Source organism: Python bivittatus, unplaced genomic scaffold, assembly GCF_059951505.1.
Source record: "Python bivittatus isolate LINGU-HERP-01145 unplaced genomic scaffold, Pbiv_v1 ctg000370_np1212, whole genome shotgun sequence".
NCBI lineage: Eukaryota > Metazoa > Chordata > Lepidosauria > Squamata > Pythonidae > Python > Python bivittatus.
The window spans coordinates 1,001,868-1,062,815 of record NW_028277062.1 but is presented as its reverse complement, the minus strand read 5'-3'; the positions used below and the strand labels follow the sequence as shown (position 1 = coordinate 1,062,815).

Sequence of the window (60,948 nt, the reverse complement as noted above, 5' to 3'; positions counted from 1 at the left end):
TCACGCTTGGCGTGGTTAGTTTGAACGTAGGAGAGATGCGTGCCTGTGCGCGTGAGTGTGTGTTGTGCAAAGGCCACGAGGGAGATGCCCCGTGGCCGAGCCGTCGCTTGAGCCGCTCGCAGAAACGGATCGCCTCTCTTCCCTGGGTCGGAGCGGAGTCGGGGCAGACACTCCTCCAGGGAGGCGGCGGGCACCCCCTCGGAGGGCGAGCTCTTGCGCGGAACTCTCGCGGTGCCCGGCGCCTCCCTTGCCCGCCAGAGGGCACCCGCGCCCCTCCTCGCTCCTCCCCGCCCGCCCCCGCTTTTGCTCCGGGCCCGCTGCGCTTTGCGGGGCCGCGGCCGGCGACCCGGGGCAGCGCCGGGGGAGAAGCAGCCGGGAGTGCTCCCGGGCCGCGCAGGCAAGGCAGGCAGGCAGGCGTGCAACCGGAGCAGCAGCGCCCGGGCAAGGCTGCTGCGGCTCGGGGGCGTGCAACCGGGCCGGGGCCAGAGGCGGGTTGCGCCCGGCGGTCGGCCCCTTGCAGGGTCCCTGGAGCGGCGCGGGATCCAGAGGCGACTTGCGCGGGGCCGGCCCGCGATGCAGAGAGCTCTCCTCGCCGGGCGCCCCGCGTCCAGCCTCCTCGCCAGGATGCGCAGCGCCCAGGCGGGGCGCTCGCTGGCCGACAAGGTGGCGCTGGTGACGGCCTCCACCGAAGGGTAAGCCCCGCTCCGCTCGTCCAGCCGACTTGGCAACGCTCTGGGGACTACGACCCCCAGAATGCACTGCGGCCCGCCTAGGGGGTCCTGGGGGATGGTGGTCCCCGCACAGCTGGAGGAGGCCAGGCTGGGGCACGCCGCCCAACCGAAGGGGTGCCGAGCTTGGGAAAAAAGAGATGCACCGGCGTTGCTGGCAGGGGGAAGCCCTTTGCACTCCCCCAAGGGCGCTCTTGCACTTCCTCGGGCTTTGAGGGCATGTTGTCACAAACCCGTCCTTGGTTTAAGTTAAACCGTGGGATAAATTTTAAGAAAAGATGCGAGCCAATTCTTGCATTTCTGCTGAAGATGTGATTTTCGGGGCGGGGGGTTATTTCTAAATTGGAATCCCTGAGTTTTGACTGAGAGTTTATAAGGGAAAACCACTACTGCAGTGTTTCTCAACCTTGGCCACTTGGAGATGCCAGGACTTCAACTCCCAGAATTCCCCAGCCAGCAAGGCTGGCTGGGGAATTCTGGGAGTTGAAGTCCTGGCATCTCCAAGCGGCCAAGGTTGAGAAACAGTGGATCGGATTAAAAACCTTCATGTGTTCTCCATGCATTTTATTTGAAAGTGCCACGGGATCAACCCACTTTGCTACTTTTAAACAAGTATTTCAGAGTCTCTTCCAGATCCCCAAGCGGCAGACAGGAATCTGGAAGAGGCAAAAGTCCAAATGTTGAGAATGAATAGTTGATATATTAACAGAAGCAGGCATTTCCGTGCAGCCACGATCCTCTCTGCCTGTTCTGCATGGTAAAACCGAAATCCAGTATAATGAGATTTGCTTTGGAGAAAACAGGCACGGGTCATCGTTCTACCTCGTGCTATTTCAGTGTGTCTCAACCTTGGCCCATTCAGATGGGTGGACTTCAACTCCCAGAATTCCCCAGCCAGCTCCCCAAAGTGGTCTGTCCCCCATTCTGAAGATCTCACCAACCTGGCCATTCTTCCCCAACTCCGTCTTTCCGCCTGAACCATGAAATCAATCGCACATTTAGGTTTCTATTCATATTTTGGCCTTGTGTTTACACAAATCGTCTTGTGTTTAAAACACATACGCTAAATAAACGGAGCTTTTTCTAAGCCCACCCTGATTGGGCCCTGTTCTCATTCATTTTTGGGTTTCCAGATGGCCCAACCTCTCTTGCTGAACTCTTCCATCCCGTTCCCACCCACTCATATCACTCGACAAAACAATCTTCCTAAATAACCTTATATCAAAAGGCTGCACAATTTTTCCCCAACCTTTTCTCTAGTTCTTCCTTTATCACCGTCACTGGAACAGAACATGCAATGACCTGCAACTTTTGTATGCGTTGACCACAACCTGTTTCCTGACCTAATGAAATGGAAAAATATTATGTTTATATTATAGCAAAGACTTCTTTATTCTGCTCCTTCTGCCTTTCAACCACCCGGTGCGTTCCTCTTTTCCCCCCCTCCGGTGCAAAATGCCGTATTTTTTGAGTAAATCCCACTTCAGGCTTTGCTTCTTGAAATAATGCCTTCAACACACATGCTAATCGTTTCACTCTGCTGTAGTCTTCGATCCCAGCCGGGCGTGGAAGTTGCCAATCCGGCTGATCTGGATTGGAGAAAGCTGTTCTCGGGGATCTAATCTCAGGCACGTGTCAGTGAAACGAAGGTGTATCTGTTGTGCGGTTTTATGACGTCTCTTTGCCTGGTTGCAGGAATCTCGGAATTGGCCTCGTTATAAGCTACATGAGGCTCTTCTGCGTGTCCTCCAAAATTATTGGAGCCTGGGCTGGTTCAGAAGTGGGCGAGGGTCACATGGAGCTTTTATATTATACCTATACGTCTTAGGTGTTGCACTAGTGTTTTCACACATTTTCCAACTTAGAACTCCAGGAAACGTTTGCCAGTTTTCTTCCATCGTGGCCTGAAGGGCACCAGGAATTGCGTGAAAAGGACTCGGAGGCTGGGTAGCCCCTCAGCTCTTGCTCTGTTTCTGTCCTGGCAGAATCGGCTTGGCCATTGCACGCCGGCTGGCCCAAGACGGGGCCCATGTGCTGGTGAGTAGCCGCAAGCAGGCCAACGTGGACCGAACAGTGGCCGAGCTGCAGGCCGAGAAACTCAGCGTGTCAGGGTTGGTGTGCCACGTGGGGAAGGCAGAAGACAGGCAGCGCCTCGTGGACACGGTGAGAGCCACGTCCTTGGCGGTGTTTCGTGCACCTCGTATCACTACTCTTGAGAGTAAACAAGGGAGCACTTGACTTGGGGTTTTACACTGCTGACTCTTGAATGCTTTTGATTCTTCCAAAACCTGCTTTTCTGCCGATCTTTTTGTAATATTCAGTTGTGAAATTCCTCCGCCTCTTTTGATATTTATTTCATCCATCCTGACCCTTCAGGGTGACGAATTGCAAGTTTTTAATTACGGGGATCATGGTATCAAGCCTGTTCCAAGTCTTAACCCCGCCGTTCTGGAGTTTATTTTTTTTCTTTAAAAAGGGGGCCCGTGGGGCAAGCAAGATTTGTCATTTTGCCATTGCATTTGGGCAGAGATGCAAGTGTCCTGCAAACTCTCCACACCTCTGACCTGCAGGGTGGGTGATGGGGGTCCGGCTTCTCCCCCTTTGTACAAGAACTGGAAGTGGAGCAGGCAGTGATTCAAGGACTTCGGTCTTGGACCAGTAAGCTTATTGCAAGAATCAAATGGGAAAGCCATTAAGAAGGAATTCTAGTGACTGCCAGGTATAAAACGCAAGCCATGTTTATAGTAAAATCACATTCAGTTCTCGTGCTCCGTTCTCTCGCCCTTGTGAACAGGGCAAGAACAGCTGCCACCCTTGATGTAGCAACAGATTAACCCAGTCTCAGGCTGTTTGCTTTCAGCCTCCCAAAGTTAGTTCTCACAGTGGGGGAGTGGAAGTGGGCCAGTTGCTCTAACAGTCCTGGAGTTCCTTCCAACATTTAGGGTTTCCTAGACGGTCGTTTTGCAGCTTTACTACAGCAGCCCACTTGCACGGGGTAGGAAATCTGAGTCTTGCGCTTGGATTACGCCTCACCATGTGGAAAGACAGAATGCTATGTGGATTTTCTGCCTTGGGCCAACCCCTTGCATCATTGCAACAGAAACTCCCTGGGAATATGGTTCCTGCTGTGCAAGGCCCAGCCTGCAGCAGAGGGCCGGAGCTGGGAATAATTTCCCCAGGTTGCCTTCCCAGCTGGGCTTGTCGGAGGAGCGGGGTGGAATAAAAGTTGGTTGTCATCGCCCGTGCCTGTTGCAAAAGATAACTATTTCCTCCCATTTCCAGAATATTTTTCCGCCGCCTTTGCAGTTTCAGGAACCTAAATGGAGATTTTGTTTCTTGCAGAATGGGCAGATTGGAGGGCTGGCTGTTGTCTCGCCCTCCTGCTCGGAAGATTTAGCTTGATCCGTTTTTTGCCTCCCGTTCCCAAGAAATTAATTTGATCGAGTCAGCAAAGGCAGTGAAGATTTTGGCTTTGCTTGTCTTGTGAAACGGTGGTGAAAACGGGTGGTGCTTTGCATTAGAAGTTGGGCTAGCTTTTAAAGCAGACGATGATGATGTTGAATTCTCACCTCTTGCTCTTAGGCACTTGAGCGCTACGGGGGAATTGATATTTTGGTCACCAACGCAGCCGTGAACCCGTTTTTTGGAAGCATCTTGGATGTCCCGGAAAACGTCTGGGACAAGGTGAGAGCCGGAGAAGAGGACAGACGAGAAACAGACATCGCCTGGGGTCAGAAGGGCGTGCCCTGGGGCAACCTTAGCCTTGCCAGCTTATCAGAGGAGCGTAATCCAGGCCCTGCTGATCCGTTGGCAGTGCCAAGCCAAACGTCCCCAGGAGGCTGCAGAAATGGACAGGGGAGTCTGTTGGGGACGCATCACATCGCTGAGCCTCCCCTCTTCCGGATGGGCTGGACTTCACTCATCATCCCCAGCCAGCAGGAACCCCTTGCAAAAATCTTTTCCCCCTTTATTTATTTTAGATATTGGATATCAACGTAAAAGCCACCGCCTTGCTGGTCAATCTGGTAGTCCCTCACATGGAGAAGAGGGGGTGAGTGTGTCCCGACAGGGCTATCGTTTTGGTGTATTTTCCTCTTAATTTATATATTGTGTTTCAGTTTGGAGCTCGGGGGGGACCCACTCAACACAGCTTATAGTTTGTCCATATGCTAGGTATGTTTGGGCTAGAAAATCATCAGGTTATTTTCCCCCCCCCCCATTCTTTTTCTCCCCGCCCACTCTGTGACCAGCTTTGACTACCTCTGCTGGCATTTCTTTTCTTTCTCCCCACAAGCATTCCAAGTTTCTAGTCCTCATTGTGAACTTCTCCAGCCCTTTGCAGCTTGCTACGCCTTCACCCATCTTCTGGGAAGATGCCGCAGAGAAAAAGAAGGCCCCGATTCTGATCAATCCCGGGGTGTGTGAAGAAGGGTGGCTTTTTTCAAGAGGCAGAGTCTGCGCTCTTTCCCGTTCTCCGTAAAATGCATCCGCTACGGAACACAGACCGGATTCTTGGTCTTCGTGGCCGAACCCCGTGGGCTCAAAGAACAGCAGTCGCCCTCTACCTTCAGAATTTTATTATGAAATAAAATTTTAGGTTCTTGAACCTTCTTTCAGTAGATTAGGGGGCTATCCCAGAGTCCTAATTAATGTTCACAACAACCCTGCGAGGTAGCTCGGGAGAGAAATTCCAGGTGAATAGAGGAATAGGAGAGGAGGAAGGAAAGGAAAAAAATTTTATGCCTCTCTCAATCCCTTGCTTTGCTTCGTTACAGAAGCGGCTCCATTGTTATCGTATCGTCTATTGCTGGATATACGCCACTTCCAGTGAGTTGAGCGCATCTTTTCTAATTATTTTGCGTGCCTCGTGATGTGTCTGAAGATGAAATAAAAGAATTAGGCAGGGAAGAACAGCATTTCTTCCGCCTTGGCCCTGAATATGAGCCAGCTGTGTTACGCGGCTGCAAAAAAGGCAAATGCAATTTCCGGCTGCATCAACAGAAGTTGATTTTCAAAATCATGGGAAGTAAATCATTCCCCTCTATTCTGCACTGGCCAGAGCCCTCCTGAGCATCGCAGTTTAAGAAGTATTCAGAGAAATTAGCCTAGACTCAGAGAGGGGCAAGTAACCAGGATGATCAAAAGAAAAGACAAAATTCTGCAAAGAGAGATGTAAGGAGCAAGGCCTGTTTAGTTTTGAGATCAGTCTGGGGGATGGGACGGGGGGTCAAAAAAGTCAAGCTGGCTCTTGAGGGTACCCCTGATTCTGCTTGCTTCTTTTCTTCTCTGGTAGGGCCTAGGGCCTTACAACGTCAGCAAGACAGCTCTCTTGGGCTTGACTCACAACCTCGCCATTGAACTGGCTTCCCGCAATATCCGCGTCAACTGTCTGGCGCCCGGCCTGATCCGCACGAAATTCAGCTCGGCCGTGAGTACCTGCAGGCGGGAAGATCTGCTTTTCCTTCTAGGGCAGTGTGTCTCAACCTTGGCCCCTTTAAGATGGGTGGACTTCAACTCCCAGAATTCCCCAGCCAGCCATGCTGGCTGGGGAATTCTGGGAGTTGAAGTCCACCCATCTTAAAGGGGCCAAGGTTGAGAAACACTGCTCTTAAAAGTTGAGTAGCAAAACAACCTAGGATAAGTTCTTTCTTGAACTGGTGCCCAAAGCCGAACCAAACTTGAAAAAGTTGTGTTAGTTTTATAAACACTCATTATTCTCTGTCATCATCACCGCCAATCAGTTGCTCCTTATTCGGGACGATGGGCTTGCTACCCCCAGAAATGAGAAGGAACAGAGCAGGTCAACTCAACTTACGGCTGTTTTCTCTTCCTAGTTATGGCAGGATGAAAACTCAGAGGCCAGAATACTGGAAGCCCTGCGGATAAAGAGGTAACTTCTAATAAATCGGAGCTCTCCAGGAAAACGATGGGTCAGTGGTCTGACTCGATAAAGTTGCAACAAACTTTGGCTGTTCTTTTTGGGGGGGGGGGATACCTTGAAATTGGCAGGCAGATTCTGAGGTGGTTTGGAAGGCCTCCCCCATCTCCCTTTCTGGCAAATGTGGTCCACGGCTCTCTAGCTAGCTATTTATTTTTAAATTTATTTTATTTTATTCTTTTGCTTGTATGTATGTGTGTGTGTGTGTGTGTGTGTATTTAATTAAAAGTTTTCAATACAATAAAAGTATAGAAAAGAATTTGAAAGAAAAAAGAAGAGAAAAAGAACGTCCTTTTGATTCAGGAGCTCAGGACAGTAGACGTAGTCCTGCTTCCTCCTGTTTCCCCCCCAACAGCCCTGCAAGGTAGGTTGGGAAGACAGAGTGACTGGCCCAAAGTCACCCTGGAAGCTGCCGTGGCTGAGAGTAGACCTGAACTTGGGTGTCCTGCTCCGAATACGACACCTTAACCACTGTACCCCACTGCCCTTCCCTCCTTGAACCCCAGACAGAGCTGGGCTAGCCAGATCAGCTGTTAAACTCGCCATGCAGCCCACCTTTCCTGACCCAGTGGCCTGCAGAAAAGGCCATACCTGCTGAGGATGATGGGAGTTGTAATCAACGCATCTGAAGACCACCAGGCTCCAGCCTGTTCTGTATTTCCAAGGAGCTTCTGCCTTTGTCTGATAAGGGGTCTCTCCAGATACCCCCTGGATGTTAACATTAATGTCTCAGGCAGCCAGGATTGCCCTCACCGAAAGCCTGGACTTTGTAGTCCTTCCAGGCTGGAAGGAGCTAATGGTCAGCTGATCAAGCCCAGGAACGGTTATCACGCAGCTTAAGGAATCTGGGATGCGGAGTAAATCCCACCGTTGGAAGAATTTATGGGAAATATGGGTGTACCTTGTACCCTTGTAAACGCGGCCGTGACGGGGAGGAAGAAAGGAAAAGCTCCGTCGTGGAGCATCAACCCCTTGTAGGAAGCTGAGTGAGTTCCAGATGTTTCAACAGCTGCACTGAAAGCCTTTGGCACCAAAAATTCCTGCCTCCGGTTCGCCAACCCAATTATCTTACGCCCAGCCCACCTCACAGGGTTGTTGTGGCGGGGAAAATAGGAGGCAATATGAGTTGCACAAAATAAAGGCAGGATATACACGTTAAGACATAACCCTTAATTAAATGCATAAATAATGTGAGCAGATCACGGCCAGCTCCCCTGTAAAATTTTCTGTCCAGTCAATATGCATTGCTGTCTCTCAAGCAGCCTTGGAGAATATTCTTCTTTTTTAATTGGTTATATCTGTACAGACATATATCTGTATTTTCTTTTTCTTTTTTTAATTTTAAAGAACTCTTTAAAGAGTGTTGTTTAAAAGACTTAAAGAGATGTAAAAAGAGATAAAAGATACATTAAAAGAACAGAAGGGTGAAGTCCAAATAGTAAGACAGAAATAGGTATAGGTGGGATCTACAAGATCAAGGAGATTACAGGGTTTTTTTTTCAATATATCGTTTGCGCTTTAGAAAATGAGGAAATGTTTTGTATCCCTTTTTAAAGGAAAAGCTAAACATCTCTTAGCTTTAACACAGTATAAACCACTAACTAAATTATAAGCTATAATAAATGAGATCAGTCCTTAAAATCTTAATTTCCCATGAAATTGAAACATAGGCTTTATACCTAGAAAAACCTAAATTTGGGGGTTAGTATAAATCCATGTATTAAATGATAGCCCAGGAATGGTTTCTGGTTAAAATTGAGTTTTCTATTCTGTCTTGCTAAATGAACAATCATCTAGGACGGTGTTTTTCAACCTTGGCAACGTTAAGATGCGTGGACTTCAACTCCCAGAATTCCCCAGCCAGCATGGCTGGCTGGGGAATTCTGGGAGTTGAAGTCCACCCATCTTTATGTTGCCAGGGTTGAGAAACACTGATGTAAATGGTTGATCGCTTTTCTCCCCAAAGTGTTTGGATTTCTTTTTGACAACTTATCCTTTCTTTCCCCCTATATCTTCTGCATTTACCCCGGGACCTGGAATCAAGTTAAATGTTTATAGAATTACCTGCACCCAAATTTTTCCTTAGAGAAATTGCCTGATCTCCATTCTAGAGTCCAGGAATGAGCTTGCAAAGCGTCGCTCTTCTGTTTGTGAAAGAATTTGGTGGACTTCCCTGTGGCCAGTGCACGTATCCATTTGCCCTGGTCTCCTCCATCTCTTCTTCCTCCCTGTGACTTGACCCTCAACTGCACACAACTCTTGCTTAAAACGGCCCGCCCCAAAGATGGGCCTCCAAACAGCCCCACCTTTCCATTACCAGTGTTTATTCAAAAGGACTCCAGTGATATTTGGGTCCCCATGTGGTTAGGAGAGGGCCTGGGTGCGTTTAGGGACTCTCGCGCTGGGAGGGGATCCTACGCCGATCTTGAAATTAATTTTAGACCTTCTCCAGATGAAATCAGAAAACAGCAAAGTGGAAGGCAGGCCACGTCATAAACCAGTAAGGGACGAGAATGAGAGACCTTGACTCGTGGGCCTGAATGGACACAACTAACTCATAAATGGTCAAAACCATTTATTCACTTCACTCAGACCCCAACAGGCTTCATGCAGCCCTTTAGACTAGCCTAAAGTGGGACTCAGGATTCGGACGTTATCTCAGCACGTTAGATGGAGCAGGCAATCGTGATGAACATCGTGTGATTCTTTGGGGCAGATCATGTTATGCGAACGCACCAACTATGTTTAATTAAGCTGGGTTGAGTGGGTAGCGTATTGTGGGAATTCTGGGAGTTGAAGTCCACACATCTTAAAGGTGCTGAGATGGAGAAACACCGGTGTAAACCTTCCCCCGCATTATTCAGCTTTTCTCCTGTTTTTGAGACTTTCCTCCTTCGCTGCATCTGTTCTCCCATCCTCTGGTTCTCCTTCCTGCTTGCTCTGCCTCAAGCCACCCACGTTCCTCTCAGGAATCTCTCAAGCATATGGGTGGGCAGCTTGCAGCCCACAGACCCAGGCAGGCCCAGCCCTTTTTTTGTAGCCTCCCAAAAGTGAGAATTGGCTGGAAAGCCCATAAAATTAAAGGAAATCAGGGTTGAAAATCAGGTTGGCTTCGTGTGTTGCAAAAACTTTGTCAGCCAGTAGAGGGCAACAAGACGGTTTTCCAAGAGACGTACTGCCCTCTAGTGGTTGAATGGAGTTTGGCAGGCTGGATATGGTAGGGCTGGCTTAATGCACCTCTAAATGTAAACCACGCATCCTCCTGGTGGAAAAACAGATAAATGTTCTCCTGATGATCTCTCTGCACTCATCTCTAGGTTCCTGTTTTAGTCCTGTGCTGTGAGGGGCACGAACATGGCTTGAGCACTAAAGCAGGATCCTTGTTTATTGCAAACCAGTTGATAGATACAACCCATTCACTTCCCCTTCTCCCCTTCCCTAGCCAGATCAGTTAATTGTGTGCCAAATAGGTTTTAGCAAGTGGCCTGAATGCACTCTCAAAACAAGCAGCATTGATAAACCCAGAATAAATCCTGGTTTATTGTGCAAAGGATGCCACAAGCCAGGTGGAGCAGGCTACATGCTACACAACGTGTTTGGCAATCATTTAGCTGAGATGGTGTGCCATGCATCTGGAAGACAATGATCTGAGGAAGGCAGGGTTAGCCACCCCAGTTAACTGGAGGGGACACGTCCAGAATGAGAACAGAGGAACTGCATCGCCACATATCTTCCTAGCTAGGATCCTACAGCAAACATCTGGTTTGTTGGTCACACAAAGCCATTGTTTGTTTTAATCATGGTGTTATTTATTAAGTTTAATTTTGGCGCTGCCCAACTCCAGAGTGACTCTGGGTGGAGCCAAACAGTTTGTTCGACAAGCCGTTGTGTTCAGAGGCTCAAACGTTTGGGACTCTCTTGCATAGTAAAAAGGTGATAAGAGGAGAATGGGGTCTAAAAATCGGGCAGCATGGAGAAACTGAGTAGGAGAAACTTCTCTTATTTCTTCACCCCCAATCCAGTGAAGCTGACGGGAAGGAGATTAAAAGCAGGCCAAAAGATGTGCTTCTTCACACAGCACATCAGTAACCTGTGGACTTCATGACCATAAGGCATGGAGACCACAGGAGGTTGGAGGAAATCCTGGAGGACGGGTTTGTTGAGGGCCATCCATCCTGGACTCTCTTACCTGCATGTTGAGAGCAAATGCCTCCAACTTACAGGGGCACAACTGCAGGAGAGGGAAAGGTCTCTGTCTCCTTGTGAGCACCCTAGACGTGGTTGGCCACCAGCAGAAGCAACATGGTGAACCAGGATGGGCCTTGGCCAGATCCACCAAAGCTGTTCTTGGTTTTATGTTCTCTCCAGTCCTTGTATGCCTTACAAAACACAAATACCACATCACCCTAACCTTAAACCAGGCAAACTCTGTTCTGGATGAGTGCGATGCGCAAACCCAGCCTTTGAGTCTCCTATAGGTTCTCTGACCACTAACCAGATCTCCCTCCTCCCCGTTCCCCAGGATTGGAGTCCCATCTGACTGCTCTGGCATCGTCTCTTTCCTTTGCTCTGCGGACGCCGACTACATCACGGGGGAGACGTTTGTGGTGGCTGGTGGGGCCCCATCCCGTCTCTGATCAGGGGGTCGTGATGTCTTCCTGTTCAGCTATGATGATGGAGAGATGATTGTCCAATGGTGCCCCAGAAATAAGAAGTAGGGTTAATTGGGGGGGGGGGTGTCACAGGAACTCACAGATGATTGTTGCTGGATCAGCTTGCTTCAAGGGAGACGGAGGTTCGCTCTCCTGAGAAGAGGTGGTGGAGAAAAAAAAAGTGCCATTCTTCTAACTTGTTGGGGTCTCATTTCGGGTTTTATGTGCAAAGAAATGAGGTCATTGAGTGCGGCTGAGTTTTAGGAATTCCTTTTCACACATGCATGGAGACCCCGTGTGCACTCTTGCTTTGGATCGAGCTCTGGGTCCTGTTGAGTGAAAGGTGGCTATCGGGGGGCATCTTGGTTTCTCCAACTTCACACCTTTGGGTTGATGGGACGTGGGAGGGTTCCCCAATGCTTCATGGCCTTCCCTATGAAATTAGGAGGGGATCTTTCCAGGGGGGACTTCTGTGGGGACCCCTGGTGGAACCGTGTTGGAAAAAGGGGAGCAAGATCTGGAGGACTCGATCCCAGATTGGGGGAACGGCTGTGACAAGGATCTGGGGAGAAGGGAGATTTGGGGGGGGATTTGGGGTGGTGCTCATTCTCTGCCTTCAGTGCCTTGTGGCTTTTAATTCAAATAAAGATACCTTTTGAATCGCCAACCCTTTGTTGTGGTCTCTCTTGTGGGGGTGGGAAGGGAACCCCGGAGTCCCAGTAAAGGGGTTCTGCAAGAGGAGCAGATACCCCCCTTTTCCTGATGTTCCGATGCTGCCACCCACATTTGGGCGGGGGGCCGGATTGGGTACCCAGGAGACTCCCCTTTTAATAGCACAGTGCCCCCTTCCTGGGCTCCCCCCCACCTGTTCCCCATCCCCGAGGGACTTTCCGGCCACAGCCCCTCAGCCAGGCACCCACTGCTTCAGAATCACCCCCTTGTCCCCCGTATCTCCGTCCACTTCTTCCCCCTTGGCCCCAGCTGGTTTTCCCCTCTTCCCTTCTGATTTGATCTCCCTCCTGGCGGGGGGCGGGCGGGCAGGAGAGCTCCCCCAAAGCCCTCCTGGTCCTCCTTCCGGGCCAGCCGGCGCCGCTTCCGAAGGGTCTTCCCGTTTTTCGCTGTTCCGCCGGGCCGGGCCGGGCCGGGAAGAGTGCCCCAGCCCGTTCCCTCTTTGCCTGCCGCCTCCCCGCTGCGCGGATCAGGGCTTCCCCCCGCCCGCCGCCGCCGCCGCCGCCGCCGCCGCCGCTTTTGTCTCCGGTGAGCGCCTTCGGGGGCCTTTCTGCGCTGATTCAGGTCCGCTCCTGTCGCCGCGAAGGTCCCCAGCTCTCCTGCTCGCCTCCTTTCCCCCTCTCGCTCTCCCCCTTTCCAGCTGACGCTTCCAGCCACTCTTCCTGCCTCCCCCACCCGCCCCTTTCCAGCGATGTCCCGTGCTATTTCCTCCGGATCTCTCCACCTATTAATCTGCCTCTCCTCGAGCTTTCGCTGATCCATTTCAGCCTGGCTCCGTTTCTGCCTCGCTTTTGCGGGTCCGGCGGGCTTTCCCCCTCCCCCTTCCGCTCTCTCCATGGGGCTGTATTTTGTCCTGCCCCCCACCCGCGGTATTCCCGGCGGAGATTTCTCTCCATCCATCCACTTGCTGAAGGCTTGGGTGTGTCTGTGAATCGCATCTTGCATTTCCAGCAGCTGGCGTGTGGCTTTTCCCCCCTCGGTTGTTTCAAGAATAAACACCGGGTAAGTGTGGAAATTATTCTTGGATATTCTCTGTGGCGTGTCCGGGCAACCGAGGAGTTGTTGCATTTCATTTTTCTGCATGCAGCTGTCGTTAAATTAAACGAGACCCGTTCTCTTTCCTCCACCACAGGATGCTCTCCGAAGCCCCAAAGGGCTTTCCTTTGCAGATTTCTCTCTGTCTGCAGGGCGGCTTCTCTTCCCCTGGCGTTTTATTATTGTGGATATTTCATGCTTGTGGAAACTGGTGGGAAATGCTGGGCGGTTAGCGTCTTGCTCCGGATTCCTCCCTTTTTGCACGAATGTGGGACAAATTTTGTCTGAGGCGGGCTCTGCAGCTGACTTAAATTATCGCCTGTATGTGTAAGAGTGATCAGCTCATAACAATGGCAGGGAGATGGGCACACAGGTCCATGTCTACACCCTTCCTGGAATGTTATTTTGTATGTCCACATGTCTAGATACGTGAGTGTGTGCAGCCTTATGCTGACTTAGCATGAATTCCTGCTTCCTTCTGCAGCGTGCCTGTATGTGAGCTGGGGAGCCCTGCTTTGAAAAAGACCCACTGGAGTGCCTTATGCATGCGTGTGCTCACGCGCATGTGTGATCTTTCTAGAGTGATGTCAACCTGCCTTCTGTTGTGAACACATTTGATTGTGGTCCTTGTTTACAAAAGTGGACTGTGTGCGTGTGTACATTTTGGAGCACATCTGTCTCCCGTAGGAGGGAACCTTTTATGAGTTGTTTTCTGTCTTGACTGCCAATACGGAGCACCGAACGGACACAGAGGTGAATCTTTACAGCTTCCTCAATTTCCTTGCTCCTTAATTTCTTTCTGCCCCTCTCTCCGTCTCTGTCCCCACCTTTTGCCAAGCTCACTTGGGTTTGCCTAATCCCTGTGTCTCTTGATGCAGGTTGTCTCCTACTTTTTGTACCACGTGGTATTCCTCACCAACTTTCCTGCCTCTCCACCCTTGGAAGAGGCTGCCCGAGCGTGGGAATGGTGTAGATTGCTTCTGAGTTGCTCCTGATGAGCCCGTCTGGGCCCTAGCGAGAAAAACCCCGGGACCCACTCTCCTGTCTGATGCCACAGATGCTTGTAGACACAGAATTCCACAACCTCCCTTCACTGATGGCCTCCTAACACCAAGAACAGCTCAAGAAGTGAAGCTGAGGACATTGGGAGTCTCTCGCCCACCATTAATGCAGCATCACCGTCCCTTCATGGCCAGCTGCAGTTGGGGACCCACCTTCAGGCTCCCTTCTGTCCACAAGTCACCACTGAGTTGTCCTGTGGCAACTCTGTGATCCAGGCCACCATAGGCTTCTCAACCAAAGACGTCCAGGCCTGTACGTTTTCCATCCTTCTGTCCAACCTGTGCCATGAGCTGTGGAACATCTTGTGAAACCGAAACAAGCGACTGAATGGTTGTCTCCTGCTGCCGAAGAACTGGAAGAATCATGAAAATGAAGTTCTTCTAGGAACTAGCATGCTTGGTGCTAGCCAGAGAAATACAAACTCCCTTTTGCTAGGGAGCTCTTGTATGCCTACAGTCAAAGAGGAACCTGAATCATCTGTAGGTCCACCAGACTCTTCTTCAGATGACAGAAACTCAGGCCTTCTGGTATTCCGGTTGTCCAACAGCTCTTCAAACACTATGGACCTCTAACTAGAGAACACTGAGTCTTGATCAGCTTGTAATTCTGTCAGATAACTCCTGAACTCTCGCTTCACTCGTAGTTGGAAGACTCTTTGGGGTTCTTATAAACTAGGAAGAGCCGTGATCTGTACTCAGATGAGTCCACAGGACTGTTCACAGACAGAAAAAGGGTTCTTTTAAAAATTGCTTTTTGCACTTTCATGCCGGTGACTTTTGTAAACTTTAATATAATCATAACTCTACCGTGTGCTCATTACCGCTAATATTGGCCTCGCCCTACGGCTAGTTTCTTTCTGTTTCAGCAAACGGAGAACTCAGTGGCTCTGCCAACAAGTCTTCTGTTTGCTTGTTGGTCCTTCTCTGTTTACTGCCCCAAGAAAGCAAAAGGAGGCGGCATTAGCAAAGTTTGAACCGCAGTTCTGCCACACTAACTGGAGGCCTCCCAGCCAGAGAAGGCTGCCAGATGTCTGGCTGTCAAAAAGGAGACATGAAGGGCTGAATTTTGTCTGGGTGGAGCAAAACCATGTAGAAGGAACTTAGACGCAGAGCAGAGATGCGCATGGGGACTCGGAGGTAACTGGAGCCCGACTGGCCGGGGAGAAACGTTACATGAATGTCCAACGGAGGCAGGTTCGAGTTTGACGATGGAGGCTGCTATGTGGGTGACTGGGAAGAGGGCCGGGCACATGGCTACGGCGTGTGCACAGGCCCCGGAGCCCAGGGGGAGTACAGCGGGCGCTGGAGCCGTGGTTTTGAGTCTCTGGGCGTCTATACCTGGCCCAGCGGGAACACCTACCAGGGCTACTGGAGCCAGGGCAAACGCAGCGGTCTGGGCACAGAGAGCAAAAGCAAGTGGAGTTATAAGGGCGAGTGGTGCCATGGGCTGAAGGGGCACCTGGGCGTCTGGGAAAGCCACTCGGGAGTCATCTATGAAGGCGTGTGGCGTGAAGGTCTACAGGATGGATACGGCATGGAAACGTACGCTGATGGAGGTGAGCTGGCAGAACATGACAAGAAGGGGTAGGGGTCCACTCCATTGTTCATTCTTGGTCTTGTGGTCCAAGTGTCACACCACTAATCCCATTTTCTCGGTCCACTGGGCCAGTGAGAGAATGCCCGTTTCCAGTTCTCCTCCTTTAGCTGGTTGCACAGGCAACTAGAGAAGCCCCTGGTTCCTTCCACCTCTCTCACACACTTTTCACATACTGTTGCTTCATTTCTTCACCTAGACGTCTCTCGAGCACACCATCTGTCCGTCCCAAGATAATGGGGTGGTGGTAGTGATGTGGTCCATAAAAGGTGGTCAGGTTTCATCGCAGAGTTTCAAACTCAGTTTGGCCATAAAATGTAGTGAGTTTCCCCAAACACACTGCATGTTCACCTTCAAGAAAGCCTACCATTTTAAACGTGGGAATAAAAAACTCATCTTGGAAGTCCCTTGAAAGAACAATAGGAGGCAAAACAAAATGAATTAAATCCCGTTGATGACATTTACCCACCTTTTTTTCCTTAAAGAAACCCTCAGATCTTCTTGTGAAAACACTCATGTTAGGTCTTTGGACCTCATCCCTGACTTTTCTCCAAGGTCCCCCGACACTAACATATGGGATCCTTGACCCAGTTTTCATGCAGCAAGATGGTTCTTATTTCTTGGTAGGCCTGAGAACGCCTTCATGGTCCTCTTCAGCTGGACCTGTATTTCCTTTTCTTGCATCCCTTTTTCAACCTCTTGCCGCATGTCCTCCACATTCCTCTAGTCCTCCTGGTTGACCTCACTTTTCCCCTCCATTGCAGGTACTTACCAGGGCCAGTGGCAGTCTGGCAAGCGTCATGGATATGGAGTGCGCCAGAGTGTCCCATACCGTCAAGCCACCCTGGTGCGCTCCCCACACCGGACCTCCTTGGAATCTCTCCACAGTGAGGCAGATCCTAATGCCCCTGTTGTACCACTCCCTCCTCCTTCTCTGCCTCCTCCGCCACTCCCTGGGGACAGCCCTGCCTCAGGATCCAGGGGTGGTTTTGTCTTAGCTTTTCCTGGAGACCCAGATTTCCCCAAGGGGGCCAAGAAGAAAAGTGGGGGGTTCTTTCGGCGTTCCCTGCTCCTGAGTGGGCTAAGAGTACGGAGGGCTGAATCTAAAGCCTCCCTGGGCAGCAAGCGAGGGTCCCTCAAGAGCGAGGCAGGGGTAAGTTCAGCAGGAAGCGAGGCCACCACGCTCAGCTATGCCGAGACCGAACCTCCTGAGCTGCCTTCAACTCTGACCATTGAAGGTTCTTCCACTGAGGTCTACGCGGGAGAATGGCGGGCGGACCGGCGCAGTGGCTACGGGGTGAGTCGCCGCTCCAACGGGCTGCGGTACGAGGGCGAGTGGTTGGGTAACCGACGACATGGGTACGGGCGCACTACCTACCCCGACGGCTCCAAAGAAGAGGGGAAGTACAAGCTCAACCGTTTGGTGAGTGGTAAGGTGAAGAACCTCATCCCGCTTCGCCGGAGCAAAGTCAAAGAGAAAGTGGACCGAGCTGTAGAAGTGGCCAGAAGGGCGGTCAGCATGGCCCGTCAGAAGCAAGAACTCGCCATAGCCAGGTAAGAGGAAAGAGGGGTTATGGAAGGGGGAGTTGGGGGGACGGCCCTGGAGGTGGGAAGAAGGCAGCACAATCCTGCAAACTCTTTCACTAATGGTCTCGTTCAAGAGATGACAGGGGAGAAGGTTGACTTGCAATGAAGAAGGAGTCTTCAGAATGCGAGCGGAAGGGAGGGTGACTCAATTTGTGAGAGGTCCCCAAAACGAAGAGGCTCATTGAAGCCTGTGAACGTAAGAAGATGTATGCAAATTTGAACGGGGCCCTGGCCTCGAACTGAAACAAACTTCAAGTTGAAGATCTTGGAGAAGGATGAAGGGGCGTCAAGCAGCTACTGAACAGGAGTGAAGTTGCTGGGGCATATTTAGGTGGTACACCAAGGACTGTGTTGTGAGCTAGGAATGAGGGCCTTGCTTTAAATTAAGACCTACCTGGCCTTTGCAGCCAATCAACCTTTTTTTTAACCCCTTTTTTCCAAATTCCTTTTCTCCGCTGAGAAACCAGCCTGCTGTCTTGGAAAGCCTATCTAGACCAGCCTCCTTCAGTCTGGATTTTTTCTGATATTGTAGGAGGAGAGATCAAAATTGTCTCGAGGAGCCAAAAATTAGAAGGAGTCTGGGAGTGTGTCTTCCAAGGAACCAATTTTATTCCAAAATAAAATATTTATTGGAATGAAATTGGTTCCTCGGAAAACGTGCTCCAGTGGCTCAAGATGATAATTCCTCCCTCCCAGGCAGGAAGCCATTTTAAAAGAGGCTCCCTTTCCTGCATTCTGGGGTCCAGGCAGATTTGGGGGCATCTGCCTTAAAATCCATCATTAGCGGGCCTCCCAGATGGAAAATTCATTATAAAAATAATGTGTGGCTGGTGGGAAAAGATGAAAAGGGCTGACCTTGTTGGTGTGTGTGTGTGTGTGTGTGTGTGTGTGTTTCCTATTTGAAAGGTATTAGGAGTAGACTTTGGCTCCAGCCTCCAAGATGAAGGAAAACAAAATGAATTGATGCAATTTTCTAAAGCTGGCTGCCAGTTTTTTTCTCTCGCCTTTTTTCCACCTCTATCCATCTTTCTTTTCCGTCCTCCTGCTCTGCCTTTTTCATCCCCCCCCCCCACTCTTTCCCTATCTTTTTCTACCCTGATTTCTTTTTAAATGTTTCTTTTATATCCATTTTCTTTCCACTTTCCTTTCTGTCCCTTAATCCAGCCTCTCTCTCTCTCCATCTCTCTCTGTGTAAAGCTATAGGTGAGGGTATATGTGTGTGTTTGTGTGTTTGTGTGTGTGTAAAAAGGCCCGCTCCTGGTGTAGGCTGCCTGGTCTCCTAGGCAACTGGGCAATGGCAAGGTGATTGGCTAGCGGCTGCTATGGCAACAGCCGCAGCATCCTACGGGCATGGACCGAGGCTGGGGTGGGATGGAGAGAAGCAGGAGGGGAAGCAGTGAGGTAAAGTCGTCCATGGGAAGGAGATACAGGCGTGGGGCTGATCAAGAAATGTTGGTGTTTCCCCCGCCCCCACCCCTGGGTGGGGAGGAGAGCTTAGAGACATGGAAACAAGAGGACCTGACAGTGAAGAGGAGGGCCAGTGTACATAAACAAGCTAGGATGCAGGTTGCGTGGGTGAATGCAAGCCAGGTGCTATGTGGGGGACGGGTGGAGGGCAGATTGCAAGGACCCAAACATGCTCAGGGGGGGTGTATCCAAGCAGAGCCCTGTGGAAACATTGCAGTAATAATTGATTTTTTCCCCCCTTTTCTTTGGGCTTAAAAGGGTTTTTTGAAATATACTGGGGTTAGGTGACTCTTAAGACGGCATGCTTAAATCCCAGCCACATGTCCACGAGGAATTAAGGCTGGAGAAAACTAAGACCTGGGGGTATGTATCAATATTCAGTGCGGGGGGGGAGCGCTGTGCATGGATTTATGGCAGGGGTTCAGGTGGTGCTGCCCCCATCCAGAAAGATTAGATGGTTCTCATTTATCAAGGGAGAGTTTCAAGTCATGGCAGAATCGTCATGGGTGAAATTCCTCATGAAGTTATTGACGTCCATTTGCAGGGGGTGGCAGGGAAGGAGGCTTATTTTTGAGAAAACCAGGGGTTTCTGCAGGGTGGGGGTCCCAAAAGCCAAGATGGTAGCCATAGCCCCACCCCTTTCTTCCATGCGTCACCTTGACTTCTTTTACCCCCCTGTGGACATCTTTTTACTACACGGTTTCTAGAAAAAAACTGGGACGTACTAGAAAGCAAAGTCATTCACCTTAAATTCTTGAATTTACACTAGACAGGCAGAGGCTGGTTTCAGCTGAAGTCTTCCAACCTAACTCCTGAAACCAAAGCCAGAATAAAATGACTGGCCCCCAAACAAAAATTTAAACACAATAATGGCGTCTAACTACAGAAGCTAAGTAGCCAGCAGAGAGTTTTTAAATCCTGAAGCAGTAAGTTCCAGAACTTAGTATTTTCCATACTTAGACGCAGTCTAAATTGCACAAGGGATGTTGCAAAGCCACCGCAAACCCTGTGCTGGACCGCAAGACCATAAGAAACCAGCGGGCACTAAGTGGGCCTGGGCTGGCTTTTGTGATGGCACCTTCCCCTTCTGTTTGTGTGATGCTTACGCAACAAAAACCTGTTGTTCTAAATTGGTCTGAGAGAGGATTCGCCCAAAGTTCAAAGCGATTTGTTTGGCAGGTCACAACTTTAGAAGGGGTGCATTTTTCCTCAGAGTTACACGCTCCTTCAACACCCGTAGGATTACTCACAGGCCTCCAGGAAGCTGATAGTGGTGCAGAATGGCAGGACTGAACAGCTGCGAGATACAGAGTTGATAACAATCCACGTTTCTCCCTCCTTCCTGTAGAATTGGTGTGCCAAAGCTTGCAAAAAAGGGAGGGGGGAAACATAGCAAGAACAACATGTAATGAAAATTACCGAGATAAAAAAGCCACAATGCTAGAGAACTTATAATTATAAGCTATAAGATGCTAAAACGGCTGTGTCAGGTTAATACACTCTTAAGCCAGCAAGTTGGTGGGAGGCTAAGAATCTGAGCAAATGAGGTTTCCAAGTCTTGCTTAACACAAAATAGAGGAAACTCGATGCATCTCTCCAGGGAGAGCTTTTCCCCATCCTTGGTAACCCTTAAACAAGGGGGCAGCCTTTTAAAACATTTTTTTTGGGGGGGGGAACAAAGGAAAGCTGCAGTGAGCAACTTATTCATAGCACCAAAATGTGCAGACAGGAAAGGGATTCCTGGTGTGTGTGTGTGGGGGGGGGGGGGGGGGAAATTGGTTGTCTAAGGATTCAGACTTTCTTTTTTGGTGCATTAAGCTTAAAAGGCGATATACACATCTTTTAAAGTTTTAATTCCACCCCGCGCTTTCAAAACTGGATGCAATCTTGCCTCTATTTCTTAAGAATTTATTGCCAAAATTCAGTGGTGTGATTCCCAGGGAGCATGAGCTGTCTTCCCTTGCGTTAAAGATGCTCTGGTGCAATGTTTCTCAACCTTAGGAACTTTAAGACGTGTGGACTTCGACTCCCAGGATTCCCCAGCCAGCCATGTTGGCTGGGGAATTCTGGGAGTTGAAGTCCACACGTCTTAAAGTTGCCAGGTTTGAGAAACACTGGACTAGAGGACCTTTCTGGTCCCTTGCAACTCCACAATTCTGTGCTTCTATGAATTAGGCAGGTTAACAAACATGGTTAACGAAGTTGAATTGCCATATTCAGATAACATGGTATGTCCAAACCAATAAACCTTATGATGGTATAGCGTGCTGAGATAGTGCCTGGAACTTCACAAGAAGGGACCCCAATTCGTTTTTAGCTTCATCTCCTGTTCTGAGAAGCCCCCTCTAAAGATAAGGCAAAGTTAATTAAGACGTTTATCCTCAACAAACCTTGCATCTGTCTTCCAGACAGGCTGGATTACAATTCCCAACCATGCTGAGTGAGTCCAAGACATTTGGAAGGCTACCAACCAACGGAAAAAAAAATAAAATAAACTAGTTTCAAATTAATTAAAAGATCTCGGCTTTCCCCCAAAGCCATCAGAATTATAGTTTTGTGTCGCTGCTGGAAATGCCTTATCAAAGTCCTGTGATCTAGCCCTGTTGCCCAATGTATTGGGTTGAATACATTAAATAATAATCATAATAACAACAAGAAGAAGACTAGGCAAAATGGAAATGGAATGTGCCAGTGAAAATATTTTTCCAAGTTTTTCAATATTTGGGGGGTTCCTCCAGCCATTTATTCCAGGACAAATGGCAGACGTTGGAATAGATGCTAATTGTGGCATGGATCATAAAGCTCAGCCTTGCTAGTCAACAGCTTCGGCTCCTGTGGTTGAACAAAGTTGTGAAGAAAACCCACAACGTGTTCTGAAAATTACAGGAAAGGGTTCAGCAAGTCCAGATCTGAAGCTGAGGATCAACCTCGAAGGGAGAGCCTAAGAGTGAGGATTAATGGAGGCCACGTTGGTTGAGATGTTCCTAGCCCAGCTGGGTACCATTTACCAGCTCAGGGTGGATATCACAGAGGGGTCACCCTAGAAGGAGGGGTTTTAGAAAGGACCTTCTTTCCCCATTGATCCCAAAGCTTTCTCTCCATCTCCACCTCAGGGCTGCAGATGCTCGTCTGAAGGCGGCTGCAGCGCTTGGGGCAGCCGAGAAGGCCCTGGAAGCCTCCCGCTTGGCCAAGATTGTGGCCCAAGAATTACAACCTATTCTAGCTGATTCAGGTGAGATGTTTGCATGGTGGTTCCCCTTCCAGAAGTAAGGATCTTCTGCCTCCTTGAAAATCCAGCCCGAGATGTTGCCTGGAGAATGGGGAGTTGTTTTGGCTGGGTGGTGGTGGTGGTGAAGGTCCAAGGAATCAATGGGTTTTTACTGCATGGTCCCATCTCCCAAACATGACACGTACCTCTACTCCCCTCCCAAAGACTTCCTAAGTCCTCAATTCCCTTCTTAACCCAATTGTCCATTCCTGGGATCAGTAATGTGCCACATACATTGATGTTGCTGTAGAACAGTGTTTTTCAACCTTGACAACTTGAAGATGGGTGGACTTCAACTCCCAGAATTCCCCAGCCAGCATGGCTGGCTGGGGAATTCTGGGAGTTGAAGTCCACCCATCTTCAAGTTGCCAAGGTTGAAACACACTGCTGTAGAATCTAACTGGGGTGTCATTAATGAATACCAGCATCGCTTCTATTATAGCCCCCGTTCTTATCTTCCTCCTTACCTTTCCCTTTTTATCGAAAGCGGGAGAACATGACATGAAAGCGATTTCCACGACCCGTCTTTCTTGAATCCAGAGCTTTTCATATCTGTCTCTTCTTTCTTTAACTGCCAGCCCCTTCTCCTTCCCCAGAGCCGCGAGGCCGGTTAGATTCAGAAGGCACCGACCCTGATTTCCAGGAGTACAACAGTCCCCGCGTCTACGAGAACGGCATCACCCCTTCTGACGTTACCCCAGACCCGAGCTTACCGCCAAGCTACCCACCCACACCGTTGCAACCCTGGCGGGGGGACCCTCGGCGGACTTGGCCCCCCTTGGAGAATGGGGGTCCTCGCCAGCACCTCCCCGAGGCCTCTGATGTGGAGGATGAGTGGGGTTCCAGGGGTAGCTTCCCGTCTCGGACACCGCGGCTCGTTCCCGAGGGGTTGTGGGAGGGTGAGGAGGAACAGGGACAGTTGAGCAGCTATGAAGCGGAGGAAGAAGATTACGAGAGGGTCCCCCAGCACCCTCAGCCGGGCAGCCCAGCCAGCGGCAGCTCGGGCAGCCTCCGAGAAGAGGAGGAGGAAGAGGAGGAAGAAGGGACCGTTTCTAAGACTTATCCTGGGGGGATCCAGGAGGATCCGGCACCCTCGGGAGCTCCTGTGAGCACAGAGGTGAAGAACGAGGAATGGCATGGACCTTCTCTTATGCTGGAGAGAGGAGAGAGCCTGCAAGCAGTCCGAAGGGGGAGACAGGTAAGGATGCTAAATGGATGGAAGGGAGGGTGGGACACCTTACATTCGGTTCTTCCTCGGCTAGCCTGGGTAGGGTTTGCGATAGCACTAGCAAGTCTAGGCGGGTGGTTCCATTTTGCCCCAAAGCACCATGCCCAATGCCTTAGAGCTGAGCTGAATGTCCAGGAGCAAGACTGTCATCTCCAGGGAAGAAGATCTGGTGGCAGAGGATGGAAGAAGAACCTCTAAAGATGCTGGAGACCTGCCAATAGGGCAGGCTGTGTGCAGGAGGTGTCGAAAAAACTCAAGATGGGGGCCACCACCATGCAATCAAAGCAGAACCACATGGTGGAGGCCCCCATCTTGAGTTTTTTTTACCCCCCCTGCACACACTCCATCTCAAGCTCTCTCCAGTGCCCCCTTCCCACAAGAAGGAAACAGATTCAGATGAGATCTTGAATCCTCTGAGGTGTAGCTAGGATTCTTGGGAGTCGGGTCCCGAAACGCAAAGCGATGTTTGGGTTTCTGGAAATTCTGCAAATGACTTGGTCCAATCTAACGTGTTGGACTCATTCCCATGACTCCTGGCCAGTGCTGGCTAGGGATGATAGGCGTTGGAGCCCAACCTCAGGAGGGCCCACAAAACTTGTCCATCCCATCTTGTGTTTTGCACCAAAGGTTTCCGTGTTTTATAGCTCTGGCGGAAGCTGGGGGTTGGAGGGAGCCTTTGATCAGTGAATCCCAAATACTGTGGGAAACTGAATCAGTTGGACTTCTGCCTGTCAGGCAGCTGTTAAAAGCACAGGGCGATCTGTCTAGGTCCACAGCAGATGCTTCGGTCAAAATAAGGTTTGCTTGCCTGTGTCTTCGTGTTGTGAGAAATCAGCTAATGGCAATTTAAACCACAATAGCAAATCACAGCTTTGCATATTGGGTGGACGAACGTCTGTCTGTTTAAAGACCCCAGGATACAAGTAGAAAGTGATCTAGTTCACCCCTTGCTAAGCCATAACCCGTTTTGTTGGGCTGTGGCTTTTGTATTGCAATTTGTAAACCATGGTTTATGGCTTAACAGTAGGCGTGAACCTAACCACGGTTTAGTGAGATGTGTGAATCATGCCTTGTGGCGGCAGGAACTTGGATGTTGGACCTTTTAGCTTTCTCTTGCTCTGTGGATCAGCAATTTTTGATGCAAATCAAGGGTGTCGGGGGCAGGCATCAAAATGTCAAGATGGTACCCACAGCTACATTTGCCATGACGGGCAGAGCTGGGACTTTCAAGGTTTTCCTAGACTCAGGGAATTTTTTTCTTATTTTTAACCTTGTTCCCATAGCACACTCAATTTGGTTAATGCAGGAATTCATTTTCTGAGTTGAATCTGAACAATCTGTGTTGCTATAAACTCACCCAATGGCCTAGATCAGTGTTTCTCAACCTTGGCAACTTTAAGAGGAATGGACTTCAACTCCCAGAATTCCCCAGCCAGCCATGCTGGCTGGGGAATTCTGGGAGTTGAAGTCCACTCCACTTAAAGTTGCTAAGGTTGAGAAACACTGGCCTAGATTGACCCATCACCCTACAATCAAGCCCAAAACGTTCCAAGTTGCACCTGTGCCTTGTAAATGGGTCTTTCCTCCTAAACATAAGCGGGATCTATGCTGCCAATTTTCAGCATTCGCACCCCGGAACTGCAGTTGCGGGGGGTCAGAGGAAGGCTGCAGCTTCTGCAACCCCGCCCCACCCCACGTTGCAAGGAGCCTCAACACACCCGAAGCGAAAACAGGGCCATAAACCCATCTGCCCTGCGTGAGCAGAATCCCTGCAGTTTCATCCCGGCTTTTGCCTCACCTACACAGTCCGCTGAGATCCACCACCTCTCCTGGAACCCACCGGATAAAATATCCTGCTTTTCCACAAGGCGCCTGCCCCCTCCCTGCATTCTGGACTAAACTCCCTTTTGCATCCGCAGGGAGAGAGGACTCCAGGAGTCCTTATTCAAAACGTCCCCCATCCTCTCTCTTCCCCTCTGCCTGTTCATAGGACTCAAAGTTGGATCTCCAAACATATTCCTGCCCCCCCTCCCTTGTTGGCAAGCAAAGCGTGGCTTTATCTCCCTCCTGGGACTCCCCCCACCCCCAGGAGCTTTTCACGGTGGACGCCCTTCTTCCTTTCTCCCCGATTTCAGAGCAGGGCTGCTGTTTCCTTTTTAAAATCTGCCTCCCCCCCTTCCTCCTGGACCTGGAATCCGACTGGGAATAGGATGCAGGCGGGACGGGGGGGGGCGGGGGACCTAACCACCAGCTCCCACTGGGGATTGGCTAGCTGCCTTCCTCCCGTCTCTAAGCAACCGGCATCTTTTCTTCAGCAGCATCCTTTTTGGTCCCGCCTTCTCCACTGCAGCATCGGGCCCTGCCCCACTGACAGAGCCGCAGTGGGGGGTGCTGGGAATCGCTGGAAGGCGGGACTGCAGGTCATCAATAATCCAGCGCTTGAACAGTGGTGGGGGGGGAGGTCTCGGAGCCGGGGAGGGGAGGGGGAAGCAGCAACGCAGGGCCCAAAGTTATCCGGTAGCCTGGCGGATGTGCCAAGGACAACATTAGCCCGGTGCTGTCGTTGCCAAAAGCCACGCGGGCGCCTAGCAGACCTGGGCGCTTCAGGGGACGTCCCCTCCCCCACCCTTACATCTGTATCCCATACATTACCCGCCTCCCCACCCCATCGGATGTGACTGCACGTAGCAGGCTGGAGTGCTTGCTCAGGAAGAATTTTCTTGCAGTTGGACAATAGTACAGCTTGCACACTTGAAAAGAACAGGCGTAGCACGGTCTGCAAGGCTGGGGGGAAACAACAACTCCTCCTCCTCCTCCTCCTTTCTTCCCAGGGAGGAGGCATTTTCGTAGGGTGGGGGCAATTCTGGAACATGCCACGGTGGAAGAGCCAGGTCACGGGTCCAGCTAAGCCAACCTTCCCCAACCAGGTGCCCAGGGTGGTCTTCCTGGCGCGGGGGGCCCCGGGGGGTTGGCCCCAGCGCTTCAAGGGCACCCCGTTGGGAGAAAGGGACGTGTCTGAGCTCCGAGCTGATCCAGCAAGTTGGTCCTGGGCTGGAGCCATGGGGGGGGGGGCAGGGAGAGCAGCACAGAAAGACCGGTGTTAAAGGCAGACATCGGGGAGGAGGCTTCATCCCAGCATCCTGGTAGCCCCCCGTTGTGGAGAGCCGGTGGCGGTTGACGTCGCTGCTGCTTCTGGATCCGATGTCCACCCCGCCTGGCGCCACGGTGGTCTTGATTCTCCCTCTGTTCTCTTGCAGGGAGCTCACGTGCTGGTGGTCGCCGCGGTCCTGCTGATCGACGTGAGCCTGGCTTACCTGTTCTCACTCCTCCTTGCTTGAGACGAGATGATGGAGGCAGGAGGCCCACTTTTGACCCTGTTTCCTCCTACCCCCCAAAGAAGTTTGATAACAAACTCTGATCTCTGCCTCTCTCCCCCCCCGTTCCCCCCCCCCGTCTCTTTTTTCACACGTCTTTAATCACCCGCCCAACGCTGGCTGCCTCTTATCTATAAACTTTCTAGATCGTTTACATATAAAGGGCTCTCTTTCTACTGGAGATTTTGATTTTTTGCCCCCTCTTGGCTGCCCCCCCCAAATAACGAACATCTCCTTTCCCTGCCTCATCTGTTTTTTTCATCCAGGGGTACTCTCCCTTCTTCACTTCATTGTGGAACGGTTGGTTAATGGTTGCCTTTCTAAGGCGGCACGTAGTAGAACTGGACCAGGACCCAAGGAGGAATTTGGCCCTGCGGAGAATTAAATATTAGGGCTGTGGACTAGGGAGAATCTCAAGTTGCTTGCTGGTCTGCTTGCTAGGAAGTTACACCCCCCATCCCTCTGCAAACCGAAGATGTTGGTTCAGGATTCTTCCCCCCACCCCAATGACCACCCCAGCCTTAGGAACCCATTTCAACACACAAGAGCATCCTTTTTCTCTCTCTCCCTTTTAGGTAGTTTCTGAAGTGTGGAGAAGGCGGATTCCCCCCCCCCCCCCCCGTATTCCCACCTCCACGGGATAGATGCTATTCTGGAATGAGAAAACAGATGTCCTTCCCAACTAGAGAAGGTGCAAACTAGACTGGTGCAAACTGGGGAGCGTTTGTTGGAAGGGGGGAGAACACATTTGGTCTTGCTCTCTGTTTTCTTCCATATTCTTTATTTCTCCGTCTGCCTTTTTAAAAAACTCCCCCCCCCTTTCCTTGAGGGAACTGGAACCTTCTTTTCAAACAAACCAACAACAACAACAAAAAAAACCAGACAAAAAGAAGAAACAACAGCAAACAACTAGAAACCCTTTTTATTTATGCTTTTATAAACCTTTTTCTCGCAGCATTTGAATAATGAAAAAAAACTATAAATTCATGAGAGGGTGAATGGGAGATTCCTGCTGCTGGGGAGAAAAGGACTTCATGAACAGGGAATTGCACGATTCCCACAAACGGGAGATTCGGGTGTGGAAAAGGGGGCGTTGCTGGACCAAACCAGCAAAGGCCTCTTTGGGGAAGAGAAGGGTGTCTAAGAAAAAAGTAGGGTGTCTGCTCCCTGAAGGGGAGAATCTCCTTGGGATCCCTCCAGCCCTGAATCCTGGGGATGGAAAAATGGCAGAACACTGGATGAAGCACCTTAACGGTGCACCCTGAACCTATTTCCACGAGGAAATCAACCGGTGCAGGAAGCGAGTCCCACCTTGCGACGGGCTGGACGCTGGAAGGAGCTGACGTGGGGGGTGGGTGGGGGGAAAGGAGAGATAATTTGCCTTCTAGAGGGTGAGTGTTGACCCCAGTGGGGGAGAACGCAAACCCAAGAAGTTGTGCCTTTGGAAAGAAAAACGTGCAATAGCAAAGGGCCTGCGATGGCGGGACAAACGGGGCCGTTCCGCATTTTCCAGGCTGCATCGTGTGCAATACAGGAAGTGCTGCCTTGCAGATAGCAGGAGAGGCATTTTAAGGGCAAACGCTGTACAAACGAGGGCTTCTCTAGGGGGTGGCTTGGGGGCCCCTCCCTCATTTCGTTTTGTGGGTGCCTGGAACGACAGAGGAGGCTCGAGGGCCCCCGGAGGAAGACGAAAAGATGTTGATGCTGCTGCTGGTGGAGGTCCTTTGGTCTACGATGGGTCTCCTCCCCAAGGAATCTCCCCTCAACCCTTTTCCGGATCTTGCATGAGGACGTGACTGACCCTTTGCTGCGTGCTGTGTATACTGAGAATGTCTGTATAGCCGAGAAAAAAAAAACAGGAAAAATAATATGAATAATAATAATAACCCTTCTGTACGATTTTCTACTGCCTGTCCCGTTTCTTCCCGTGCTTTGCGCCGGCCTTGGTCCGAAAAATTTCCCTTCCCGCCCTTCCTTCTACTTCTTCGTTTGCCTTTTCGACTGGATATTTCTTATTTCGTGTCTTTGGGATTGAGGAAAAAAAAAACAAACCTTAAATAAGTCTTGCAGGAAAAAAATAATTTAATAAAATATATTAATTAAAAAAAACACACCTGGACGCAGTGTTTCATTGGCGAGAAATTCTACGTCGGACTCCTCGCAGGTATGACCGGACCGGATTGCCGTTAAGGCTGAAACGTGCGGAGCGAGCGGACTAATGGGAAAAGCGTTAATGGATGTGGGTGAAAAGTCATTGTTAAGTAGAGCAGAGCTGTGTGTGTGTGTGTGTGTATGTCTGTTTGTGTGTGCGATTGGGTGTATGGGGGTTTGCATAGGCCTAAGATCGGGAACAATGTCTCTTGTGGTGCAAGCTATAATGAGCCCATCGGCGTGACTGATCCACTAACCATTTAAGCTTAGCTTAACCATTGTCTCCTTTTTGTTCATCCTTTTCAATATTTGGGGCCCACATGTTTCTCCCCAAGTGACCAGGATAGGTGGCTTCCAATCCAGTTTAATAAACACACCGCAGTCAATCGGTGGTCTGTAATGGGAGGGGGGGTCGGAAAAGTCAAAATGGCATCTGGAGTGGGGCAATGGATGCCGCTCCCCCCTCTTTTTTTTAACATGGGACACCCTCGTCCCCTTGCAGCTAGACTACCGTAATGCACTGCACGCAGGGCTGCCGTTGAAGGTGACTCAGACGCTACGGTCAGTCCACAATGCTGCAGCCCATCAGTACACTGGGAAAAGCAGATTTTGCCATCTGACGCTGATGGTCTGGTGCACTGTTTCTCAACTGTGGGAACTTTGAGATGAGCATGGCTGGCTGGGGAATTCTGGGAGTTGAAGTCCACCCATCTTAAAGTTCCCAAGGTTGAGAAACACTGCTCTGGTGGATGCATCGTTTATCAGTGTGTGGTCCAATTCAAAGGACCGATTTAAAGTCCTACATGCTCAGAGTCTACATGCAAGATTTGGATGTCCCATGCGCTCTTCAAGGGAAGACGTACTCCCCCCCCACCTGTGGGGCCTGACAATGCTTTCTCAGTAGCCCCACCCACACACACACACCTTGTCTCCCAATGTATAGAGCTCCCCCACTCTCCGTCCGGGGCTGTCTGCAGGGTGTGGTCAAAAAAGTCAAGATGGCAGCTGCAACAGTGCGGTGGAAGCTCCATCAATTTTTTATGTGCGATGCATCTTCACTTGTTGGATCACATCCTGCAGACCCGCCTACCCATGTCCTCGAAGCTAGCTATCCTGCACAGCATTTGGGCAGTACAGGTAGACCTTGTTTAGTGACTACCCCGGTTAGTGACTGTTCGCAGTTACGATGGTGATGAAACTTTATGACCATTCCTCGCATTTATGACCTTTGCAAGTCTGTAAAGTAAAGGAAAGCTGAAGGAAGATTGTAAGCACAGTCACAGTTTCACTTAGTCACTGCTTCGCTGAACAACCAAGTTGCTGGTCCCAATTGTGGTACCTGTAATGGTGTTAGAGCTACCTCAGTTAGTCAGTGTTGTCTTTGTTTTATTGTATGATGTGAATTTTGCTAAATGGATGGATTTTATTTGGTAGTAAACCGCCTGGAGTCCAAGTGGCAGTTTATCCAGTTTTCTGTAAATAAATGAACAGAAACGTAAACCACCCAGTCAGGCTGAGTTCACACCCCATGGTAAGCCGCTTCAAATCAAACTATGTTACACTAATCTAGTCTGTTATGCATTTATTTTTGGAACGAATCTTCTCATTGCCTGCTTATGGAAATCCAGGCTGAAACTGATCCTTATGGCGGTGAGCTAGCCTAGATTCGCAGCGGCTCAGCTGCTCCTTTGAATTCAGCCAGGATAGGAAGAGATCTTTTGTGACCACCCCCCTCCACCCCACAGTGTAGATGTGAGAATGTAAGAAGAGTCCTGTAGCTGGGTCACCCCAGAGATCAATCTACCCCACTGTTTCTCAACCTTGGCAGCTTGAAGATGGGTGGACTTCAATTCCCAGAATTCCCCAGCCAGCTGGCTGGGGAATTCTGGGAATTGAAGTCCACCCATCTTCAAGCTGCCAAGGTTGAGAAACACTGATCTACCCCATCATGCTGTTCTCATCACGATGCCCACAAGCTGCATAAGGATCAACTGCATTTTTCTGAATATGTTTCTCAACACTACTGAAAAATTTACTTCCTTCAGTATGCCTTAGCAGGAGGCAATACTTGCCTGGGTGTGGAAGCTCAGCTGGGTCAGATCTCTTTAGCATTTGGATGGGACACCACTAGGAAATCCCAGGGTTGCAAAGTTAGTTTGGAAAGTTGAAAAAAAAAATACACCCTGAAAGAAGGCCGTGGAAAACCACATCCGTATTGGGGCTAAGAAAACAGCACCGTGAGTCACCAAGGGTTGCGTCTGACTCGCTCGCTTTCTTCAATAGTACTCTCATACTCTTAGTGCAATCTACCCAGCAGGAGTTAAGATGCTGGACTAGGAGAAAAAGTTCTTTGGGGGACTTTAGGCCAGATACACACTGTGGTTCAGTGCAGCCTACTCCACAGGGTTGTTATGAGGATAAAATTGGAGAGGGGGGCCAAATAACCAGTAGAGGGCGCCCAAGAGATACAGAAAACGCAGCTCTTTGTCGCCACCTAGTGTTCAGTTCAGAATTGTGGCAGCCCTGATCTAGCAGCCCGCAGAAAAAGGTGAAGAGAGAAATTTGAAAGCAATTCCGAGTTACAATATCCATGGACTCTCTTCCTGAAATCCTTTTTTTCAGGTGGAAGGAAGCACAGGAGAAAGAAAGAGAAAGAGAGAGGTCTACTGCTAATATACCTCTTTATTCTTCCATGGGGCATCTCTCATTTCCGCCCGGCAGGCGGAAAAAGCATCTCTTAAAACAAGCTCCTAGCACCGGAAGTCAGACAAGTGGTTCAGTCAACTCTACATTTTTGAATCTATGGTGGAGTGAAACTTCGGGAGGAAAGGGGCGTGGCCTTGCCCTAGAAGGACGATCGCCGTATGACGACGCTCCTGCCGTTTTCTCCATCGTGCTTAGAAAGCTTTACTGCCCCCTGTCGCTTGTTTCGTTTTTTACATCTCTGGAGTCTCACTGTGCTACATAATTGTCTTTCTCAACGGGGGTACTGAAATTACTCTTAACCCCAACGACCAGAAGGCCCTCAGCTAAGGATGATGGGCGCTGTAGTCCAAGAGGTCAGGAGGCCGCCAGGTTGGATGAAGCAGTGACACGGCCCTTATCCTCAACTTTCTCTTCTTAAACACGTGCAGAAGAAAGGAACCTGGGTCTAGCTGCCCTGGTACGTCTGAATTCACTAACCTCCTACATTCCTGCAGAAATAATCAGAAAAGGGAACGCTGCCTAATTGTATTAGGCTGGCTTTAAGAAAGACATGATGTGTAAGGAAACAAAGATCGGGAAGGAATCATTGAGAAAATAAAATTGCAAGCAACACGGATGTGGCTTTGCCCACCAGGACGTCTGGATCTGGGGCAAACTCACTTTCCTGCCTACAAGCTACTTTTCTTTTCTTCATAAACATTTGGGGGGGGGGCGGGATTTGGCTGGAGATCCTAAAGCTCCTTTTGCACATATTTAATTACCACAATCAGTACAATAAATCAATGTTTCCCACCTTCAGCAATGTTAGGATGTCTGGGCTTCAGCTCCCAGAATTCCCCAGCCAGCGTGTTGGTAGGAAACACTGCAGTATATGATATTATTACTATTATTATAGCTATTTCTCCTTTCGCTTTTCTTAGTTTAAGATAGAGATAGGTAGATAGATGATATAGATGAATGAATGAATGAATGAATGAATGAATGAATGAATGAATGAATGAATCAGACAGACAGACAGACAGACAGACAGATATAGATAGATAGATAGATAGATAGATAGATAGATAGATAGATAGATAGAATTTTGCTTGGCTAGACCAAGCTCCAGTCCCCCCACCTCCACCATTGGATACTCAACAATTACCCTTCTTTGCACCACAGATTATTAGCCGTCTAGAGTCACGGAAAAGCGAGATGGGTGGCTATATAAAGCAAATAAATAAATAAATTACTGTTATTTTGCTTAAGAGCCACCCAAAATCCATGCTCTGCATGCGACGGGGAATAATTGGGAGCCGGACTCCAAAACACTGTAGATTTATCATTGATTGATTGCTTAGGTGCCAACAAGTCATTGTTGACTCTTACTGTAATGCACTGTTTCTCAACCTTGGCCACTTGAAGATGAGTGGACTTCAACTCCCAGAATTCCCCATGGGAATTGGAGAATTGTAGGAGTTGAAATCAACCCGACTTCAAGTGGCCAAGGTTGAGAAACACTGATGTAATGGAATGTGAGAATGACTTTGGAAGACAGGGGAAGAGATGCTGCCTAGGGAACGATCAGATAAGAGGGGGAGAAGCCCACAGCTGAGTAATGGGCAGGGAAAGAAACTTAGAAAGGACTGCCCTAACTGATCAAGCGGTAAATAGGGATGGTGGGAGATTTGTACTTTCAGACTTGCAAGATTTTGTTAAGGTCGCCTTATGATAAGTAGAATTAGCTCATCTGCTCGTGTTTCCTGTCTGGTTTACCTGGGAGGGCTGACACTTTGCAACCACATAGATAGATTTTCTCCAGGACGATGTGTCCCTAACCTGGTTTTTCAGGCATTGTCTTTAATTAATTAATTGGTATCCACCCATTTCCTTTGGTACAGAAGACTCAATATGGCTGTCTTCCTTTCCATGCTATGTCACAGTCCAGGTTGTGTTAGGAATGGCTTCAAAGCAGTGTTTCCCAAAACCTGGCCACTTGAAGATGTGTGGACTTCAACTCCCAGAATTCCCCAGCCAGCAGCAATACTGCTTTAAAGGCAGAAGGGGGCTATCGATCAACTCGTCCCTCGAATGTCATAGGTGGTCTGTCCAGCAGAGGGCGCCTAGGGCCAAGCTACTCAGGTGAGCTCACCTGGCTGGCTGCTTGTCCGGAACTGCAAGAAAGTTGACTCGGAGCCAAAGGGGAGGTAGACAAAGAGGGATTCCAGCTGCTGTTCTTCGGTTTCCCAGAAACATTCAAGGAGCGTGTGAGACAAAGACTGCGAAGGGGCACTCTGGACAGGTGAAGGAACAGTTGCGGGATAATGGAGAAGTAGTCTAAAAAAAGAAAAAAGGCAGAGAATGAATTAGGATCGAGCGACTGGAGGGTTCAGAGCTCAAATCAATCTAATTTGCCAAGGCAGAATATTTCGCAACAGGTACTTTTACAATTGTCTGTTCCTCTGGACAGAAAAAGAGAGGAGGGACCTTTCTTAATTTAAGGTTGGGTGTTAGAGGGCCTACGGGACATTGCAAGGAACGTTTGAATGGAGAGGGAGGCTGGGTGAAAATTCAAGAAGGAGCAGACTTTGAAACCGGAGAGGTCCTGAGGAATTAAAGGCTTCACAGAGCAAGGATAACTTTGGATGCTATCGCTAAGAGTTTCGGTTTCCCCGGAAGAATGAGCAGAGCTAGGCCAAGAAATTTGCAGGCAGAGATGAAGCCATAGATCCCCATTTTTTGGAGGGGGGGGGGTTAGTGCAAAGACCACAGACCCAGAAGCAAAAACTAATCTGCAGCCTTCTTTGCATGGAGGTTAAAAAAAAAAAGAGGAGGATCATAATCATTAGCCATTTGCTTCCATTTAATGGCACCCCAAATCAGCCGCCTGAAGTGGTTGAACCTGCTGAGATACCACCTACAAGGAGGAATCAAAGAGATTAGGATAAACCACCTTTTTAATTGTTCTTTAACTGTTCTCTTAATTGTAAGCTCAGCCAAAGGTTATTTACGATTTAGAGAAAAGGTGCTGAGGTCTCGTCTTCCGAGGAAGCGCAACCGGATGACTAAATTAACCCGTTTGCTGCATTAGTCACAAAGTAGTAAACCCAAAGCTGGGTTCAGACGACCCGCTAAGCCATCCAAAAGATAAAACCTTATCAAGGTTAGCACGAACCGAGTTCAGGGTCTTGGGGGAGAAGCCCAAGTGAAGCTTCAGAGTAACATTTTGTGGTGGTGGTGGTCTAGCCATCTAGAAGAGACTCCCCAAATCTCCAACTAGCAAGTAGAAATTCTGCATTTTGGGACTCCAAGGCACCTGAAGCCCCCAAGAGATGGCTTCGGCCTTACTTCCTGTGTCCCGGTCTTGAATTTTGGGGAATTTCAAGAAAAAGACACACCATGCAAGGAAAAGAGGGCAGGGGAGTTTTTCGGCTAATCCTGCCAAAACTTCACCCATCACATCACGTTTCTCCTTCATCTAGGATGCCTGAAGTCCCGCTCACGTTACCGGTCCTGATCCGGACCATACGGAGCGCACAGACGCAGGCGGAGGAACGGGAATTGGTCCAGCGAGAAAGTGCCAAGATCCGGGGAGCTTTTCGCGGCGACGAACCCGAGACCCGGGCCTCAAATTTAGCTAAGTTGCTCTACATCCACATGTTGGGGTACCCCGCCCACTTTGGACAGGTAGGTATCAAGGTGTGAAGGAACCTAGATCTGACTTTGGGGGGAGGGCAGGAATGGGGGAGCTGTCGGGGGGACGGGCACAAAAGATTCCTCAGCCCTGGGAAAGAGGGAAGGGTGCGAAAGAAACTCAAGATAACCCCACCTTGATTCTGTTGGGTGTAAGAGGGGCAGGATTCCACATTTCTGTTACCATCCCCTGTTTCTCAACCTTGGCCACTTGAAGATGGGTGGACTTCAACTCCCAGAATTCCCCAGCCAGCCCTGCTGGCTGGGGAATTCTGGGAGTTGAAGTCCACCCATCTTCAAGTGGCCAAGGTTGAGAAAACTGCCCTACCACAATGAAGTCACATTCCTGAAATCCCTACAGTGTCCGTTTCTTGATCTGACCTACCTCCAAGGGCAAGTGGACCATCCCTACCTGTACAGTTCATGTGATTTATTGTTATATTTTAAAACACTCTCCACCCTCGAACGAGTTCAGGAGGGCTTAACACAGGCTCTCCCAGATTATCCTCAAAACAACCTGGTGAAGTAGATGTACTGGCTCAAAAGAGCTTCACCACGAAATCTGAACCCCGGTCTCCGTGGTCCTCCTGATCCCTCACACCATGTGGACCAGTTGTGTTAATCATGGTTGGCTTAATCATGGAAAGCCCGTCTCCCTAGCCCAGACTTGTGAAAAACACGTGCGGCAAAGAAAAGTAGGCTTTGTACACGTTCAGGAACCTATTACATAAATTTACATAAATTTCCATAATTGATCGCCCTTGTGCCAAACATCCAGATAAATTTTGGAAGTCTTTTTAGATCTGTTTTTGTTTGACAGGGCTGGGGTGTTCTTTGCATAATCTAGGGCTGTTGCTGGATGAAAGAAATGTGGATAGGGGAAATGATGGACAGGCTAAATGCATATATTAATTAATATTAATTGCAGAAGAATTCAGGAAAACATCCTTTTATAAATATATTTAATGCATGCATTAAATTTGGAGCTGACTGTTGTTAAGAAGCAAGAAGGCATCCCGTTTTTTGGTTTTAGGCGGGGTAGCGTGGCAAAAACATCCTTTGCTAGCTGGTTGCATTTGGCAACCGCCATTTTGATGTCCCACAATGCCCCCAACGAAGCGTCGCTGCAAAGCATTGTGGGAAGAGTAAATAATCTTCTTCCTGTCGCAACCCAGATGGAGTGCCTGAAGCTGATCGCCTCCCACCGATTCCATGAGAAGCGGATTGGCTACCTCGGGGCTGCCCTTCTATTGGATGAGAAGCAGGACACTCACCTTCTCCTGACCAATAGCCTCAAGAAGTGAGGGGGTGACCAGATTTGGGGATCTCCCTTGCCCTAATGTGGGGGAGACCGGATCTGAGAAATCAAAATCAATCAACTTAGGGTCAGGACGTTGGAAGAGGGAGAGATTCAGATAGACTTCCCCAGAAGATGTTGGAGGAGGTTTTGAAGATCTGGAGTTTCGGAGATCTAGAGGGGTGTAGATGATCAGGGTCCTGCGTTATGCTAAGACCCAAGGCAGATGCTTGCTTCTGGCTTAAGGTTGCACCAACACAGCCATTGTGGTTTGGAAGCCTTGTTCTGTGGCCTTGCGTGTTGTGCAAACCCAGCTGAGTGGGGCTTCTAAGGGTGGTTAAACTGTGGCTTAGTGTAACATGCGAGCAGGGAACTGGATTTGAGGAACTCAGAGGCAGGGGTGTCCACGGGATGCGGTCAAAAAGCCAAAATGTGAAGAGGAGAAGGTTGTGAGCCAGGCAGATGTTTGTCCTGCTTTTAAGTATCATTGGCTGCTCTGTATTTAGGGACTCCAGAGCATGGTCTCTCCTTCCAGTTTTCCCCACAACAGCCCTGTGAGGTAGGTTGGACTAAGGAGCTTCCATGGGTGAGCGGCACTAGAACCCGGGTCTCCCTGCTCCTAGTCCAGCACCTTCACCCCCAAACCACTTTGGGTCTCCTGTTAGGCCCCATTGCCCCCCTTCATGCGCTCCGTGGCCTCGACTAACATTTGCAGTGAGAGAATCCCTGCCCATAAGGTAGGACATATTCCGGGGGGCAGAGATGTTGCTTTCACACCAGATTTGGGGGGCTGAAGGCAGCGTGTGGGGAGGAGACGACTTCTCATGCCACCTTCTCTTCTTCTCACCTCTCCCGCCAGTGACCTTCTGCACGCCAGCCCCTGGGTACAGGGCCTGGCACTCAGCGCCCTCGGTTCGCTTGGCTCTGCCGCAATGCTGCAGGATTTGGCCCAGGAAGTGCAACAGCTGGCAAAAACCGGGCAGCCCTCAGTGCGAAGGAAGGTGGGCAACGTCTGACTCCCCTTCCTGTAGTTAAAAACGGTTTGCGTGCACCAGATTCGTCCGGGAGTTAAATCCTAGCGCTTCCACTCTTCCGTTTTTTGAAAGGGAGTTCTTTGCATTTTTTAGCCCGTTATTTTTTACAAGGAGTTGCCTGAAAGCCCTATCTCATCTCCGACTTAGGTAGGTGGGTCTCTCTTGCTCAAAAATCCTCTCGACTTCTTTGAAAACGGGCTGCGAGTCGGAGTCGGGAGCTCTTCCCGTTGATTCAGAGGCGTGGGAGGCCGGCTCGCGTCACTCCAGCGGGGAGCATTCTGCGCATGTTCAGAGGCACTGGCCTTTTCTCAAAAGCTAAACAGACAGGACCGAACTTCACGCCCAAAACCTAGTCCTGGAAAAATGTGAATTATCCATGGCATCCGCCCATGACAATTCCTCTTTACAAACCCTCTGTTTCCCAGGCTGTGGTCTGTGCTGTCCATATAACCCGGAAAGTGCCAGCGTTATCAGAGATGTTCACCCCCCTCGGAGAGCAACTGCTGAAGGAACAAATTCACGGTGAGTGAGCCGGATTTTGAGCTTGCTGTAGGTGGCCAAAATGGGGGAGTTGCACGGTCCATGTGTGCACGGAGAGCCGTCAGTTAATTGTAATGTGCCAACTGGCTTCCTTGCTGGAACGGGCAACCGGAAGGGCTGGAAAAACTCCCTGAAAAAGTTCAAGGAAAAGTTTGAGAAGAAGGAAGGGAACACGAGGGCCTTGGACTGAGAAACGGAGTGATTGGGAGGAGCCGTTGAATCCGACTCACAACCCAACCGTCTTATTTTTTTTTCCAGGCGCCCTGCATGGCACCGTGATGTTAATCGCGGAGATGTGCGAAAACAGCCCACAGGCCCTTGAGCATTTTTCCAAGGTAGGACAATATCGACCGGACCGCTTGTGGGTCCTACTAACCATGGCCCATCCACAAAGGGGTACAACACGTGGAAAACAGGAGCAGGCCTTCGGCTGAAGGTTATAGCAACCATCTTGACTTTTTCGACACCTGTCCGCACAGACACCCCTGGCCAGGAAGTAGCAGAGGCCGCAGGCTTGAGCCAGCCAACGCCTTTTTTAAAATGGAGAAGGGCATCGTTCCTCACCACGCATGAAAAATAGAAACCGTGGGGTGGATAAAACCCAGAAATCTACCCACGTTTTCATATGTTTGTGGGCAGACCTGCAAAGTAATTCACCTGAAACGGGGAGTAAATACATTAAGCCTGTAGGAATCTTTTGCTCTGCGGTTAGCAAGAGTCAGATTGGAATTTTGGTGGCCTCCAGCTATGTGGACTAAAAGTCCTGTTGGCCAGGTTGGTTTAGCATAATCTCATATTTCCACCTTTACATCCTTCAAGAACAGTGTTTCTCAACCTTGGGAACTTGAAGATGTGTGGACTTCAACTCCCAGCATTCCCCAGCCAGCCGTGCTGGCTGGGGAATGCTGGGAGTTGAAGCCCACACATCTTCAAGTTCCCAAGGTTGAGAAACACTGTTCAAGAAGAAGAGCAACTGGGATCCAGAACTGACACCTACACGAATTTTGCACATGGAATCCACCTAGCATTAACCGAGATGCATAAGATGCCATTTGTCCCAGGGAACAGCTTTCCAGCATGCAGGAGGGCCCTGGCTGTGGATGATGGGATGCAAGACCCCTAGAAAGACATTCCCAGGCCCACACTGTCTTGACCTCCTTCTCTTTGCCCTTCTCCGCAGTTTGTTCCCCAGCTGGCCGGGGTGTTGCGCAATCTGGTGGTGGCTGGATATTGTCCGAATAACAGCATTGCGGGCATCAGTGAACCTTTCCTACAGGTAGAAGATCTCCTTGCCTTCTTGCTACGATGCCTACAGAAGGCAACAGCTGAAAAAAGCAGGCAATGGCAAGGACATGGGGTGGGCAGCAAAGGTGTTTGGGAAAGGACAGGCTTAGCCTGCAGATGCTTAGGTAGGTCCACCAGTCAAAACATTTTGCAGATGTGGCTGGAGCACTGCGCTTCTCAACAGCTGGAGCCGCTTAGCAGTTGGGTCAAACAAGTTTGTTAAGGGTCTCCTCTTTACTAGCTTCTCAACCCAAATTCCAATAATCTGTTGTCACCTCTCTGAGTCCTTCTTGCTCCTGTATCTTTACTCTCCCTCCCCAAAGGTCCAGCTTCTCCGGTTGCTACGGATTTTGGGACGAGACAACGGGGAGGCCAGCGATGCCATGAACGACTCCTTGGCACAGGTAAACGAGAAGAGGGACATTTGGGAAGGAGAGGGTGGTTTGAGAACTTTAAGATTAACCCAGGAACAAATGAGAATAAAGAATACATTCCCTATTTTAGTTTTCGTTGGGTTACTGGAGATCATAGGATGTGGGAACGCTTTGAAGAGAGATGGTGCCATTTTCTGGCTTCTCCTCTGGGGCAACAGAGCGGTTTGGAAAAATGTAAAGTGAAGAGGCGGGTGGTGACGCTTTCCTTCTTCCTTCATCCAGGTGGCAACCAACACCGAGACCGCGCGGAACGTGGGCAATGCCATCTTGTACGAGACGGTGTTGACCATTATGGGAATCCAGTCTACCAGCGGATTGCGGGTACCGTGAAATTGTAAAACGCAAAGATCAGTGTTTGTCTGGTTTAAAGCAACGTTTCTCTCTTTAGCCTCGTTGGTTAAGGGTTGAGGGTACTGCAATGTGTGGTATGGATTGTCCTTGTAGGTTTCTCAGGGCCCCAGACGCCCTCTGCTCTTAGCACCTCCTGTACGGAGGTGAGCTAAAATCATGAGTCTGGTAGTTCCACAACCTATCCTTGACTCAGCCATCCTTTCCTAATCCCGCTTTTACATCAGTTACATTTTAAGAAGTAAAGGTGTTTCTTCTTTTTTTCATACATAGGTTCTGGCAATAAATATCCTTGGGCGATTTCTCCTTAACAAGGATAGGAATATCAGGTAAAAACAAAAGAAAATCAAAATTAAAACCAGATGTGTTAAAACTATCCAGGTTGAGCCAGGTGAGACCTAGTTTCGCACTCACCTGAATTGAGCCTTGTGTAGAAATAGCTGCCAGGCACCCTATTCTGTGTTTTTCAAATTTTGCATTTCATCCCCAAGAATCTGAATAATTCCCTAGCAGAGGACTGTATTCGGCTCATCTTTGGCTGAGTTTTGCTGCCTGTCCGAGTTCAAATCTGCCCCCCCCCAAATGTTCATTTGAGCTTTCCTCCGCTTCTCTAAACAGCATCTTCCACCCAAACCGCATCTTCTAGCCCCACAAATGCTCCAGAGATCATTCAGTTCCGTGGCTCATTCTGTTTTTCTCACGAACTTGCGGTACGAACGATAATGCTCGATCCAGAAGGGGAAGGTGGTTTTAAGGTGATTTCTGAAAGATGCCCTCCAGTGGCCTGCTGGAGAAAGCATGCGAGGGGGCAGCATCCCCAGAGGCTCTTAAAGCGCAGAGCAGCTGCGCCGTGCACGATCGGATCCTCATTTCAATTGATGGCATGTTTAGGTACGTGGCCCTCGCATCGCTCCAGAAATTGTTGCAAGCGGAAAACAGCGCCGTCCAGAGGCACCGGGCCACCGTCCTCGCCTGCCTGACAGACCCCGACCCAACGGTGAAAAGGTGAGCTGAAGGCCCGAAGAGGGGCGCAGGCTCCGTGTCTGGCGAGAGGGAAGACCGAGGTTCTGATTTGTGCTCCGCAGGAGAGCCCTCCAGCTGAGCTTGTCCCTGATAAACCACACGAACATTCGGACAACCAGCAAGGAATTGCTCAGTTTCTTGGAAAGCAGTCCCCCGGACCTCAAGTCCGAGTGCGCTTCTGGACTCTTCTTGGCCGCGGAGAAGTGAGTCAGTTCCACCATCGCCTGCAGGGGGGGCTGGGGAGAGCTGGGGAATAGGAGGACGTGTCCATCTTCTGCCTTTTGACCTCCTTCCACAGGTTCGCACCCAGCAAGCGGTGGCACATTGATACCGTTCTCCAGGTTCTGACCATGGTGAGACCGAGGATGGTGGCAGGAGATGGTGTCTGCTAGGGGGCAGCAGAGACCCAGAAAAGTTTAATCTGCTGCTGCCCTCTAGAGGTTGTGTTGTGTAGGACAGGCAGGGTCGATTTCCCGGTGGGTTCACCTCCTTCACAAAAGTTGTCCTCTCCTGCTCCTGCTTCTCCGCTGGGGAAAAGTGATAAAGTAAGTGAAGAGGATCCTTTGGGTGGAGCACAAATGTCACCTTCCCGGTTGCTCTCCGTCTCCTTGGCAGGCTGGCTCGTACGTGCGGGATGACGCCGTGCCTAACCTCATCCACCTGATTGGAGGAGCAAAGGAGCTTCATAGCTACGCCGTGCATCAGCTCTACAGTGCAGCGGCCCAAGACATCTCTCAGGTGTGTGTCCGTTTCAGCATTCGCACCATACCCTGAGCCCTAAACTAATCCAGCAGCAAAGGTTTAGCAAAAAAAAAAATACTAACCAAGAGTAAACTAGTATTCCATGATGATGATGTGTGTTGCAGGAAGACAGACAATGGGAGTGGTAGGGGGTGATCTCGGGGCTGCAAAGGGCGCACTTGCCAGTGTTGAGAGAACTGGAACGAACATGGTCAAAGCACTATTTTTGCAGAATTGCTGGAGAAGAAAGGAAAACGACGGACAGATACTTTTTGCAAACTATACACGTGCCCCATAATTCTTTCTCTTCCATCTCTTTCATTGGATGTAGATCTTCCGGTTTGCCCACTACACAAAGTTGCAAAAGGATTCTTTTTTTCCCCAAGAAATTCCAAAAGGGGAAAAAAATCATGAGAAAATAATAGGGAAAATTTGAGCCCTCTTTTTTGCTCGCTGTGCAGTATTAATATCTTGGTTAGGATGATGGTTATCGCCGCACTGACTGCTCTAGTTTTCAGCCACCGTGCAGTCCAGGACAGAGGGTCAAAAAGGTCAAGATGGCAGTCACCGCCGTGCCATTGAAGCCCCACGCCTCTTAAATAGGTGCTGCAGTGGATGTAAAACAGGGTTTAATCATGTGGTTGTAGCCGCCATCTTGACTTTTTTGACCCCAGGTGCCCTTGGTCCAGCATAAAGAAGCCTATGACATAAATATTTGAGAAGTTTTAAAGCTGGGAAGATTTAATTGCTTGCAAAGATACACACGCACACAGTCTTTCTCTTCTTGTTTTGCTCAGGCATTGCACATTCAGAACCCATAGGGAAACATCTGCCATTTCCCCCAGTTTTAAAAAAATCACGTTGAGGGCTTGCACTAACAAGAGGGAATGTTGCTGTAGATCTCAGCATGCCTTCCTAGGAGTAAATCTCACCGACCGCCGTGGGGCTCGTTTTGGAACGGAAAGAGAGGGGCTAGCACGTCCCTGATCTATCCTGGGAAGTCCGGGGCCAGATGAATTAAGAAAGCCAGCCTAAGAACTACTTAGCCCCCACCCCAAAGGAGAAAAAAAAAGAAGTTTGTCCCCCTGGCAGCAGGGAAACAGGAAGCTGCAGTTCCACCACCTGTCCACTGGTGGTGCTCTACGCCCAGCAGAAAGCGGGTTAACGGCTCCCTCTGGTGTCAGAGGAGAGTAATTTCATCCTGGCACAGGATGAAAAGTAAATGCCAGGTTTGCCTGTATCCAGGTCAGCTGTCCCCAGCCTGGTGGCTTCCAAGAAACCCCATCATCCTCTTTTCTGTGGTGGTAGTGTATTTTAATTAATTAATTCATACTTATTTTTAGTTTAATTAATATTTTTTCTGTTTTTCCCATAAGCCGCCCAGAGTCACTCTGTAGTGAAAAGGGTGGGGACAAATTTGAATTAAAAATAACAAAGTAAGTAAATAAATAAATAAAATCCAGGGCGAACGTTTGCTGCAGATTCCCATACTTTACACTGAGCTTCAAAAAGTAACATCTGAAGCTCTTTAGTGTTGGGGATCGTCCAAGAACGCATCGACGCGCCTTAAAAAACAGGCGGCGCTTTGGATCGCCGCCATCTTGAAGTGTTCGACCATGCTCTGCTTTCAAACCTTCATCCTCTTTTGGTGTTTGCCGCCTTAGCAGAAATGCTGTGGCACTGTCTTCTTGAGAAACATATACTTTGGCTAGCACCTCTGAAACCAAAATTTAAGGTTCTAGTCTAGTGATGCTCAACCTGGGCCACTTTAAGACCTGTGGACTTCAACTCCCAGAATTCCCCAGCCAGCAAGGCTGGCTGGGGAATTCTGGGAGTTGAAGTCCACAGGTCTTAAAGTAGCCAAGGTTGAGCATCACTGTTCTAGTTCATTACGAACCAGGAGCCCTGTCTCTGCCTGGCCTACCTCCAGGGCCGTTGTAGAGATAAAACAAGCAATCCTGGTTTGTCATCTCAGTCCTGCAGCTCAGAAAAGTTTCATAAAAGACACCCTATGAGCAGAAATCATTCATCGGGCGCCTGGGTTTTTCTTCCAGATCATTTAAAACATAGGGAGGGCCGAGAACGTTTCTGGAGGTCGCCTCTCGCGGCTCCCTCCAGCCAACGTCCGGCTCGCGTCCTGCCCCGATTCAAAATGACTGAGGGGTGGGCGATGTCGAACCCTCAGCCTAATATCTGCACGGGGGGCTGGCGTTTGCCCCCCTCTTTGTCGCCCCCGCAGCAACCCTTGGTCCAAGTGGCAACGTGGTGCCTGGGCGAGTACGGCCACTTCCTGCTGGAGGGGCACTGCGACGAGGTGGAGCCGCGGCAGGTGAGGTCTCCGAAATCCCACGGGGAAGGTCGGCGGAGGGGACAATGGTCCTCTGAGCTCCGCATCCTTTTTTTGGGCCTTTCAGGTGGATGCCGAAGAGGTGCTGACTCTGCTGGAACGCATCCTCCAATCTCAACTTTCCCTGCCCGCCACCCGGGGCTATGCCCTCACTGCCCTCATGAAGCTTGGCACGCGCCTCCAGGACGGGGACATCAAGTGAGGCTGGGGAAGAAAGCACCCCGTTTTAATGACGCGGCAGATCAAAACCGGGGTGCGCTTTTGCAGGTCCCTGGTTGTGCGGCGTTTTGCAACTCCCTTGCGCTTCGCCCTGCCCCTCGTTTTCCGAATCGACTGATTGCAAGCCTGGCTTGGTCCGGCCTGTGCAATGGGTTGGGCCCCCTACTCCCATAATCCCCAGCTGGTGGGGGATTATGGGAGTCAAAGCCCAACCCCTTCAGAAAAAAGCTGGGTGGGCGGAAGGGGCTTGCAAGGGACTGCCGTCTCCGAAATGAAAATTTGGGTGGGTTGAAACAGGTTTAAGCTTGCGGGAGAGTCATGCTCTGGTGGGAGATTCGCCTCTTCCAGACCAATAATGGGCTCTGATAGGTATTCCAGCGGAGCACAAGACTTCACTTCCAAAATATTCTGGGTTTCCAGGAAAGTGGCCAGCGGTGGTCCCTGGAAAAATCTGGATCCCTCCAAAGCAAATGTTTAAATCAGGGTTTCTCAAAATGCGGTCAGTGGCCCAGTCCTGGCCCTTATAAAACCCCCCTCTGAAGTTCTTAGAAAATATGCCAATAATTGCCCTCGTTGCCTGAAAGCCGAGAAAAAAGGAAAGAAGTCTGCAAAACAGACCGGTCCAGGGAAAAACAATTCTCCGCTTATTTGCGGACCCCTGCTTTCAATGTAGTTTGAGGGCCTGCTTAAACATTAAAATTGCATTTAGGTGTTTGCTCTCTTTCCCTCTCCCTTCCAAACCTTGCCCCGAGAATTTGTTTGGCTTTTAGAAAAGGGGTATGAAATATATAATAAAGAATGCTACCTGTCCTAAGTTTTGTAGGATGCTGGGCGTTTTCAAAATACAAACGTTCTTCCTTTTTTCAACAGATTAGCACAGGAAGAGGTTTTCTATATGAAGATTCCCTCCTGTGCAGAGACTTACAACTAGTGAACATATCACACGGGTGTGGCATATCTGCACACTAACAATCTACGCCAGTGTTTCTCAACCTGGGCCGCTTTAAGACGTGTGGACTTCAACTCCCAGAATTCCCCAGCCAGCAAGGCTGGCTGGGGAATTCTGGGAGTTGAAGTCCACACGTCTTAAAGCGGCCCAGGTTGAGAAACACTGATCTACGCACTTCACGTAATTAATTTTCCTTTAGTTGAACCCCTCCTCCCAGTATTTCCCACCCATCAGGATGTCTCCAGGTTGGTCAAAAAAGTCAAGATGGCATCAACAGCCAAATCATCAGACTCACGCCTCCTTTTCAGGTAAAAGGGAGGGCGGAGCTTCAATCACCGAAGGCGGAACCTCAACCCCATGGGTTGCATCTGCCATCTTGACTTTCTTGACCCCCCTGCCATTCATCCGGTCTGCCATTGCACCACACCTTAACTTCACGACTGAATCAACCCATGTTTTAGGTTTGGGGCCACTTTATGGATGCATGAAGTGAACGAAAGGGGTGGTTTACACCATAGGCTAAAGCAAGGAGAAAAAATATATAATTCGTACTAATTATGCGCCGCACGTGATGCGATGGCGGTCCTGGCCTGGTGAAAAGGCAACTCGTTCCTTTTCATTCGCCTCTCCATTTGGTTTGGCGATTTCACGTGGGGGATTTTGCTTTTTTTCGGGGCTCGTAAAACTGCTGGGAAGGGAGTTGCTGGGGCTGACGGATCAAGACGGGAAGAAAAAACACAATAACCTCTTCTTCTCCCCTCTTTTTTCTCTCCCCTCCCAATTGCAAAGCCGGATTCGGAGTCTGGTTTCCATTTATTGCAGCTGCCACGATGTGGAATTGCAGCAGAGGGCGGTGGAATTCAACACCCTTTTCCGGAAATACGATCATCTCAGGTACTTGCTAGACTCGTGCGCCTCAGATGCCAGGCTGTCCCTGAAGCCACGAAGAAGCCATCTTCCTTGGCAAGGGGGCAGTTGGCACGGGAGTTCCACGCCCGAACGCCAGGATTCGGGCGGCGTTTGCATCGGGATCTGTGACTTCTCTTTCTGGCTGCTCTGCTTCTGTGCTTCAGAGCCCCGCATGCAATGATTCTTAGTGCTGGATCAGACCAATCCCTAAGCTACTAGTCCTCATTGCCCTGGGGGAAAACTGTGTGGATGGGCAAAAGGAAAGGAGGCCCTTTACAGTTCTTAGGGAACCCTTCTGGGTGTTTTGCATTATAAGAGCTGCTCCAGTTTCTTCCTAATCTCCCTGCCCTCTTTCGTCCTTAAATATCTGCCAAGCCAAAGCAATAGGCCCTACAGGGACAAGAAACTTGATTTATTTTTAAGTCAGAAGAGCCCAATCCCCTCAAATCCTTGGCGCAGCCCCCCAGGGGCCTTCCAAAAGGCCCTGCCTAATTGCAATTTATAATAGGATAGGTAAAGAATATTTGATTTTATTGACTCAGGACAGGGCACATTATTGCATGGCTAAATAGACAGGATGTAAATCCTATCAACTTCATGAAATTACATCAGTATGAACACATTTAGTTTTCCCCCTGGCCCCCTATGCTTTTGACTCTGTGTAAAAAGATTATTCGCTGTTTAAAAAGATTGTTCCCTTCGACTTTAAATCAGCAAGGAGACTCTGGGTTAATTTCTGGCATCCAGAAAGGGCGATTCCTTCAAATTTGTCTCAACCCCTGTGTGTTGTGGCCTCCCCCCCCAAGCAATTATTCTGTTCACTAACACACCAACAGTTCATACACGTATACACACACAGACACCCCGATTCCTCCTGGTGAGGAAAGCAGAGAAAGATTAGGCCAAATCATTTCCCCTGCCCTCCCCACCTTGCCTTGGGGGCTGAAGATGAAGACGTACTATTTTTCCTTCCCCTTCCAGAGCATCATTACTGGAAAAGATGCCCGTGGCGGAGAGAACTGGAGATGGCAAGGATACCCGTCAAGCAGACCAGAATGGAAATGAGATGGTTGCCCCCCATGTCCTGCAGGTGGCGCCATCCAAGGAGCCCCAACCCCAAGAACCTCACCAGGTGGGAGGTGCAGTTCCCAGCCCTGGGCATTAGGGGGCAGCAGGGACCAACAAATCCTTACTGGCATTGGACTACAGTATAAATCTGATTATTCCTATCAAGGACAGATTTAATTTGGAAACCTAATTTCTCTTGCCCCTGGATTACTAGCCAAAGCTAAATTTAAGCCCTCGTAAAGAACAGCCGGGGAGATTTTAAAGAGTGGCGATCTGGAGGTTTTGCTAACAATAGTGCAAACACGCCTCGGCAAATCTCTTTTTTGCTTCAGTCTGGTTCACAGCCCAGGAGGAAATATTCCTTAAATCATGCTTTGCTGAGATGGACTTATGCTGAGCGGAACCATGTTAGTCTATGGTAACCCGACATCAGAAAGAGTTTGAGAGCGCCTTTTCAAGCTAAGACATTTTAGGATAAAGCAGATGCTTGAACAGCTTGAAATCTGCAGCTTGAACAGGGGCTATCGAGCTATTCCTTCTTCTGATAAAATCCAAAAACTGCCTCCCAGTGAGTAAAATCGGTTAGCTATGATCGCCAAACCTGAGAATACTACAGGCAGTCCTCGGTTAACAACAGTAATTGGGGCCAGAATTTTCATTGGTTGCTGTCGATAAGCGCGTCTGGTACGGTCGTTAAGCACAACTTCACATGCTCACCATTTGCAACCTCCCGCCAGCTTCCCCACTGATTTTGCTTGTCGGAAGCCAGCAGGGAAGGATGCAAATGGCAATCACGTGACTGCAGGATGCTGCATCGTCGTAATTCTGAGCTGGTCACTGAGCGGCTGGATTGCGATCACATGACTGTGGGGACACTGTGACGGCCGGAACTATGAGGGCTGGTCATAAGTACCTCTTGTTCAGCGCCGTCGTAACTTTGAACAATCGCTGAATGAGTAGTCATTAAACAAGGACTACCTGTGTGGGCATCCAAGAAGAAGAACAAATAGATGCTAGGACAAATTAGTCCAGCATTCTCACTTGAGGCACAAAGGACCAGGTTCAAATTATCATATTTTGGACATGATATGGCAAAGACCCTTGAGAAGTCCATAATGCTGGAAAAGTTGGAAGAAAAGAAGTTGGAAGAAAAGATGATCAGCAGCAGCGTGAATGGATTTAGTTGTAGCAGTGATGGGTGCACCGTTGGGAGTCCTGAAGGACCAGGTTGGGGACAGAGAAGGTCTATCTACGTGGTTGCTAAGAGTCAACATCAACTTGATGGCCTATGATCAATTAGTAATAGTCCAAAATCAGAAAGAATCTGGTAGCCCCCTTCAGACTAACAATGTCATTAGCTTAGGCCTTCTGATGGCCTTTGTTATTCTGAAAATGTGCTACCAGACTCTTCCTGATTGTGAACAGATGGAAAGGTAGCCTCACAGTGTGTAACATGGTTTAGGCTTTGTCACCCATCGCCTTGGAGGGAAGTCAAGAGACGGGGAACAGAGGTCAAAAGACAAGAGGGATCAGTAATGGGGACCATAAATTTCACACCAGAAGAGCTTTCGGCTGACTCAAGGGTGGTTGGACAACATCTCAAGTCAGCAATAGGAAAAGATCTCCAGTGTAGAAATTGGTATCATTCTACCCCAGTGGTCTGGGGAATTCTGGGAGTTGAAGTCCACATATCTTAAAGTTGCCAAGGTTGAAAAACTCTGGTCTACCCTGTTCTGTTTCTTCTATGCATCCAGTAGAGAACCCTTAAGTGGTTTTGATGCCATCAAAAGGCTGAGCCATCCAGAGCAACTGTCATGAATCCCAATCATGAATTGTGGTTTGCTCAGAGATTAAAAGTGTTTTCTCTTTGACCTTCCCAAGGAAGGAACCTACTACCTCTTCATCACCCACGTTGTCCTTTTCTATCCAGGTCTTGGATCTCTTGGACCTCCTTGGAGAACCTGTAGATTCATCTCCAGCTCAACCGAATCCAGCCCATTCGGGAACAGGATCTCTCCTGGGTTTGCTTGAAGATCTAAAACCTCCAGGTAGAATGGGATGGAAAGAAAAGCAAAGGGTTCCTTCCGATTTACAACTGTTGAGCATCTTGGTTTGATATCCTATAACTGTGTTTTTCCCAAGAGCCTTCCACGCATGTTTCCAAGGATCTTCTGGATTTTAAGCCCCCAGATATCTCATGCTACGCTGCTCTGTGGGATCAAAAGTCTCTCATTTTCCTGAGCTTTAATTTGACCTCCTGTGGCCTGAACCGCACAGGAAACCCTTGTTCCCAGCTGTAGCACTGTTTTGCATCAGAAGTAAAGATGAGAGGGCTTTCACACAGCCCCATCTAACGAAACCTCCGTCAGAATTATTAATACTTTCTGCTGTTTTTCAAGGATATAAAAATACACTGCCGGAAAACCGGAACGGCCCCTCTTAGCCTTGCAGGTCACCGATGAGTGTGCGAGATCAATCCACTTGTCACAAAGAGAACACCTTTGTCTAAGTTCCTGTATTTGCAGCACTCAGCAGAAAGGGTGAAAGGCGGGCGATGGCACCTTTTGCCTCCTTCCCACCGCTAAGATTCAGATTGTAGGCCGATATTCAAATTCTAGGGGATTCTGCGTCTGGCTGGGGAAGAAGAGCCTTTTCTGAAGCTAACCATGCCTTCGCAGACGCTGCTCCCTCCCGCATGGCCGTCTATGAACAGGACGGGCTGCTGGTCGAATTCTCAATGGATCGTCCCCCGCTGGAGCCCACCTTGCTGCTGATCACGGCCACCACGACCAACGCCACCTCGGGGGACGTTCACAACTTTTCCCTGCAGGTGGCCGTTCCCAAGGTGAGCCCCCTCCTTGGCCCTGGGGGCCGCCCACCGCCTCACCCTGAGAGCCCCCCTAATTCCTTAACCTGCCGTAAGGATCCCTTTTTGCTTCTGGAGTTTTAAAGTTGCCTCCCCCATTGTGAACTTCCGGCGTCCAGAACGAGCCTCGGGAATCAGCTTTGGGAAGCCTAACTTGGTTTGTTTTAGAAAGTCAGGAGTACAACAGGAATCTCTCGCACGATGGTGATGAAGGAAAGTTGTTGGTGGATTTCGGGGGGGGGATGTGTGGTATGTGGGGGAGCCAGGAGTTTATTTTGGTTTTTATGCTTTTTATTTTTTTGTGGTGAGGAACTATTTTTTTTATTTAGTTTGGTTAGATTTAGGACCCACCTTTCTTCCAACCTTGTACATTTTCTGTTCACTTACAACCTCCTTCTCTTCCTCCATCTCCTTCTCCTCTGCCTCTTCTTCTCCTCATCCTTCTCTTCTTCCTTCCTTTCTCCTCCTTCTCCTCTTCTTCCTTTCTTTCTCTGCCTCTTCTTCCTCTCCTTTTCCTTCGCCTCTTCCTCTCCCTCTTCTCCTCCTCTCATCTTCTTCCTCTCCCTCCTCTCCTCCCCTTCTCCTCTGCCCCTCTCCTTCTCCTTGTCTTCCTCTCCTTCTCCTTCTCCTTCTCCTTCTCCTTCTCCTTCTCCTTCTCCTTCTCCTTCTCCTTCTCCTTCTCCTTCTCCTTCTCCCCTTCCTCTTCCTCCTCTCCTCCTTGTCTTCTTCCTCCTTCCTGTCCTTCTCTTCTCCTTCTCCTTCTCCTCCTTTCTCCTTCTCCTCCTCTTCTCCCTCCTCTCCTTCTCCCCTTCCTATTCCTCCTCTCCTTCTCCTTGTCTTCTTCCTCCTTCCTGTCCTTCTCTTCTCCTTCTCCTCCTCTTTCTCCTTCTCCTCCTTCTCTCCCTCCTCTCCTTCTCCTTCTCCTCTTCCTCCTCTCCTTCTCCTTGTCTTCTTCCTCTCCCTTCCCCTCATCCTCTCCTTCTCCCACCTGGCGTGAACTTTCTCTTTTTCTTCTTGCCCCAGTCCTTCCAGGTGGAACTTCTGGCCCCCAGCAGCTCTACAGTTTCAAGCCAGGGAGGTCCCCCCATCACCCAAGTGATTCGAGTGCTGAACCCCAAAAAGGTAAGAATGATGAGAGGATGAGGAAGGCGGGCTATAACATCAACTTGCCAAATCCACAGTGAACCTGTTCAGAGATCTGCTTAAAAACAGTGCTGGGGCAATACAGTGGTATCACTTCCTCTTTCTTCTCACGGTGCAGTGTTTTTCAACCTTGGCAGCTTGAAGATGGGCGGACTTGTTGAAGTCCGCCCATCTTCAAGCTGCCAAGGTTGAGAAACACTGTCATGGTGTGGCTTCATCCTGGTGGCATCAGAAAGACCAAGGGGACATGTGTCAAGTCCCCTAAAAGTCCTCAAGAAAGCTAGATTGTCACCGTTTCATCAGCCAGGTTTCCTGCAAAGGAAAAGGGATTAAGGTACAGTATCTCATAAACTGGATGCGTGTGTGCTTCAGCCCCGCTTTTATCAGCGAGCGGATTAAGGCAGATTCTCCCGGGTGCCTTTGATCCTCTTTCTAACTCGCTCTTGACGGAAGAGGAAGCCGGCTACCCATTTAGGAGATCTGGAATGAGCGTCTGTCCGTTCCTGTTCTGTGACGTCTTGCCGACGGCCACAGTCCTTCCAGGCTCTGCAAACTCCACTATGGAGTCCTTGGGGTTCTCCGAGCTCGGTTGTTTTCTTGCAGATGTTTCGTTACCCAGCTAGGTAACCTTTTCAGTGCATTATATATAGTTTTCTGCTCCCTCCCATCAAGCACCCTCCTAAATGCTGCTTTTTTTTAGCAGCCTTGCACCCGCTATCCAAAAGGCTTGGTGATTAAAACAAAAATTAAGGCGTTGCTGTGGCTGTCCTGCCAGGGTGCAGGAAGGGGAACTTGGCTTCTTGTGAGAATGAAATGGTGGTGCTTCCACAAGGTTGATCTGTAGCTTTCAGGCAGCTGTATTTATTCATTCAATCAATTTATGGAACTACCCGTCTCACCTACGTGTCTCTTGGTGGCTTACAATAAAGAGATAACATACCTACCATATAAAAAAAAATTGCTCGGCCCCCGCCTTCTGCCGAGATGTGTTTTGACTTCCTGGTCTAGCCTGCAGCCATGGAATTTCCTAGTGGTCTCCCATCCAAATGGAATGAGGCCCAGCCTTGCTTTCTGAGATCTGCCGAGGTTGGCTCAGAGCAGTTGGTTAGTGCAGAGGAGATGTAACGTTATATATGTTTTATTCTTTCCTGACCCCAGATCCCACCAAGGATGAGGCTACGGCTTTCTTACACGCTGCCTTCCGGGGCTGCCGTACAACACATTGAAGAACTCAACTCGTTCCCAGAGGCTGCGTGGAAGTGAATAGTACACGACTCAAGGGGAGAACGGCTCCCACTCCCAAGCGTTCCCTCTTGATCTCCCAATTAATAAACATGTATGCAAATCAGGGAAGGCTGGATGGCCCAATGGGTGAGTCGATGCGGAGGGGGCAGGCGGGGGCAGAGGCTTTTTAAGGATGATTTCCAAAAGAACAGGCCAGGGAGCCCCATCCGGACTGGAGAACTGCCGAGTGGGCGCACGTGCGGGTGTGTAAATACGGGAATCCCAACCTCCTGTCAGCATTTTTCCTCTCTCCTCATTTCAACTGCTGGGAAATCAATTCAATTGATCAGCCAGTTGGGGAACTCCACAACAACTGAGTGAGACTAAATGGAAATCAATGAAGATAAAGAGTGGAGGGAAGACGGAGGAGGAGGAGAAGCCGTCCGTCGAATCGCCACAGCCACGCACCCCTGGACCCTTTCCAGCGCTCAATTCAGAGGTTCTGCCCAGGGGTTCCCCCCACAGACAGTCCCCTGCCTAAATCTTCTCTCATGCCCATCCCACTTGGTAGCCCCCAAAACACTCCGCTTGGTAGCCCCCAAAACACAAGCAAGGGAAGAGGGGTCCTCCATGGAGTTCCACCAGCTTCTTCCAGGGTTATGGAACCCATCAGCCATAAGGGACACCGATGGGCAACCCTGGGCCACCAGCTTTCCTCCTCTGGACTCCAGGTCCCATCTCACCTGTTCAGCATGTTGAAGCTGGAGAACCACCCTGCTTGGTAGCCCCCAAAACACCCTGCTTGGTAGCCCCCAAAACACAAGCAAGGGAAGAGGGGTCCTCCATGGAGTTCCACCAGCTTCTTCCAGGGTTATGGAACCCATCAGCCATAAGGGACACCGATGGGCAACCCTGGGCCACCAGCTTTCCTCCTCTGGACTCCAGGTCCCATCTCACCTGTCCAGCACACTGAAGCTGGAGAACGTCAAGTCTCCCTTGAGGTCCTGTTGGGAGAAGGGCTCCGCAGCCTAGTTCCCCTATTGCACTGAGGCTGAATGTTCTGTCTGGCTGAGCACACGGCGTGAACCCTGAAGGCAAGCCAGCCCCTAGGGTGTGTTAACAAACCCTGGTCAAAACAAACCACGCAGGTCAACTCCCACAATCCCTAGTTGGCAGGGCCAGAGAGGAAGGCTGCTCAAGGGAGCCCCAAAGTTGGGCCCAACCACGCTACTTAGGCTCCCCAAACATGCTAAGCCAGAGGCATCTGCCGGGGGTCAAAGAAGTCAAGATGGCACCCCTAATCGCGGGATCAACGCCCCACCCCCTTTTAAGGCGTACTCTGACCCCCTGCGCCAACCAGGTTGATTGAACATGGTGTGTGAAGTGAGGCGTGAGTTCTATAACGACGTGGCATGTTAGAATTAAAAAGTTGTGCTTCTTTTAACATGCTGCTGCTTCTCTCCATCACTCGATCTCAAGCCATTTGAAGCTGATCACGAACAAGCCTTTTTCCCCTTCCTCTTCTCCAATCTGGGGATTGTCTGCCCATAAGCCAAGCCCCTCCCCTCTTTCGGCCATTGGCTCATCTGCTGTGATGTCATGTCAGGCTCATGAAATACTACAGCAGTGTTTCTCAACCATGGCCACTTTAAGACCTGTGGACCTCAACTCCCAGAATTCCCCAGCCAGCTTTGCTGGCTGGGGAATTCTGGGAGTTGAGATCCATAGGTCTTAAAGTGGCCATGGTTGAGAAACACTGTGCTAGAGGGTGAAAGGAAAGGGTCAACTACTGAAGAACAGTGCAACTGCTGACACGGGAGTAAGAAGAAAAAAACGAAGCCGCCTAGTAGCCCTTTACAACTGTTTTTCCTTTGGAAAATAGGGGCGCAAAGAGAGAAAGGGACTTTATTTTAATCACTCTTTTAATTTAAAGATCATTCTGGCACAGGGGCCCAGTAGTTTGGAGGTGGACCTCTCTCACCCCTTCCCGGTTCCTGCTCCCGTCAGGCATTTCCGCCCGGTCCGTGGGTTGCATTTCACACTTTCTGCACGACTCCGGCCTCCGTCAAAGCCTTGTAATGGGCAGGTCTGAATTGGTGCAGATACACAGACATCTTGCCAGGAACGGCTGCCTTCTCTTCCAAGCCTAATGGAGGAAGAAAAAGAAGGGAGTTTTTCTTCTGTCCACACACTAGAACTAGAACATTTGGAGCAACGCGAGAAGTGGAAACGAGGGAATGTGGTGCGATCGTAAAGCATGAATCTAAAACCTTCCGGCTGTCCTTTTCTCAAGCCAAGCATTTTAGAAGGCGTTTCAGAGGAAGACGTCCAATTGTTAAAAAAAAAATGGAAACGTATCACCCCCCCCAAGATTGGAGAAGTCCCGCCTCACCGAGCTGTCTACCAAAACTCTGTATCTTCTCCAGAGCTTCGGGGACCTCTTCTAACCGCTGGACCACGGCTTCCACCTCACCCACGGCGTAGCCAAAATCCGCCTCGTCGAGATCCACGTGCAGATCACCCACACGGTATTTGTGCCGCGTGGTCACAAAGCTGGCAAAGATTTGCAAGTTGAGTTCTTCTACCGCTTTGGACACACAGCCCCTCCAACTCTGTCCTGGGTCTTTGTCCAATAACGCACAGATGCGGGTCACGATATTTTGGGGACATGTCACTTCTTGGTATTGCGTGGCAGCCTGGGCCCGGCTCGAGACCTTCGGGGGCTGCAAAGGCGGTGGCGAGGGGTGGTTATCCGTCCCTGCCGTGCACGGGGTCCCCTTGCTTCCCGTAACCCCGGCTGCTAACCGGGGGGGACATTTTAGCTCCCAGCCAGCCCCCTCGCGTTCCCGCAGCCAGTGATCCGCTCGAGTGAGGCACCAGTCGGGTACGTCGTAATAGCTGTCACGAAAACACACGCTGCCTTCTTGGATCGCCCCCAGCTTCGCTAACTTCTCGAGGGTGCTGGGCCCGAAAAGAAACTTTTGTTCCACCTCGATGAATCCGGAGACCCGATCTGGGGGAAAACAAGGAGGAATCCAAAATTGCAAGCAAGCCTAATGAGTTTTCTGCAAAAAATTGGACTCTCCTCTTTGTGTCATCCTCAGCTGGTTCTGCTATTTTGGAGATCATGATAAGGAAGAGCTATTTTAAAATACAGGTGGTCCCCAGTTTAAGAACGAGTTCCGTTCCCAAGGTCTGTCCGTAAGTCGAATTTGTACATAAACCAGAACAGTGTTATTGTATAATGCTGTGTAAGTAGTATCGTGTAATGAACTCGAACCATTGTGTATGTACCTCGAATTTTGCTATAAAAGGCTCCGTTCTTAACTATGGGTCATCTGTAACCTGGGGGTTCTTAATCCAGGGACTCCCTCTACACTTATACGATTCTGAATTCAAAATTGAAAAGGGACTTTGGAGCAGATGTGGACGTGCAAGCTGCCCACATCTGCTTCAAAGCCCCTTTTAGGCTTCAGATGCACCTCCTAGGAGACATCAGACTGGGAAATGCTTCTAAGGGGTCATTACTTGATTAACAAAACCATCTTCCTCTGTCCTCGTCTTTCCAAAACAAAACAAATTCAGGGTCACAGCCTAGACTGAAATAAGATGTGCTTTCAATCTCCCTAAATAGCCTTTCCAGTGTTTCTCCCTCTGCCTTTCTGTTTCAGGAACAGGCCATTTTTCATTTAATGACAGCCCGCTTTTCTTTCACAACCTGAGGACGCTTCCCTCCACCCGTTTTATCCACGGGGCCATCCTGCGAGGTTGGCGAGGCAGACCCAGCGGCGAACAATAGTGCCGCCTCCATCAGGGAATGTCACGGCCGAGGGAGCATTTGAACCCAGGCCTCTCGAGCACTGGGCTGCCCGGCCACGATTTTGGGAGAAAGCCACCATGAGCCGCGTTTACACAAGCTACTACGGCACAAACCATGGTCTGCAAGCTACATCACATGCGGGCCAAGGAAGAAGCTAAGATACCCTGGTGGCTTTCAGTTTCGGGGCTACGAAACGCAGGCGGCCTTGAGGCGAGGGAGCTCCTGGCTTCCCCAGCTGCCATCCAGCGGCGCTGGGGATTTTCGCAACTGCGATCTTCGCCTTCGTTGCACGCTGCACGTCCGTTGCACATTGCACGTCCGTTGCACGTGGCACGTTGCACGGCGGCTGCCGGCTAAGCCTATTCTTCTGGTCAGGCTAGCAGGCAGGAGAGCGCCAGCGCACCCCGGGCTTTTGGGGGGTGGAAGTGAGGCCGGGGGGCCGCCGTCAGCGCAGTCCGCTTTAACTGCACGCCCGCCCGGTGCTTCTGCTCCGCACCGGCCCCCTCCACCCATCCTGGCGCTCCCAACAGCCCCGGGCAGGGCGCGGCCCACTGACCTTCCCCCGGCTGGGGGCCCGGAGCCGCGGGCGCCTCGCGAGCAGAGCCCCGCTCCATGTTTGCAAGGGCTACGCGCTCCCCGGGCCGAGAACTACACCTCCCAGCGTCCTTTGCAAAGGGACTCGCCGGGCAGAGCGATTTTCCGAGGATCCGAGGCGGCTTCCCAAGCTTTTTCTCTTCCTCTTCCCAGGGAAACAAAGAGAGGGCCCTTGCTGCTCGTCCGGGCGCCTACAGCCCTAGCAGGGGCGAAGTGGGGGGGAGGGAAAGGAAGGGCAGCTGCACAAAAGGCCGGGAGCGGCGCAAGGGCACTTGGGAGTCGTAGTTTTTCCGCTTCCCAGCAGGTACCTTCGCAACTCGCCTACCTCCCTTCTCCCTTCCTTAATTTGCTCCTCTCGCTGTTCTATTTTTTATTCCTCTCCCCATGTGACTGTCTCGCTCCCTCGATCACCGTTGCCACGGTAACCGGAAAGCTGCAATTAAGAACAGCAGGGGGAGGGGGTGCATTCCCAACCTGGGGGGGGACGGCACAGGCTTAACTCCTTCCAAGCCAGGATTCCTGGTTTCCCTGCGCGGAGGGACGGCCGGCCGGCCGGGCAGCGAGATTCTTGCCCCCCTTCCCGGGGTGGGGGGCGGATGGAGGGGACGGGGGGGCGCGGGATCACCTGCTCTGCGGTTCTCCCGACGCTCAAATAATCCCTTTTTGCCGACAGGATCCCCTAAATCTTTGGAATAATTCTCTGTTCGGGGAAAGTGGTGGGGGAGGGGATCTCGCTAGAATAAATGATTCAGGAGGACAATAATAGTAAGAAGAAGAACCATGCGGCATTTCATAGCTTGCCAACTTTAAAAAAAAAATAAATCCAAGCCCTGTTCCCGTGCCTGGAAAAACGCCGCACGCGCGATTTCTCCGCCAAAGCGCTTCAGCTTTCCAGTCTCCGGTCTCCAACACATCTGGAGGGTACGAAATTGGGGAAATCTGCGTTAGGCCGACAAGAGGCTCTGATCTTCCCTCCCAACCACACTGCAGGTGGTCACGTTTGCTGGGGTTTGGGGCTGTCTGCACACTCGGCCTCACTGAAAGGCTGAAACTAACCCAGCTGTTGTGTGAACCGGCGGCTGCCTGAAGCCAGCCTGTATCCCTGGTAAATGTCTAGCTTTGTAGCTCAGCGGAGCAAGGGCCACTGAAGAGCCCTATCTGCTCTGCCTGGGCTGGGTGCTGAATGCTCTCAGTCTTCCTCACCTGTAAAATAGGTATAAGGATGCCTTCTGCTTGTCAGTTGCAGACTTTGCCTTAAGAAGTGCAGATCTGTGGCTGTCCAGATGCTAGCCAGCATTTGGGGTCTGCCGTCTCCTCTCCTCTGCCATTTTAGGCCTGTTTCAATCCACGTCTGGTGGTCCAGACACACCAACTTCGCACAAGCTCTTAAACCCTATTATCTCATTTCTTTGCTGCTAACTTGGTTTATTGTGACCACTGGGCCTTATAAACCATACCGTAGCTTATGGCTCAAGGCTTTGAGCAAACCTAGTATGGAATCAATAAATGACGGTTATACAAACCACAGCTTAGCAGTCTGTGTGAATACCCTTCATTTGGTTATCCCCTTTTCTGGATTTGGACAAGACACAGAACCATAATCAAGCTGAGATGAGTTTGCACCACACGTTACCCCCTCCCACGTGCAAGAGCAGACCCAACCCACCTCGCAGGGTTGTTGTGGGGAAAATAGGAAGAGGCAGGAGCATTAGGGACTTTTGCCACCTTGAACTGACCGAACGGACAATTAAAAAAGGCGTGATAAAGACATTATTCAAAGTTAATCAGAACATCTCTCTGAAATGGATCACAATCCTTGGTTTTTTTCAGGCAAAGATTTTTTTGAAGGGGGGAGTCTGAAAAAAACCATTCGAGCAAGTAAGCAGGGTTCGCACAGTCCTGAAGCTCAGAATCTTATCCATGTTAAGAATGTGGGGAGGGGGAGCTGGGGGGAGGGAATTGGAGCCGGGACAAGGGCAGAACATTTTTCTAATATCAGGGTTAGGTTTGGACTCATAGAAGAGAGACATGGAGGGAGCTTCCCCTTGTTTACTCAACAGTGAGAAAAATGAACTCTGCACCTGCTCAGGAGCTCTGAAGGATAGCAGATGTGCCAGGTCAGAACAAAGCTCGGCTGTGGCTCATCCTGCTTCGAATGGTGGGCAAGCTGGCCCCGAAAGCAATTTTTCCCCCCAATGCCAGCCTCAAGTCTTTGCCTCTGAGCACTTTCTAACCGCAGGTAGACTGCAGCTAAAGCAAGTGGCTTATTTTGTGGGCTGTGGCAGATAGAGCTTTGTCCTCTGTGGATTACTTGTGGCAGGGAGTTTCATCAGTCAAATATGCCTTGCCTGAAGACTTGACTCTTCTCTTGACAGGTTTATAGCAGTGTTTCTCAACCTTGGGAAGTGGAAGACGTGTGGACTTCAACTCCCAGAATTCCCCAGCCAACATGGCTGGCTGGGGAATTCTGGGAGTTGAAGTCCACACGTCTTCCACTTCCCAAGGTTGAGAACACACTGGTTTATAGGATTGGATCAGCAAAAGCCAGCGATCATTGCAGATCAAGTGGTGGCCATCTTCAAGGCAGGATGAGAGAGCACATTTTAGCAGCTGCACTTTGCAAAAATGGTCATTTATCTCCCCACCCCCCCACCCTGCAGGGCAAGGACAGTGACATCACGTGTGTGGATATTTTTGTGGTCTGGGGCGTCCTTTAAAAGCAGCCTGGGGATGTTCCACTCTCCCAGAGGAACACAGACTGTTTTCCCCCTTTTCCTTTTGACTTAGGGCCAGAAATGGCTCCTCTGGAATTTTACATTTCGTGCCAGTTTTGAGGGGGCAGAATCTCAGCCAGGAGAAAAATGAGGGTGGGAGCATCGCTGCTCTTGGGTACAGGGGTGAAAAGGGGGGGAGCAATTCTGGAAAGTCCCTCACTTTATTTTATTTTTATGATTCAAATTTATACGCCATCCATCTCACTGCAGAAGTGACTCAAGGCGGCTTATGAGTACTTTCCAGACTTATGGCAACCCTGTTCTTTCGAATCAAGGGCGGGCACAATGTCTCCGGGACCCACAACTGGTTCTTTTAGGAAGGGCGCACCTTTGGAACTCCCTGCCAACCCCCTGGTGCATGAATCCCCCAATGCGATTACAGTGGGGCAACCTGTGTTCTGGGTGGCCAGCAATCCAAACTCCCCCTCTTGGCCTTAGAGGGACCAGAAAGTCCCTTCCTGCACTGGCCTACCTTGTGGGGTTGTTGTAAGACTTCCAAGGGTGGGTGACCCTGTCTGGGAAGACAGCTCACCCTTCCTGCTCCTTGTGTCACCAAAGCGTCATCACCATCACCGCCACAATATATTATTAGGGTTGGTTGCACAGTCAGCCAGATGTTTAGACTGGATTTGGCATTTTTATCCACCTGTCCAGTCCTCCCCAAGGATCTGGGATAGGCAGATGTTGTTGTTTGATGGTGTTAAAGGTATTGTCACAGGACGGAAGCTGTTCCAAGTAAAGCTGCCTTTTGCAATTGACTGAGGGTGATTTTGTCAATGCCGATGGATGGTCGTCAAGTGGGGCTCCAGATGTTTTGGGATTAAACCAAGCTGCCTATGACTATCGGGACTATCTTTGCTTTCTTTTGCCGCAGTCGTTCTACTTCTATTTGCAGGTCTTTGTGTTCTGTGATCTCCTCCAGTTCTTCCTCTTCTCTTCTGCAGTCTCCAGGCATTGCAACGTCCATTATGCAAACATTTTTGTCTTTCTTACCAACAATTGTTAGTCTGGGGTGTTGTGTGGCGGGCGCTTGTCTGCTTGAATGCTAAAGTCCCCGAGCACTTCGCTTCCTCCCTTTCTAGGACTTTGTCTGTTTCGGGGTCCCCCCAGTTCTCGCCTGCAGCCCAGCGGTATCTCCTGCAGC

General features: G+C 50.0%; 4 protein-coding genes across 9 annotated transcripts; 3 read left to right on the top strand and 1 right to left on the bottom strand.

Annotated features, from left to right (window-relative positions):
* Window positions 1–266: 266 nt before the first annotated feature.
* On the top strand, window positions 267–11,878 carry LOC103056418 (dehydrogenase/reductase SDR family member 4-like). The gene is made up of 8 exons (XM_007437308.3): window positions 267–692; window positions 2,714–2,891; window positions 4,311–4,412; window positions 4,709–4,779; window positions 5,504–5,555; window positions 6,022–6,156; window positions 6,563–6,618; window positions 11,189–11,878. Exons 1-8 carry the CDS (start codon window positions 574–576, stop codon window positions 11,301–11,303), a joined length of 828 nt encoding a protein of 275 aa, XP_007437370.2. The 5' UTR covers window positions 267–573; the 3' UTR covers window positions 11,304–11,878.
* A 242-nt stretch (window positions 11,879–12,120) lies between these two features.
* On the top strand, window positions 12,121–28,764 carry JPH4 (junctophilin 4). Of its 4 annotated transcripts, XM_088142234.1 has the most exons (7): window positions 12,121–13,049; window positions 13,961–15,699; window positions 16,502–16,624; window positions 16,976–17,291; window positions 21,905–22,023; window positions 22,638–23,257; window positions 26,545–28,764. In XM_088142234.1, exons 2-7 carry the CDS (start codon window positions 15,321–15,323, stop codon window positions 26,623–26,625), a joined length of 1,638 nt encoding a protein of 545 aa, XP_087998360.1. In that variant the 5' UTR covers window positions 12,121–13,049; window positions 13,961–15,320; the 3' UTR covers window positions 26,626–28,764. The 4 variants fall into 4 exon arrangements, with proteins under 4 accessions (XP_087998360.1, XP_087998357.1, XP_087998359.1 ...); XM_088142231.1 differs by having other exon boundaries at window positions 16,502–17,291; window positions 26,545–28,762; XM_088142233.1 differs by having other exon boundaries at window positions 16,502–17,291; window positions 22,656–23,257; window positions 26,545–28,760.
* A 4,899-nt stretch (window positions 28,765–33,663) lies between these two features.
* AP1G2 (adaptor related protein complex 1 subunit gamma 2) lies at window positions 33,664–54,128 on the top strand. 3 transcript variants are annotated; one of them, XM_088142228.1, is made up of 22 exons: window positions 33,664–33,799; window positions 34,980–35,184; window positions 36,366–36,490; window positions 37,347–37,488; window positions 37,947–38,043; window positions 38,320–38,396; window positions 39,242–39,337; window positions 39,669–39,749; window positions 40,002–40,100; window positions 40,401–40,456; window positions 41,019–41,132; window positions 41,213–41,353; window positions 41,449–41,503; window positions 41,766–41,888; window positions 44,131–44,220; window positions 44,306–44,436; window positions 46,196–46,300; window positions 47,297–47,447; window positions 49,314–49,431; window positions 50,002–50,228; window positions 51,273–51,371; window positions 52,551–54,127. In XM_088142228.1, exons 2-22 carry the CDS (start codon window positions 34,981–34,983, stop codon window positions 52,653–52,655), a joined length of 2,436 nt encoding a protein of 811 aa, XP_087998354.1. In that variant the 5' UTR covers window positions 33,664–33,799; window position 34,980; the 3' UTR covers window positions 52,656–54,127. The 3 variants fall into 3 exon arrangements, with proteins under 3 accessions (XP_087998354.1, XP_015745648.1, XP_087998355.1); XM_015890162.3 differs by having other exon boundaries at window positions 33,665–33,799; window positions 50,062–50,228; window positions 52,551–54,053; XM_088142229.1 differs by lacking the exon at window positions 33,664–33,799 and adding an exon at window positions 33,811–33,935 and having other exon boundaries at window positions 52,551–54,128.
* A 379-nt stretch (window positions 54,129–54,507) lies between these two features.
* On the bottom strand, window positions 54,508–57,253 carry THTPA (thiamine triphosphatase). Its single transcript, XM_088142230.1, has 3 exons — window positions 56,993–57,253; window positions 55,009–55,629; window positions 54,508–54,762 (listed from the first exon to the last, which is right to left on the bottom strand). Exons 1-3 carry the CDS (start codon window positions 57,048–57,050, stop codon window positions 54,653–54,655), a joined length of 789 nt encoding a protein of 262 aa, XP_087998356.1. The 5' UTR covers window positions 57,051–57,253; the 3' UTR covers window positions 54,508–54,652.
* Between the last annotated feature and the right edge of the window lie 3,695 nt (window positions 57,254–60,948).

Bases quoted from the DNA above. Each gene is read 5' to 3' on its own strand.
- LOC103056418 (XM_007437308.3), top strand. From the start codon at position 574: ATGCAGAGAGCTCTCCTCGCCGGGCGCCCCGCGTCCAGCCTCCTCGCC. The intron at 693-2,713 runs GTAAGCCCCGCT...CTGTCCTGGCAG, and splicing joins GTGACGGCCTCCACCGAAGG to AATCGGCTTGGCCATTGCAC. The intron at 2,892-4,310 runs GTGAGAGCCACG...TCTTGCTCTTAG, and splicing joins GGCAGCGCCTCGTGGACACG to GCACTTGAGCGCTACGGGGG.
- JPH4 (XM_088142231.1), top strand. From the start codon at position 15,321: ATGTCCAACGGAGGCAGGTTCGAGTTTGACGATGGAGGCTGCTATGTG. The intron at 22,024-22,637 runs GTGAGATGTTTG...TTTAACTGCCAG, and splicing joins ACCTATTCTAGCTGATTCAG to CCCCTTCTCCTTCCCCAGAG. The intron at 23,258-26,544 runs GTAAGGATGCTA...GTTCTCTTGCAG, and splicing joins CAGTCCGAAGGGGGAGACAG to GGAGCTCACGTGCTGGTGGT.
- AP1G2 (XM_088142229.1), top strand. From the start codon at position 34,981: ATGCCTGAAGTCCCGCTCACGTTACCGGTCCTGATCCGGACCATACGG. The intron at 38,397-39,241 runs GTAGGACAATAT...CCTTCTCCGCAG, and splicing joins CCCTTGAGCATTTTTCCAAG to TTTGTTCCCCAGCTGGCCGG. The intron at 44,221-44,305 runs GTGAGGTCTCCG...TGGGCCTTTCAG, and splicing joins ACGAGGTGGAGCCGCGGCAG to GTGGATGCCGAAGAGGTGCT.
- THTPA (XM_088142230.1), bottom strand. From the start codon at position 57,050: ATGGAGCGGGGCTCTGCTCGCGAGGCGCCCGCGGCTCCGGGCCCCCAG. The intron at 55,630-56,992 runs GTCAGTGGGCCG...GTTTTCCCCCAG, and splicing joins GGGCCCCCAGCCGGGGGAAG to ATCGGGTCTCCGGATTCATC. The intron at 54,763-55,008 runs GTGAGGCGGGAC...TTCCTCCATTAG, and splicing joins GAGTTTTGGTAGACAGCTCG to GCTTGGAAGAGAAGGCAGCC.